At 38.4% G+C, this 72,089-nt stretch overlaps 2 protein-coding genes across 3 annotated transcripts; one reads left to right on the top strand and one right to left on the bottom strand.

Moving 5' to 3' along the window:
* The first annotated feature begins 23,242 nt into the window (after window positions 1–23,242).
* LOC104249061 (cadmium/zinc-transporting ATPase HMA3) lies at window positions 23,243–39,921 on the top strand. Of its 2 annotated transcripts, none has more exons than XM_009805429.2 (11): window positions 23,243–23,574; window positions 25,600–25,857; window positions 29,718–29,815; window positions 33,897–34,152; window positions 34,238–34,375; window positions 34,689–35,016; window positions 35,480–35,682; window positions 35,828–36,030; window positions 36,650–38,147; window positions 38,469–38,801; window positions 39,022–39,921. In XM_009805429.2, the coding sequence occupies exons 1-11, from the start codon at window positions 23,370–23,372 to the stop codon at window positions 39,711–39,713; spliced, it is 4,212 nt and encodes a 1,403-aa protein (XP_009803731.1). In that variant the 5' UTR covers window positions 23,243–23,369; the 3' UTR covers window positions 39,714–39,921. The 2 variants fall into 2 exon arrangements, with proteins under 2 accessions (XP_009803731.1, XP_009803730.1); XM_009805428.2 differs by having other exon boundaries at window positions 39,007–39,921.
* Window positions 39,922–43,174: 3,253 nt separating this feature from the next.
* On the bottom strand, window positions 43,175–50,293 carry LOC104247518 (uncharacterized). The gene is made up of 4 exons (XM_070161096.1): window positions 49,958–50,293; window positions 45,070–45,163; window positions 44,037–45,000; window positions 43,175–43,679 (listed from the first exon to the last, which is right to left on the bottom strand). The coding sequence occupies exons 1-4, from the start codon at window positions 50,291–50,293 to the stop codon at window positions 43,175–43,177; spliced, it is 1,899 nt and encodes a 632-aa protein (XP_070017197.1).
* Between the last annotated feature and the right edge of the window lie 21,796 nt (window positions 50,294–72,089).

Raw genomic sequence — 72,089 nt, 5'->3', positions numbered from 1 at the left:
TGAGTACTGCTTCTGGTCCTAACAATAGGTAGTTGAACACCTCTCCTTGACCTCGTGAAGTATGAGTGCGAGGCCAGACTTTCACCAAACCAACCGTCTTTTCAAAAACCCTGGAAAAATGCTCAATGACAAACGCACGGTTAATTTGCAGCAAATAACAGATAGTTAATCTCACGTTGGGCATGATGCACCTATACAGTTAAGTGGATTACTATATGTCTGCTACGAGAGCATGCGTCATTCCGGTATTTTTCCTCTTATTTCCTTTTTTTTCTTTTCTTTTCTTTTCTCTTTTGTTTTCCTTTTATTATATATATATATATTTTTTATTTTTGTAGTAAAAGAAATGCGACCGGATCCGATGAGGATTGCCTACGTATCACGATGCCTACGTGAATCAGATCATTACGTAGTTCGAAAAACACAAATGGGCGTAAAAGAAACAATCTCTTTATTGTTGAAACGTTCTATTACAAGCTACATTTTGCAAAAGAAAGAGCAAACTTTGAAAATAAACCTAGACTCAAAAATAGACTGAAAATCACCCTGATGGAAAAACAGGCAGAAGATACAGATTTGACCTATGAATGCATTATGGTTTTAAAAATTGGTTTCCGCGGGGCATCGTTCGGCCTCGCCGCGGTCCTAGGCGTGAGATCCCTATCAAGTTGCTCCAGCTCGTGCATAGTCTGCTTGACATAACCCATTACTGCCGAGAGGACGGTAGCGCTGGACATATTCTCACATCGTAGACATCGTCTGGTGATGGCATGGGCAATGGCCTTGATCCTATCTCTGGTTTGCTTCTTCTCTATGAGTAGGTGCCTTATCTGATCACTGCACGTCTTGAATACCTGTGAGTCCTGTATGTGTTGATCCCTCAACTGTCGCACTTCTTCCTTCATTTGGGCCAACAAGTCGTAACAGTATCTACTCTCCATTTGGAAATCCCTGGGCTGTTTAACTGCTTTAAACTCAAGTGTAGCCATCTCCCTCTTTATTTTGGAAACAACCTTCTCGTGGTCACGTTTCAATTGGTTCAAACATCGGCGATGCTTATCTACTCTTGTTTCCCACTGTGCCTTGAACTCTGCTATGATGTTTTCAGATTTCTCCAAGCCATCTCGCCATTCCCTGATTTCACCTTTTAGCCCTTTTATCAGCTGCTCGTCCGATCGACGCCTTGGTTGTTTATCTGCATCCAACCTTATCTGTTTGATCTGGGCTCTGAGCATTTCATTTTCTTGAGTTAACCTGTTCCGCTCTCCCAGATCGGTAGCAATTTGCACGCTGTGCTCGTATTTCATGCCTTCTACTTGTTGCTTTAATCTGCTGATTTCGGCACAATAACCTCTTTCCTTTGCTAACCAATCCCAATGCCTTTGCGATGACTCGGTGAAATCCCGGATGTGGGGTCTCTTAGCTGGCCTTTCATGCTCGAGTTCCCTTCTATACCATGCAAGGTAACCTGGCGCCGTTTCTCCCTTGGCTCGATCCCGCACGCAAGTATCTGATTTCAAATATTGACCCTCATTCCAGATTTGGCGAATCTTCGCTTCTGGGAATTGTCCGTTAGGACTTATCTCAATTGTTTGAGTGCTAAGATCTTCCTCATGAGGTACTGTCTGGCACCTTCCGAACTGTCTCAAAACTCGGCCGGTGCGTAAGGTTGAATGCTCTTAAGCCCCATCAGTAAGAAATGAGTCTTAGCCGCCGACATATATAAGATCTCATCAACAGGCAACCATCCCAACGTCCATTGTATTTGGCTGGCAGTAAGAGCTTGCAAGAACGAGGTCCATGCCAGGACTCCTTTGGGCCAAATGATCTCTCTGGTTCTCGTGTAAGATTCTTCTATGCGGGTTTTTTCCGGGGAACCATGGCTCAATACCCCGGAATGATGGCAGAGGTGCTCGGTCATCCATATCTGTAGGAGCAAGTTACAACCTTCGAAGAAATTTCCCCCAGCTTTACAAGCTGTGAGAGCTCGAAAGATGTCAGATACCACCATTGGCGCGAGAGTGCTGCCACTTTGCGTGAGTAAAGTGCTGACGACCCCAGATATCTTCAAATCAATGTTTCCATCTTTTCTCGGAAATACCAGAAGACCCAGAAACATTATCATGAACGCCACCCGTCTGTGCTCGTCCCACTTCTGACGAACTCCTTTGCTGCACAGTTTGTTGATTGGATTATTGAATCCCCCCTCGTGACCGTATCTATCATATATGAAGCATGGAGTACAGAATCCGGCTGCTAGATCCGGGTTGTGGACTGTTCTAGGTATTTTCAATGAATCCAGGAACCGATGTACCGTGACGACTCTTGGGGCGACCAAGTATTTTTCCCTCAACGGAAGTTCAGTATTCCCGATGTATCCGGCCATTTCTTCCAAAGTTGGGGTGAGCTCAAAATCAGAGAAATGGAAAACATTGTGCGCCGGGTCCCAATAGGTAACCAAAGCTCTTATGATATCTCCCCGAGGCTGGATTTCCAACAGACCCACAAGACCTTTCAAATATTTCTTAACCTCATTTTGTCCTTCAACACCTAGATCATTCCACCATAGCCGTAACTTGACAGGGATTTTGGTCATTATTGAAAAATGTTCATTTTGCATCGTGCTCATCCTGCACATTTATTAAGGTGATTTTAACAAAAATGACTGACTCAAAATATTTTACAGAGGGGACCAAGCTTTGACCACGGCCTTTAAACACTTCGGAGACAAAGATTTTAAGGCTGTGCGGGTCTAAAAAACGCTAAACAAGACCCAAAGGTGGCTGTTTATGCAAAGTCAGCCTTCCGGCGTCCCTTTCGGGAACATTCGGCTATTTATGATAAAACAATGTCACCTGACTTATTTACGACTCTATTAAAAATTTGACACATCTTTTATTTATTTATTTACTGATTTTTGGCTATTTAGAAAAATGGGGTTGAACCCGACGAGGGTTGCCTACGTATCTCACATCCGGTGAGAATCAAACCGGCGTAGTTCGGGCATATCATGAATAGAGAAAACCTAGAAATCAAGAATAAGTATTATTATTTTGAAAAAAGATAAAGGCTAAAGAAAAAATATTTTTTTTTTGCAATATTTGGACCATTAGTCTGAATTTATAAAAGGGGTACTACAAAAGAAACAACACACTTTTTGAATTATGGATTTTCCATTTTTTTTACTTTTAAAATAAATACTTTTTCTTTTTTTTTTGATTTTGAAAGTGATAAAAGAAATTTTTTTTTTTATTTTTTTTTAATAACTCTCAATAAAAGGCAGTTTTTTTTTTTTTTAGAAAAAAAAATTCCGGCGAGGTTTTGACACTACTTGGACATTGGTTTTATTTTCCAAAAATAAGTAATTATCTCCCCTACGCTGCTATTTTCCCCTTTTTAGGAACCGGTCGACATGCGGAACCGAAGCAAATAAATGCACAACACAAATAGGATGCACCAGGGTGGTCTTTTTCGTTTCAGGCTGCCTGTCCTAGACGGACCCAACCCCTGTGTTGAGTCCCCTAAGTCAAATGCAACATGATGCAGATAAGCGTTCCTACTAGGGATCCGGCATGAAGTCAAGTTATTCTAGGTTCGTAACCTGGGTATTTGTTCTAGACTGTGCACCCGAGCGGACAACTCGAGTCGAGGAGGGGGCTACGTACCGGGGACCCGCGAGATCGTCCGGCTTTGTAACTTGTCCGTCCTCTTTCTTATTTTAGGTATTGACATTAACAGAATAGGGAGTCCCGACCAGCGAGCTTCTCCCCGGAAGTAAGAAGAGAAAGGTTTCGGCACAGTTTATATACAGTTCAGATAATATCAAAGCGGTAAAAGACAACATTTAGCACGTTACGCAAAAAACATGTAATAAAAATCAGATAATAAAGCCAAATATAACAATTATTCTAAGCTCGAATTCTTGAACCCTGAACCAGTGGTTCTGGGAAATTTCCCCAGCAGAGTCGCCAGAGCTGTCACACCTCCTTTTTGTGCGCCCTCCCCGAAGGGTTGAATGCGCGGGTGGAGTTTTTCCAATTTAAGTGACAATATTCGAAATGGGATTATTTATTTAATTCAGAGTCGCCACTTGGGAAAGGTTTGGCTTTTGGTGTCCCAAGTCACCAGTTTATCTTGAATCCCAAATCGAGGAAATTTTCGACTTTTCCAAATGAAGTCTGCGAACCAGAAATTCTAAGTAAGGAATTCTGTTGACCCGAGGGAAGGTGTTAGGCACCCTCGAATCCCGTGGTTCTAGCACGGTCGCTTAAATTGTTATAATGGCTAAATATCTGATTTAAATACAGGTTGTGACTTATGTGCTTTTATTAAGTTTAAACCGCTTTTATTATTATCATTTATTTTATAGAATTGCAACGTCGTGAAAATGCGTCTCGAACCACGTCACAATCAATGCACCCGTAGTTGTTAACACATTTTGACTCCGTTGAGACTTGGATTTGGGTCACATCAATGTGCACCCGATTTTAAGAATATAATTCACTTAAAGTCGCGCCTAAAGAATCTAAACGCGTTATTATCTTTGGGGAAGGCAGTGGAATTCACTAAACAGTCCGTCCCAAATTCTAAGTATTTATCATGATCAATTATTGAGGGCCCCGCAATTTGCATTTTTTATTCGGCGAGGCTCGTCTCATTATTTTAGAAGGGTACCCTACAGTGGCTACATTTCTACTACGTTTATCTTTAAAGAGAAGGATGATGCCGAACTTTGCTTGTTTGAACAAATACAGACTGAATCCTTATTATGTTTGCCGAACCTAAACTTGTCTGATTACCTGATTGATTGTTTATGAGGTGAGGGTTACCTCATGCTTTGTCTTCATCGAGTGAATACGCTTATTAATTGGCTAAGTGAGATTGCAAACAAACTGACAACATATATTGAGTTATGTTTAACGACCTCCCAGTTCTACTTTAAACACTCTAACCTATTTGAAATTGATAAACGAAATCGGCTGTTTATTAGGAAAATTACTACTAATTGAACTCAAAATGACTATTAGTTTCTCTCAACAATCATCACATTATTTTGAAACAAAGAATCTATACCGAAACCCGATATCGAACCTGCATTGGAACAAATAAACTGACAGGAGAACTGGCATTCATAGCCAGACTCTTAATGTGACTGCATGAGAGTTTGTTTGGGATACATCTATCCCAGACCTAATACCACAGATTTGTCAATTCAGTGGTCTAGGCAAAAATACATACAAGTGCTTGCCATGACTCTATGTTATACAGTCGTAACTAAGCCAAACAGCGTTATACTGAACTGAATGTATACTAAATCAAACATGCTGTCTATGTCATACTGTCATTACTATTGAACAGTGCTATCTAACAGTCCATCTCAAACAGAATGTATGCTAGTTTATACAAAGTATTTGCAGTTTGCAGTAAAAACACAATCCCAACTAACATTCGACCTATTTTTAACACCAACGTTATAACATGAACAGCTGTTCGTTTTCTTTTATTTCTGCTTCAACTTCAAACTTTCAACAATACAAGGTTTCAGAGGTTGTGTACTTGGAAATATTTGACAATTGAAGAAAAGGGCAGTCAGCAGAGTACAATGACAACAAAATGCAGCAGCAATCACAGCACTATCAGTAGCAGCAGGGCAGAATAGCAGCAGGCAAAGCAATACAGCAAGAAACAGGCTTGAGTGCAGAGATTCAACTATGGCCAATAGAAAGCAATAGCCAAATAACAGCAATACCCAGTGGAGTAGAATCAGAACTCCAGACAGACCAAACCAGTAGTAAACCAATGAAAACACTCGACTAATAGACACAACTGGAATTTCAAAGAACCAGAATTGATTTGAACAAAGTTGAGCAACTGAAACCCAATAATAATAGGAGGAAAAAGTTTCTGATTGTTGGTTGTATCCCTTCTATCTCTTAACCTCTTTCTATTTATGTGTATCTATTTGTATGTATTTCAGCTCTCCTTTCCAAACTCCTTACAGTGTGTTTTTCTTTTACAGCCCTCGAGGTCCAGTGTATATCCTCTTCTTCTCTAATTCTGTATCTCCTAATTCTGTCTCTCCCCCTCCATTCTGTCTATCTTTTATCTCCCAGGTCCTCCTCATTATATAAGCCTCAACACTATCTCTTTTAACAGCCTGTTTTCAAAATGTCACAGTACCCCTCCCATGTGTCTTTTACCTTTTCAGATCCCAATTAGTTATTTAAGTATATAACCTCCATCAACATTCCCTGGCAGACTTACTTTTAAAAGGTTTAATACTTTTTAAACTTAAAGCAAGGTATGGGCAGTAGAATATGTCTGACAGCATATGCTGTCAACACATTTTAAAATTAAAAGCCCTTTTATGAAGGAAACAGGCTGTGCACAAAGCACATGAGGTGCACAAGTGCACATGCCACCAACTCAGATTTCAGTTACAGACCAAGCCTTAGGTTTCTGAAATCATATTCACGACTATAAGTGAACTAAACTGGCTCTTAATTGATTCAGGCAAATGTTCAATAGAAGCAAATCGATTTAACTTTGTTCAGACAGTTGAAACTAATTGACGACACATGTCGACTCGACTATATTAGCATTAACATACACAAACGTAGCCAAATCAGACATTCAAAAGCATGGGACACATGACTCGACTTATACTGATTAAGCAGGATTATACTTTGAGGAATCAGTTAGTCAGTACAAATTTGGAATACAACCAATACACATGTCTTATCAGAATAGGAGGGGTTCAAACAAAACACAGTGGTTCAGGCAAAGTGGTCAATCAGAAGGTGGTAAATTTAAAGACACAAATTGAAACAAAACATGACCAGATATTTAAAACAAATCACACGGACTAAAACAAAAAGAAAAGAAAACAAGACTCACCTCAAATCTTTTTAAGGAACAAATCAGAAAAATCCACTGGTGTTTGAACAGACCTTCTTTAAGGTTGAATGGACTTTTAAAAGAAGTGTTTCTCGGATGAGAAACACCTCGATTAAGGTCCATTAGACCTTAATCTCTTCGTTTTGAACAAAACACGGAACATGCACAGGGAAAACTAGAGTTCAAAAACTTAGATCTGGGATTCGTGTTTCCCTGGTTAGATTCGGACCAAACCAAGTATGGTTTGGTCACGAGGAGGGTCCGGGGAGTGTCTGGTATGAAACTGGGGTTGGTTGGGTTAGATCGAGTTTTGACTCGAATCTTCAAATGAAGATTCGAGGACCTGGGGGGTGATTCGAACCAAACGGTTAACAGGTCTATGTTCAGGGTGGTGAGGGGGTTCTATGGTGTTCAAGTGGAGGTCACCGGCGTTCAGGCCGCCGGGTTTCTGGTGAAGGTGTGCAGGGGCGGCTAGGGTTTGAAGGGGATGGGTTCGGTGAAGACGAAGGCAGGGGTGTTAGCTAGGGGGGGCAGGGTATGGTGAAGGGCTTATATAGTTAGTGGGTGGGTGAACCTCGACCGTTAGATCAATCTAGATCTACGGTCTGGATCTGAAGGCTTAAATGGAACGGTGTCGTTTTGAGGGTTTGGGTTCGGTCCGGGTGAGACGGGTCGGGTTTGTTAGTGGGTACGGGGTGTGAGATCTTGGCCGTTGGATCAGTTTGGTTTGAATGGTTGAGATGGATCGGCCTTGAAACGACGTAGTTTTGGTGTTAAACTACGTCGTTTTGTGTCCTGGGGTGGGCTGTTCGGACTGGGGGTTTGGGCTGTTCAATTGGGCTCCAGATTTTGAAATGGGCACGGCCCAAATTCATTTTATAACAAATTTTGTCTTCTTTTTCTTTATTTCTAATTTCCTAAATACACAAACTAATTAAATAAAACCAAGCACCACTAATTAACACTTAACATATTTATTTCACGCGGATAAAATGTTAAAAGTAGGCAAAATTAAACACGGCAACAAATCAGGACAAAAGAAAAAATGCGTATTTTTGTAATTTTCCATCTAACAAACGGGTCATGGTTTAAATTACGCATGACACATACATTTTTAATTCTTTTGGAGCGATTGTCGCGTAAAACAAAAATCACGTGCTCACAAACTTTATATGCCTTTATTTGAGGATTTGAAGGTTGAGTTGTGACCGAAATTGAGTAATTTTGGTATGGTTGGGCTCGTGGTTGAATGGATATTCGAATTTTGTTAATTTTATCGGATTCCGAGATGTGGACCCGGGGTTGACTTTTTGGTTTGTCTTTTTGACTTTTCTTAAAGAACCAAACTTTATCATATGAAATTGATTCCTATGGGTTGTGTTGATTATATTGAGTTGTTTTGGCTAGATTCAAGTCATTTGGAGGCCGATTATCGAGGTATGGGATTGTTGGAGTATAAATTTGCACGGTTTAAGGTAAGTAACATTTCTAAACTTGGTTTTGAGGGTATGAATCCCTGAATTATGTGTTATGTGATTGGTGTTGAGGTGACGCACATGCTAGGTGACGGGTGTGTGGGCGTGCACCATAGAAATTGTGACTCGGTCGATTTCGTGGGACTACGTAGTCATATAATCTTGTTATTATTCACATATTCTCCATGTGTTCGAGCAATTGAGCTATGATTCATTTTAGAAATCATGCTTAAGCTATATGTTGGTACTGTTGGGACCCACAGAGGTCGTTTTGCTATTAAATTACTTGTTTATTTTCAATTATGTATTCAGTCACATCTATCATTTGCATATCATATCTCAATCTTTGTTGCCATTGATTGTTATATCATATTATCATTGTTTGGGTTGATTGTCATGAGCTTTATGAATCTGAGAGACTGGAGAGATTGATGACTGAGTGAGGTCGAGGGCCTGATTGTGAGTGATATTTATGGGATTGGGCTAAAAACTGCAGCATGCTTTATTGATTCATGCCATGATTGACTTATATTAGCGCTTGGGCAGGATCCGCCTCTGGAGTCTGACATACCAATAGTGAGAGCAAGTACCTAATGAGTGCATGTGCCTAGCGCCGAGCACGAGTGCCGAATGATTGAGAGTGTTGAGTGTTTAGGAGTACTGAGTTACTGGGAGTACTTAGTGACTGGATGTACTGAGTGACTGGGAGTTCTAAGTGACTGGGGGTACTGAGTGATTGAGCATGCTGAGTGAGATTAAATACATCGAGAGTATGCATATGACTTTGTTGTTGTATTGCATTATAGTTAGCATGCATAATTGACATCTAGATATAGAGATGTAACATTTCTCATAATAGTCACAATTGACATATTTTATCTGCATTGAACTGTTAAACTTGAAAGCATGTCTATATTTTTTGTACCATTAAAATTTGCATTTTGAACTGCACCTGTCTAAGCTCGTCACTACTTTCAGCCCAAGGTTATTCTTATTACTTATTGAGTACATTGGGTCGATTGTACTCATACTATACTCTGCACTTTGCGTGTAGATCTAGGTACTCTTAGGCACGACGATTGCTAGCTTTGGAGCTTTATCTATTTGGAGATTATTGAGGTAGCTACCTTGGCATCCACAGACCTCGACTCTCCTTCTTTTCAGTTTATTTGCACTGTTCTATATTTGTAGAAAGTTATTTTCAGCAGTTAGACTGTATTTTCATATACATGCTTATGTACCTAGTGACGCTTATATTTTGGGAGATTTTGTATTGAGTCGTGATATTTTATTATCCGTTATTTATGAGATTTTCACTATTTAAGCTTATTTCAGTACATTTTAAATTTAAAGATGTGTGGTTATTGTGAATTGTCGGCTTGCCTAGTATTGCAATGGGAGCCATCATGACATATGAGATATTGGATCGTAACAATGATAATTGGTGATGTGACATGTATATTGATATATCGGCATAGAGATGTATTTTTCTCATGTTAATTGATAAATGAAAATTCTTATCTGGTGTTGTGAAATAGAAATACAGTTCTTTTGATAAACTCATATTTAGTTGATTTCAGTTGTTACACTCCATATTTTCGTACATGAAGGTACTCCATCAATAAATTGACGAAAGCTCGGAAAATGAGATATTACATCCCGCATTTTTCGTACGTTAAAGTTTCGTCGTAAGTTAATCAACGAAAGTTTGGGAATGTGATTATTTTGAGATTATAAGCATTATGCTATTTCAAACAAGTGATGAGTAAATTTGTGAAGGTAAGAGGGTAAGCAAATTGAAGAAAATAAATTTCATCGAAGTTTGACATTTTGGGATGAAATATGACCCGAGCTAAAATATTCGATATTTATGGACTAGTACCATACAAATACCACATGGCCATAATAGTAAGGTGTATAAAGTGTATTAAAAGTGAGTAGTATTTTAAGTAAATTGAGATAATTCTTAATTGTGTGGATAATTGGGGTAATTAATAATTTTTGGTGGGACATTAGCTAATTAATTAAAATCTTTGAGATAAAGATTAACGTGGCATCTTTTCCTTAAACAAGTTGTGACTCTTACATTTGGTAAATATGTGGCATGAGTCCAAAATGAATCTTGGATAAGGATAGTCATGGTGGCAGCAATTCAATCAAGGAAATATAAGAGTTGTTCCATTTCCTTTCATTGACTTTTTGGAGGATAATATTTCAATCTCTTACGAAAGAGATCTAACAAAGCTTAAATGTTACTTTCTTATTTCTTAAGAGAAGTTTCAGCAAGCATAGAAACGTTATCAATTCAAATCACGAACATAGCACGTTAATTCATTTTCCAAATAGCATCGTTGTTGCTAAGTTCTTAAGGAAAAGTTTCAGCCAAGATTTTCTTTGCATAGCAACGTGATTGCTTCGAGGTTTTCATACGACTTGCTTCGTATTTTGTCGCAATTAACATGTGTTAGAGAATTGTCAAGAAAATTGACTCAGGTATGTTAAGGCTATCCCTTCTTTCTTTTGGCATGATCTATATGACACAAATGAAACGAGCAAATGCACAATTTTCATAAATGACTCTATTAATAGAAATGATAGAGATGCTTATGTTCTTGATTCTCCATGTGTCATATTATTCTATCATCTGTTCATGGGTCTCAGAAAAATACCTAAGTTGAAAAAGTTTACTTCATGATATTATTCAAAGACACAATGGTCTTATGACACTCTAAGAGATTTTATTGACGTACTTCTCATGCATTGCATTCATGTACATCGACCCATGACCAGATGATGTTATATATGCGTATATATGTATTTATACGTATATGGGATATGTAAAAAAGTTACGGTGTTATATACGCACCACCACCTGATCAGCAGGTATACGTTGATGATTTGCCCACAGTGGCCGAGGTGATATGATGGGATGCCTCCAGAGGCTTGATGGTGTTATGAACACATGTACCTATGCACGACATGACATTTATATGCATATGCATGGCATTATATATATTAAGTATTCACAGAGTCATTCAGATTTACATATTGAGTCAATTACTCCATGTTTCTCTCATGTTCATTATTTACTAATTTTCATTTCTTACATACTCGATACATTATCGTAATGACGTCCCTTTTGACCGGGGACGCTGAGTTTCATGCCCGCAGATAGACAGGTTGAGAGTCCTTCAAGTAGGCTATCAGCTCAGTGAAAGATGTTGGTGTGCTCCATTTGCTTCGGAGTTGCTTGTTTGGTTCGTATGATTTAGATGTGTATTGTTTGGTATGGCGGGACTCTGTCCCGACCTTTATGAAAATTTTGTATTCTTAGAGGCTTGTAGACAGATGTCATGTACGAAAAAGATTGTATGGCCTTGTCGGCCTATGTTTAGTGTACGAGTGGTTATTTTGGCCTTATAGGTCGTATGCCTTATGTATAAGTTGGTATCACATGTTGTATTATACTTATCTCACGGTTGCCTTCCGGTTCAGTTATCTATAATAGTATGACATGAAAAGATACGTTATATTGGTACTCAATTGAGTAAGGTACCGGGTGCCCGTCGCGGCCCATCCAGGCTCGGGGCATGACAAAAGTGGTATCAGAGCAGTTCTGTCCTAGGGAGTCTACAAGCCGTGTCTAATAGAGTCTTATTTATGGGTGTGTCATGCACCACACTTATAAGCAGGAGGCTACATGGAATTTAGGAGTGTCACTCTTTCTTCTTACTCTAGATCGTGGGGTAGAGCTCAATGTAAGAACTCAATTTCCTAAAACTCTACCTTATTCGTAATACGACGATGCCTACATTCAGAAAGACAGTCAGTAAGAGATATAGCTATGGAATGTTGAGTTAGAGGAACTCGATTTTTCATCTTGCTTATAATGAGTAAATGTGAGGTCTTCAGCAGATCATGCATGTACTAAAAGGTGTAAGGTTCTTGATAAGGAGCTTTAAGAAAAGAATACTTATCCACTCTTATGGCAAAATAGGAATCACAGAATCGGAAGTTAGACAAGTTTCAGCAAGTAAAAGAAGGAAGATGAAGAAGGGTACGAGGTACACAGTTAATAAAGATTATCATTATTTACCATTTAGGAAAGGACATATAAGCATTTTGAGTTACCTTTTATAGTAACAAATGTACTTACAATCAGCTACACCTATCTTAGTCATGCCCTATGGGAGCTAACGGATATGGTTTTAGAGAAGGACGGGTTATCAGGATCCGGATGGTGTTAGAATAACCCATAATAGGGAATGGATTGGTAAAGTTAGTTGACATTCCCGAAGGATAGTGTAAATATGGTAGTGGATCTCCTTGTGAGACACCTAGATGGTGCACTCTAAAATAGTACAGCTAGATATGAGTGTTACAAAAATAGGCACTGGAAGCCTCGAAAGGATAAATGTTATCTTAGTATAACTCCCGTCCCTAGTAGAGAAATAATGCTAGGCAACTCAAGGAGCTAGTGGATGGAGAAAAGGGGAGCTAAAAGCAAAAGAATATCTTGTTGAAGTTTTCAGAAAAAAGTGATAGACAGAAATATTAGCAGGATATAAGAAGAGAGATAATGAAGCATTAAGAGTAAGATGTGATACATGGATGACAACGGTAGGTCAAAAAGATGACAGTATTACAGAGTCTATAGTCAAGTAAAGGAAAAAGACGAGAGGTGGCAGACCTTGAGATAACAAAATAATATAGGCCATAAAGTCATATCTTCACTTCAAGAAATAAGATCGTGATTACAACGCAACTGCTGGAAGAAAAAGTTAGACCCTAGAATAATAGAAATTAGTATGGGTTGGTGAACAAGATAAAAAACGTGAATTAGGGACTGAGTGATTGGATAATACTCGGCATCATGAGAGTTTCAGATTTCGTTCCGGCGATAATAGAATGGACAACAGAAGAAGATTCATGAGAAATTTAGAGAATGGTCATCCAGAAAGACGCTTCCTAGGAAGTGATATGAGCAAAGTTAAGCTTAAGGGACTATGTGTGCCAGTTACACTAAGTTCCACTCTCGCGAATAAGGAATTTTGTTATCCTTGGTACAGAAGGATTACCGCAAGGCAAGTAAGGGTCATCGATAATGTGAAAAGACGCCAAAGATGAAGAGGAAAAACATCTATAATGTGAAAGGTCATCACTGCTCCAAGTCTTAGTACTCCCCTAAAGGGGGGAATATGAAATGATAAAGGATGCGATAAAATGAAAAAGGAATGAGATTGCACTTACTCGAAGCCTACAGATATGCTACGATACCAGAGCATTATGCAAACACGACGTAAAAGAGAGGAAGTAAGGGTTCCTGCCCGAGATATTATTGATTAATAAGGAGCTAGTGCGAGACGTAAGTTAAGACAAAGAAAATAACCCAAGAAAGATTACGCGGAATATTGATATGGGAATGGGCCAACAAGTAGTTAGTAGTTGATTCAGAAAGAGCCTAGCTATGGCTAGACAAGAAGCTATAGACAAATCAGCAGCTCATGCAAGATAAATGTAGTAAACCCCGACATGGAAAATTTAGTCTCATAGTTAATATCATTATAATACTTGAGATATATTCAAATAGGAGCCGGGGTAGTTAAAGGTACTGTATGAGTGTTACGGGGATAAAAGAAAGTATCACTAGGAAAGCAGTCAAAATATCAGTTCAGAAGCAACCCTACAAGCGCAGGGGCATGGAGGTAAGCAACTACGAATGATTATAGACAAGGGAGGACATCAAAAAAGTCCGTAATAAGCTCACAGCTTTATGAGAGACAATAGTTCTCCCTAAGTACTACAACAAAACACTAGCTGAGGAAATAAGGAAGAAGGCTTCAACCTAAGCACATCGACCTAAAGAGGAAATGGTCGTGTAATCACAGTCTCGCAACAACATTGTAAGCACTCTAAAGGAAAGTGGCACCTACCATGGCTAATGAACGGGAAGTAAAATTAAAAGTAATATTCGAGATCATATGAGTTGTATGAAAACTCTGGTATATGTGGGCACTTAGATAAGATAAGTATGGACGCAACAAGGGCAGAAAGACCAGGAAAAGTAATGAAAGAAAGCTAAGATGGAATGAAAGAAATTATTCGATCAATGATCCAGAGTATTACGTTATGAACTCACTTAAGGGTTTGGAGTTTTATACAGGCAGCATATACATCTATAGAAGATTTTGGTATATGTTAAAAGAAAGAATTGAGCCCAGGTCTTAGACAAAAGACTAAATTATTAAAGAATTGTATCATGCATATTCCTCAGAGCCCATGAAAGGCTAAACAGAATAACTAATACCATGAACCATAGATCAGGAGATAACTTAAGCCGACATAAAGGTTGATCAGAAGAAGGAGGAAACTAAAGAATTACATCAACGAAGTAAATCAGGAATCCGATTATTAGACCCAGAAGTTATAGGAACCATGATCTAGAACATAGCAGAATCACTCTTAATACTAGAGGTGCAAGAGAGATAGCACAACAACTATATTCTACAACGTCTCTACGATAAAGCTAGTTAGAAGAAGTACCAGCCTCATAAGAAGTGAGTATGGAGCATGCACTAGAGGTGCAAGTATTACAAGAGAGCTTTAAGTTGTAGATGTGAATTATACCTATGTGGAAGGGGGGTTATGAAAGAGATAAAAGATATGATGTGAGATTTTAATGTAAGTATGGTAAAAGTGAACAAAGTACGGGATACTCAGGTGCAGAAGGTTGTGAATAATCCATCCTTCAGATAGAGGGCTAGAAGTGCTGGGATTCAGTATCCAGGAATGATAGTGGTGTCACTAGTGACATATCTTCTAGACTATGGTTTCTAGGCAAGAAAAGGTCTAGTTAAGAGAGTAAAGAAGAGTTAGAGACGATGTGATGTCTCGCTTGATGTTACATAATAACATAAGAAAATTTATGGTGCAAGCAAGTTAAAGGAAGGTTGCGAGAAAGTATAAATAGATATGCGCCGGTCGCAAGTTAAAGTATAGTAGAGCGACAATGTTTTAGGAAGACAGGAGTAAGGATAAGAAAAGGTGAGTGAAAAGGTGATAAGAATGGATAAGTCCTCGGGATTAAGCCCATGAAAACAAGAGAGATGATGGTTTCTCTAAGTTATAGAAAGCTCAGTATAGCCTGAATGAACTCAAAAAAGTCTAAGACTAGTAGCATTTAGAAGAGATGGAATGCTGCCTTGGTAGTGGAATAAGGGTGTAATTGTGATAGATAAAAGATGACGTTTGGTCCTTCAATTGAGTAATGATTTGAAGAAAAAAAGGGATTTCAATAATTGCACGAGATCAGAATACCCCATATGATGAATCACATTAGGATGCTATGAAATACAATTATTTAAGTATAGTATCGTCCCTAGGTGGATAAGGCAAATCACTTTAAATATTCCTCGATGTGACGTAAGCCCTAGTGATAATGTATTACGTAAGAGGTTTTAAGTTATCAGTGATAGATTATAGATCAATATTGAGGTGAATCAACAATAGATGGATAAAAGTTACAAAGTGTGGGATAAAATTAGGCATGAACAGTAATGAGGAAGCATTAAAGGACTTAAATTTATATATATAGGATAAGTAACAAGAGTAACCTGGAGTTTGGTAGCAGAACTTGGTAACAATAAACTGAAGTAAGATTTATGGTATTATATGACCTACTTAGATATAGTAAAGCCATAGACGCCCAGAGGGATAGCTTGCCATAATTCTTTATATGTTCATAAAATAATGCCTAGAGATTGGCTAAAAGCTGGAGGAATAAAGAGGGAAGAGTTGCATAGGTGCACATGCAAGGACAAAGTTGTATAGACTGCATGATAGAAGGTAGCAATAGTTACGAGATTGGAAGAATTCCGACCACAAGTTGTGGTGTGAGAGAGGCCTAAAGGGGGGAATGTCCTGGCCTTTGAATTTATTCACATAATAGTTGCCTAGATGGCAAGGAGATTATTAAAGTATTCGCAAGATCTATAGGTTATGAGAATGATAAGTGCATCAGTCAACATTTAAGGACGAATGTTCCAAAGGGGGGAATGATGTTACACCCCATATTTTCGTACGTGAAAATACGCCATAAGTCAATTGACGTAAGCTCAGAAATGAGATTCTATTTGAAATTATATAAAGTGATCTAATGATACATTCGTATTTCCATTCAGCATACAAACGACTAGGTTGAGGACGAATGCACTTAAACGCGACAAAGGAAATTTTGGACAAATAAAAATGAGCTACTTGCCTACCCGACATGCCTGCTTCACCAACTTACTTTTCGTCCTACTTGCTTGAGATACTCGACACATGTCTAAATTATTTAATGAGGATGAGACGCATGTTTCAAAATAGAAAAAGAACCAACATGAATCACCTACTTGATTAAGTAGGTGACAAGTAGGTGCATCACCTACTTAAGAGTTTGTGGACCAAACTTAAAGGGAAAGGAAAAAGATAGAGATGGGAAGCCCAACCCATCTGCCCAAGCCCATTAGTAGGGCCATATATACATAGATATTTCACTCAAGATCTCTCTCAAACACCTCATAATTTATTCTGGTTGGGTTGAGTTCACTCAAGATTTCACTCTTGAGGCAACAAGATACGTTATGTCATGTTGGGTCGTTCTATGTCGAGTATTCCCTCATAATTTATTCTAGTTATTTCATGACAGCCTTTCTGGCTCATTACCTACGATAGTATGACACGAAAGATACGTTATGTTGGTACTCGATTGAGTAAGGCACTGGATGCCCATCGCGCTCCATCGGTTTGGGTCGTGACAACCACAAACCATCTCGATCCGTCTAGCAATCTCTACGACCCTCTGGAAAGAAATATCATCTCCGGTCTCCTTGGCCATCTGTACCCTAATACTAAAAGTAAGTCCATTAATGAATATCCTCCCTCTCTCCCTCTCAGTAGGGAGTAAGATAACTGCATGGCAAGCTAGGTCCACAAATCGGGTCTTATAAAGGACAACAGTCATGCTACCCTGCTGAAGGCGCTCAAATTGCCTACGGTACTCCTTTCTCAAAGTGAAAGAAATAAACTTCCCAAGAAACAACTGCAAAAACTGATCCTAAGTGTGTGGCGGTGAACTAGTTGGTCTACTCCGCACATGATCCTGTCACCATCTCTTGGATGAACCAGGCATTTGAAACACTACAAAGTATACTCCATTAGACTCAAACAATACCCATGTTGCTCAACACCTCGTAGCAGCTGTCCAAATAATCCTATGGGTCCACAGAAGGTGCAACATTGAAGTGAATAGGGAAGAGCTTTGTGAACTTATCCAACCTCATCAATCCCCTAGAAGACATTGCGGGCCTGTCCCTTGGTCTGTGTAGCAACAACAGGCTGAACTACCCCTAATTGACAAAACTGCTAGAGTCTAATGTATGGGAGCTATCTGCTCTAGAGTGTGAGTAGGGGGAGTCTATGCTCCTCTCCAAACCTGAGAGAGAGTTGGTGCCACCGAAAGTGCACTGATCTGGGCCACACTCTTCATAAGGCCCACTAAACGGACTAGATCTTCCTAAAGCATGGGAGTGGCTATAAATCCCTCCGGGACCTGAGCGGGTCTGATTGGTGCAGTCTGAGCCGGGATCTCATCCTCATGATCAATCGGAGGCTCCACTGTGGGTGCTGCTGCAGGTGCTCTAGGCTAAGATCTGCCTCAGCATCTAGCTCGACCTTAACCTCATCCTCTACCCCTGGTAGTGGCTACAATAGGGGGCTTTGGCTCCTGCTCGGCTGTAGATGTTATGCGTGTTCTCGCCATCTCGAGAGAACAAGAATTTAATGATTCAAACATCAATGATAGAATAAAATCGCACGATAGGGAAATAAAGAAGTGAAATTTTCCTAAAACTCCATAACCTCTAGAATATAAGTATAGATGTCTCTATACCGATCTTCCAGACTCTACTAAGCTTGCTGATGACTTGTGAGACCTAAGCAACCTAGTGTTATGTTACCAACTTGTCACGACCTGAAATTTTCAACCTCGAGGTCGTGATGGTGCCTAACGTCCACTTGTTAGGCAATCCAACATTAGTTCAACAATTTAATAATTAAACAATTCAAAACAGAATAATAATAGTGATTAATGATGATTAAAGCTGAAATACATGAAATAAACCCATAACATAACGTGGTCTAACTCAACCCCAGAAGTCTGGTGTCACAAGTACATGAGCAACTAGAAGTCTACAAGTATAGTTTGACGTAAATACAATACTTCGATAAGATAAACAGTAAAGATTGGAAATGGTAGGAGACTTCAAGGTCTGTGAACGCCATCAGCTCTACCTCAAGTCTCCGAAGCAATATGATCTAAGAAGACGCACCTCTAAGCACCGCTGGGACCAATACTAGTATCTGCACAAGAAGTGCAGAAGTGTATCATGAGTATAATTGACCCAATATACTCCGTAAGTGTCAAGCCTAACCTTGATGAGGAAGAGATGAGGCTATGACAAGACACCTATGGGAAAAAAACCCAGTACAAACATGTATATATAAAGCAGAAAAATAACAAGTAGAAACGGTAAAATATTAATTTGGACGTGGACATGCGAAAGGGAAAAATATCGTAAAAATGGCAAGTACGAAATTACAGAATCACACCTTCCCAAATAAGCAACAATATAACCAAATAAATCACAAATCTAAAAATCGAGTAAAGTAATGACATAAAGATGGAACGACATCACCCTTTGTGCTTTTACTCTCGTAATGTGATATCATAAAAAACGACACGACATCACCTTTCGTGCTTTACTCTCAACATCTCTTGATATATGATAATGAATATAAATAAGGCACTGCAATACCCATTATGCTTTTTACTCTACCTCACCAATCAACAATACAAGGCGGGACATTTCAATTAATTTATAGTGCCATGATATCAAATTCATCTTTCAAAAATTTCCAACATCTTCAAAATAAACAATAAATATGAGACGAATAATTACAAGTAATAACCTAACCTAAGCATGGAGAACAAAATCGAATAAACAACTTAGAGCAAAGAAACAATTCCTATCTGCTTTAACCCAATAACAATGCATATGTACTCGTCACCTTATATATACGTTATTCTCACACATAATTCATGTAAAAAATAAACCAACAAGTCCTAATCCCTCAATCAAGGTTAAGCACGATACTTACCCCACTCCGCAACCAAATCAATGCTCAACTACGGCTTTTCCTCTAGAATTAGCCTCCAAACCAATCAAATTTAACCAAATATAGTTCAAATAATTCAAAATAGGCTATAGAAACTACCCACGCGTGAAAAAGATTCAATCTTTAATGATTTCAGAAAAAGTCAACAAAAGTCAACTCCAATCCCGCTTGGTCAAAACCAGAGATTTGGACCAAAATCCAATTATCCAATTGCAAGGCGGGAAACAATTTCAATTCATTTATAGTGCCATGATATCAAACTCGGCTTTCAAAAATTCCGAATATCTTCAAAATAAACAATAAATATGAGACAAATAATTAAAAAGTAGTAATCTAACCTAAGCATGGAGAACAAAGTCAAATAAACAACTTAGAACAAAGAAACAATTCCCATCCCGCATGCTTTAACCCGATAACAACGCATATGTACTAGTTACCTCATATATACGTTATTCCCACACATAATTCACGTAGCAAATAAACCAACAAGTCTTAATCCTTCAAGTCAAGGTTAACCACGACACTTACCCCATTCCGTAACCAAATCAATGCTCAACTGCGGATTTTCCTCTAAAATTAGCCTTCAAACCAATCAAATCTAACCAAATATTGTTCAAATAATTCAAATAGGCTTTAGAAACTACCCACGAGAGAAAAAGATTCAATCTTTACTGATTTTAGAAAAGTAAACAAAAGCCAACCCCGGTCTCGCTTGGTCAAAACCCGAGACTCGGACCAAAACCCAATTGCCCATTCACCTGAGCCTGGTTATGTGATTAGTTTTGAAATCTCACCTCAATTTGAGGTCTAAATCTCAATTTCTCAAAATCTCCAATTTCTACCTAAATCCCTAATTTCTACAGTAAAAAAGTATAGATTAAAGGTTAAAATCAATGGATGTTTATGAAAATATAATAAAATAAGTTAAAATTTACTAACCTATGAAGTTGGGATGAAAAATCTCTTCAAAATCTCCTCTAGGACGAGCTCAAATTTAAAATAGTAAAAGTTAAAAGAATCCCGATTTAGAGTGTTTAAATCACTGGACGTTAGGTGCTCTTCGCGTTCGCGAAGCACCTAACGCGATCGCAATGCATAACAACCAAGAAGGCCATCGCGTTTGCAAGCCCCTCCACGTTCGCATAGGCTTGCTCCCACATGCCTTCGCATTCGCGACCCAGCACCCGCGTTCACGTAGAGTAACCACCTGCCTCCCCCAGAATCCCCTAAACCTTCGCGTTCGCGTGAGGACGGTCGCGTTCACGAAGGGTAAGTCTTTCACTACTTCGCATTCGCGAAGAAGAACTCCACCCTAACCCCAGTTTCCCCTTTGCAATCGCGAGAGTAGCTTCTCGCGATACTCTCGCGATCGCGAAGCACAATACGCCATCAACAATAGTAAAAAACCAGAAATATTTTAAGTTCAAAATGGTCCATAGCCTATCCGGATCTGACCTGAGTCCCTTGGGCTCCAAATCAAACATGCACACAAGTGTAATAACATCATACGAACTTGCTCGCGTGATCAAAACGCCAAAGTAAGACCTAGAACTATGAATCGAACATCAAAATATGTGAAATTTTCAAAGAAACTCAAGAACTTCCAAATTCACAACCGAGCGTCTAAATCCTATTAAATGAACTTCGTTTTGCACCAATTTTGCAGACAAGTTTCAAATAACAAAAATAACCTTTACCATATTCTAGAACCGAAATCCGAATCGGGCAGCCATAAAGTCAACCTACGGTCAAATCTAGAAAATATTTAAACTTTTAAGTTACTAGCTTTCGACAAATCAAGTTAGGGACTTCCAAATTCAATTCCAGACATATGCTCAAGTTCAAAATTACAATACGAACCCACAGGGATCGTCAAGATATCGATCTGGGGTCGTTTACACAAAATATTGAACGTAGTCAACTCAAGTTATTTTTAAAACCAAAAATTATGTTTTCTTCAAATTTTCACATAAAATCTTTCCGGAAAAAGACACGAACTGTGCACACAAATCGAAAATACTAAATGGAGCTAATAGAGATCTCGAAATACGGATATAAGGGCTAGATAAGTGATAATATGGGACAAGTTTAAGTAGCCGTATATATATTATGCCTTTAAATAAAGAAAAATAATGTATAAAGCTGAATAGTTAGAGTGATTTGCACTTTCATGAAAGGTCTTGAGGTGAAAATATGAAAAGAAAAGGAATCCATATTAGCATTTAATACTTTGTTCTCCTTATCCAAAAATATCATGAGGTTAAAAAAGTAAAATAAAGAATTTTCTGGTAGAACATTTTTCACGTTACAAGTTAGGTAATATGCGTATCAGTTATCAAATATCCTTCCAACAACAATACTCATAATAAGGAATATAAACGTGAAACCTTTGCCAATTCACGTTGCCACTCACAAACCAATCTTTTCCTTTCTCTCACTGCTAAATTCGATAACTTAGGTTAGAAAAAGGTTTAAAAGAAGTACGATTTGTTTTTCATCTTAAAGAACGGTATGGTTTTTTAAAAAAAAAATTAAGTGAAACACTTTTACGCATATAAATCATTATCCAAATACGATTTTCAATAGTTAGACCTTGGAATAAAGGAAGTGAATTATAAATCTATTGAATTCTTTAGAGCTTGTGCCACATTTTCCTACATAATAAAGTTTGCCAAGAAAATCTCTAAGAATATTCCTTGAAGTGAGCTTAAAGTTGGATTTGATGAATACTGCTTCGTACATATTTATTCCCTGTTTTGTGCATTTCCTACCCAAAACAATGACAATACCCCCACTTGGAATTTTATCTACTTGTTTCAAGAAATATTACTTATATTATAAACAACCATATAAATTTAAGAATATATATTGCTAGTGTTAATTAGGACCTTATTAAATTGGTATCAATTATTTTCCTATCAAACCCTTGCTTTTCTTTTTTCATTTTACTTACGAGAACCGAATAATTAGTAATATTCCTAAGAGATTAAGTTTGGTAAGTAACCAATAAATTACTTTAAAGTATCTAAACTAGTTCTCTTTTTAGGTGCTTTACATGTGTGTAATCCAAAATGCTGTTTTCCCTCTTAGTGATTCCGAACTGTTTGTACCACCATCTTGGCACCACCCCTAAGAGCTTTTGGATAGTAAAAAATGCAACAAACAAAACCAAAGATCTAATAACGATTTATTCCGTAACAGGATTAGTAAATTAAAAATAAGATAAATAGTCTATCACAACGAATAAAAAAGTATAAATAATGTGAAAAATGACTATAAGTTATACACTTTTTATATTATCAAGTTACTCTTCTTAAAATGTAGAATTCTTAATCCTGAAAATAAGACATGTTATCTGTTACAACGGACAAAGATAACATGCATGATTGTGTAAAAATTATTACACTGACAAGGTATATAACTTAAACTCAAAAAAAGTTTACATGGTAAGTTTATATACGATAAGTATATATCTTAAATTAATTAATGATAATGTGAAAAAGGAAGAAAAAAAGACAAAGCGCAAAATAATTGGAGAAAACGAAAAGGAAGAAAAGGTAACGTTTCTTCTCCCTTTGGGGGGAGGGGGTAGGTGGGGGGGCGGGGGTGCTATTCTTATTTAAACCCCTCAAAACTTTGAAACCTACTCATTCTCTCTGCATGTTCTTATAAGAGAAACTCATCACCTCTTTCTAAAACAAAAGTATATCCAATATATTCCAGAACTAGAAATTCCTTTTTCATCTATTATCTTCTCCTCCTCCTTAGAGAAGGAGAAAAATGGTGGAAAGTGAAAAAATGAATGAAACAAAGAAGTTGAGCAAGAGCTATTTTGATGTTTTGGGAATTTGCTGTACTTCAGAAGTTGTTCTAGTTGAAAAAATTCTCAAGAATCTTGAAGGGGTTAAAGAGGTTTCAGTAATTGTCACAACAAAGACTGTCATTGTTATTCATGATTCTCTTCTCATTTCTCCGCAACAAATTGGTAAGAAAGATAGTTACACACCTTTATTACTCTCTCAGTTCTATTTTTTACGTGATACTATTTTCTTTTTAATATGTTCTGAAAAGAACGTTACCTTTTTATATATTGATGTAATTTCACTTTAAACTTCATATTTTTTTTCTTAAATAGTATTGTTTTATAGTCATAAAAATATTATTATAAGTCTTTCTTAAGTTTTGTGGCTTGTTAAATAAATTCACATAAAATGAAATAAAGCGATAGGAGTACCATTCTTCATCTTTTCTTAATTAACTGACATTTCCTTTCTTTTTTGTAAGTTTATATATATTAAGTAAAGTGATTTTTCTCTTAAGAAATCGCCAAAAAAAAAAAAGGAAAGAGAAGAGAAGAGACAAGAAGGGGGAGACAAATGGAATCAGAAACGGTTTTGATTTGTTCAAGTGATATTTGGTGGTAGTTGTTTCAAGCACTGTTCTTTCTGTTTGTTGGCATTTGCTAGAATTAAGTGTATATATTAATTTGGGAAAATCTTTAAAGTGGTTATTTTTAGTTTTATTAGATTGAGTAACCAAGACGGAAAAAACATGAACTATTTTTCTTTTGAAATTTCTAGTCAAGAACATGCATAAAAATTCTCTTTTAAAACGACTCTCATAAAAATTCATGTGGTCGAGTTTATGCAGCACATGGACCCATAGTCTCCGCCTAACTAAGTATTTTAAGTATGTATTTTCTAAAATTCATCTAATATTTTCTGTTGGCACACATGCTCCACAAAAGATGAATTGTGCATTTGTTTGAATATTGAGTTATTACTCAAAGGAATATGGATCAATTCCACTTTTTTTCTCTTTTCTTTAATGTTGTACCCATATCTTAAAAATTCTAGCTCCGCCTCCGACTTGCCCATCGTATCCGCCCCAGCCCTCAGTGGGATAGAGTAGGTGAGGAGTATAGTTTATAAATGTTTTTTCTCTAACAATTAGGTTTTGGAATAAATTCTGAGATTCGTTGGTCTATTTGAAACCTGTAATCACTACTCCCTCCGTTTCATATTAGATGATTACTTTCCTTTTTAGTCTATTCCAAAACAAATAACACATTTCTAAATTTGGAAATAATTATATGATTTGGCCCCACAAATTACATAATTGTGGCAAGAAATCCAAGTTTCTAGTTGTTGATAATTTAGTGATGGAGGCGATCTCTGTTGAACCGTTAGAGAAAATATTTTGACTCATGTCGCTTTGCATCTACTGTGTTGAAGAGTAGTTGCTAGGAACTAACAAAGTAATTGTAGTTTCCTTGTTTTTTTTTTTTCCTTTCTTGATGAATTACTGTACTTTATTTTCCCATTTTTTTAACGTCTGTTACTTATGGTCAGTTTTCAAGTGTGAAAAATTAGCCAGAAAGAATAATTCAACAAACTTAACCTTTTCTTTTCTTCATTCTTGCGATCTTTCCTAAATATATTTAGTAGAGTCTCTTTTCTACTTCAGTCTTATTGCATTTCTTGCACACCTAACAGTAGTGGTACATAAATTGGACCTAGCTAACAAAAGGTAACTCTTATCTGCAAGTTTAATTGGTACAGTAACATGAAACTTGTTATAATCTTTTAAATTGCAACCGATAATATATGTATGTTTTACATTGGTTGTGTGTATATAATGTAAATTCTTTACAGCATGTTTGACTAACATGCAAAAATTAGTTTTTTTTTTTTTTCAAAAGTATTTTTGGTGAGAAGCAGTTTGTGTTTGGCTAAGTAATTTGAAAAATACTTCTGAGCAACAATTAGTGTTTGTCCAAGCTTTTAAAAACTGCTTTTAATTGTATTTTTGTCAAAAGAGCTTTTTAAAAAAGTATTTTTTTAGAGAGAAACTACTTTTTTCTGCTTCTCCAAAATTGTTTCTGCTTCTCCTCAAAAACACTTTTTTTCCTTCTAAAAGCTTGTACAAACACTTCAACTAAAAAAAATATATTAGCACTTATATTATCCTTATAATTATTGAAGTTACCATCTATCTTTTGTGGATGTAGTTAAAGCATTGAATCAAGCAAGATTAGAAGCAAGCATAAGAGTGAAAGGAGAGAAAAACTACCAAAAGAAATGGCCAAGTCCATTTGCAATTGGCAGTGGAATATTGCTTGGACTCTCATTTTTGAAGTACTTTTTTGCACCTTTCCAATGGTTAGCACTTGCAGCTGTTGCAGTTGGGATTCCTCCAATTATTTTTAGAGGTGTGGCTGCCGTGCGAAACCTCACTCTTGACATCAACATTCTTGTTTTAATAGCAGGTACTTTGCTTTTCCTTTTCTTTCTTTTTAACTTTTTGAAAAGCAAAAAGAGATACTCCCTTTTGTCCCAATTTATATGACGGTATTTAATTAAACAAAAAAATCTAAGAAAAATATGAATACTTTAAAAATTTATGGTTTGAAATAAATCTTAGGCATCTAAATACAAGGTTAAAATAATAATTTTAAAGTTAAAAAATTCAAGAAAGAAAGGAAGACTTCTAAAATTTGTGGCAAGAAATAAATCTTAGAGATTTGTGTTATAAATCATCTCACTAAGGCTAAAATAATAATTTTAAAGTTAAATTACTTTTAATTATGAAAAGGTGATAGATTTTTGGGAAAAGATAGAAAAGAAAACTGTGCTATATAAATTGAGACAGAGAGAGTAATTTACCATAAGAGTATTTGAAGTTGATTTGGTTATAGAATTAATATGTGCTCCTACTTTAGCTTTGTGATTGAAATTTGGCTATTGCTTTAATTTCTTAGCTAATTGGATGCTTCTAATGTGATGCTTGAATCCTTATTCTTGATAATGCTTTGTGATTCATTATTTCATTAAAAAGCATGCACCATAGGGCATGCAATTAAATATTGTATTTAAGAATGCACCTTTAACTAACCCACAAGATTGGAGTGGGAGGGATGATTCTTGGGTGTTAGATGCTAATATTGGACCACCCTAGTGACTTTAAATAACGAAAGCATGAAAAACAATTATTGGATGCTTGATATACTTTATGTTATAATATTTTCAGGTGACCTAGAACTACACAAATAAACTTCTTTTTCCATATTGGAATAGGATGATTTAGATTTCAAGATGGAATTAGTGATTCTATCACAGATTATCTTTTATTTAATGATATCAAATATGAAAAGAGAAAAAAAAAGGTGTCTAGGAAATAGTCAGAAAGATAGTATGACATATATTATTGATACAAATTAATCAGCTCAACACAAAGGCTAGCATATATTTAACAAATAGTTATAGACTTGTAGTGTTGTACCTTTAGTTAAGAGACTAAACACTACCAAAAGGTTGCGATGGAGCAGTAGGTACTCCTCTATTGTCATCCAGGCGCCTTGATATAAATTAATTAGATCCCAAAACGAGGATCAGATACCAAATAAAAAACAAAAAGAAACTATCTTTAGTGTTTGTTGATTTACATGGCGTAGAAAAATAAAGGACAATATAATAAAAACCTTGGAATATCAGTTAAGATGCCTTAATTTCAAATCAGTGGAGTATATTCCGACTTCCGTATTAATTTCGCTCTAATCAAGTCTTTTAAAAGATTAAATAATGAAAAGTTTTTATAGTCACGAAAACATTATGACCACAAAATTTTGTCCTTTAAGCTTTTTAGACCATAAATTTCAAAAAAAAATTTGACTGAAATATTTAATACCACATATTTTTAAAAAATTATTTTTTTCTTACATTTAGTGTCAAGTAAAATTAGATGTGATAGGAAAAAGAATTTAGATTTTGTCTAGTAAGGAAAGTACAAAATTGCTTATGTAACTCGTAATATATCAGAAATGGTTTCCCAGGTGTAAAGCACAAACAACGGAGCCCACATCAGTAATGTGTAAATGTGTAACGTTTACTCTCTCTTTTTTCCTCAAATAATTGCAAAGAAAATGACTTTCCTGCAAGTCTTTCTTGCCCCTTTTATAGAAGGTGACGTTGACTCGTACCAGATTTTCTTGTCATAGTATTAATCAGTAGTAATATCAGTCACGGCAAGGTTTAAAATTTAGTTTATTAGTAACGTAAATAATTTTTAAATTATCATATTTAGTTAATCTAAAATATCATGCAATTTTTTATATCAAGTTTGATATGTTGACGTAAATAATAGAACAATAATTTATAAACTTGATTAAATTGCATTGATAATAAATCAAAATATTATTTGAACGATTAAAATCTCACAGTTAATTTTGCATCTTGCATAAAAAAATATCCATCATATTTCCTTGATTATCATTTGATGCCGTCTTAGTTTCTTTTCAAAAAATTTAGAATTTATATCAAATATGATTTTTTAATTACTCGAACTTACAAGCAGACTAAGTTTGATATTTTCCTAATTCAACGATATACGGTTACTACGGAAGGCATTTACTAGAAATACTCTGAGATGTTACTGCAATTATTATTATTATTATTTTAAAAAGAGAAAAAAATAACTTTTAAAGCTCCATGTGAAATTATGTATATTTTATTATAGCATGAAGTGACCCCATTTTTTATCTCATAAATAACATTGATCCCATATTTTTCTACTGTATCATCACTATCATGAAAAATACATCTAGATTACTGAGATGTTTATTGGCAGTAGTATCTACAGATACAACAGATGCTTCTAGTTCTATTGATGTTTTCATTTTGACAAAAATTTAATTGAGAAAGCAAAAGATTTTGCAAGAATTCTTAGGGTTTTATTCAAAAAAAAAAAAAAGAATTCTTAGAAATATAAGTTTTGGCAATTAAATAATTCCAGTAATTGGGAAAAAACACTTGAATAGGCAATAGAAGTAAAAGAAACTTCTATATATTACCAGGCAGCAGAGTTTCCCAAAATCCTTTTTTCTAAAAAAAAAATAGTAGAAAATGAGCAATGTAATTTCTTTAAGTAACATTCTCTATTTAGTAAAATGTCCATTTTTCTAATGAGGTAAAAGCAATAGCAAATAAAAGAAAGTTTATTCCTTTTTTACGAGGGTGTTGCCGACCAAGGCTTAAATAGATAGGAATAATCACCTAATTAAGAAAAACTACCTATCAATTTTTGTCTCGGTTGGATTTCAACATGATACCTCATAGTTCTACGTACGCCCACTTCAATTACCACTAGGAACACCGTTTGGTGCAGGAAAATTTTGGTCATAAACTTCAATTTTAAGCCTTCATATAAACAATAAAAGAGCTAATTAGCAGTTAACAGTCGAGTTAATATAGCTGAATAATGCAGTTCAACTAAATATGTATGGAAATGGTGAAAAGCACAAAGGTGACTTATCCTTAGGTACTTTATAGCTTTATCTTTTAAAAAGTAGTAGCAAGATATGATATGATTCCTTGAAGAAGAAAAGGTCACTGTGACTCTTTATTTCTATCAGTACCTGTTTGAATAAAATTGGCTAAGAAAGTTGTAAAATGGACTAGCAGGACAAGAATCTCAATTTGGTGTTGCTTTACCATCTTTAGAGTGACAGCAATCAAAAACCCAAAAATTAAATAAATAATAAGAAAAGAAAAAGATGAGTTATTGGAAAGGGTAAAATGAATGAAGATAAGAATACTCCATTCAGTCCAAAATATTAAGCTAGCATTTGGACATAGATTTGGTTGAAACTTGAAGAAAAGAAAAAAGAGTTTTTGAAGATTATATGAAAAATAATTTTTGAAAGTTAAAATTGTGTTAGGGAAGTTTTGTGATTCAAAAACTACTCTAGAACTGTTTTTGGGATTTGAATATTTTCTTTTCAACATGTGCCAAAAAATGATTAAAATCTATAAACGAACACATAATTGAAAAAAGCTCTCAAATTTTATGACCAAACAGGAGCTTATTGTTTTGGCAAATTGAATTTGTTTCGAAATACTTGATGATTAAGGAGAGACAAAGGATAGTATAGACAAAAGGCTATTAGTATTTGTAATTGAGGCTATTAAATGTCTTTTTAAAGCGATGTGCAAAAACCTTAAAAAAGACGAATTATATGGATTATATTAGAAGTAGTATTAAATTTTAATGGAACTTAGTGCAATCATTTTACAAGGGCATAATGTTAAAGCTAGAAATGCTGATTCTTATAGCTGGTTTTGTCATGTGCAGTGGCTGGATCAATTGTTTTACACGATTATTGGGAAGCTGGTACTATTGTCTTCTTATTCGCCATTGCAGAATGGCTAGAGTCAAGGGCAAGTCACAAGGTTTGTGAATTTTCGTCGCTGTTTAATTTCCTTGCACAAGAAATGGCTAGTGTACATCTACTTTCCTAGGATGACAGTAATGTGTGCTTTTTTTATTTATTGTGATTCCAAAAGTATGAACACCTAATTTTTCTCAGGATACATATTTTCCACTTTGGCCAAACTGACTTTAACAAGTTGTCTCTTGGATTACGCCACATCGAACCTAAAAGTGTTGGCACTACCATGTTAACTTGTGCTGTCTTATAGGGATTTGAGACATTTTGTCTAGGGTGTCATATGGACCCCTTCTTCATAAGCTCGATAGCACAAAAGCTTGCTAGTCATTCTACTTGACCTGCCTCATTAGCCCGCCCTACGCATGGGCATCACAAACCAGGCCACACGTAGGAATTGAGTCTCCTCCCTGCGGTTCGCCCACAGACCTTACAGTTTTGTCACTTGGGTAATGCCACATCTAGCCCGATAACGTGCTTACCATGTGAACTTGTACCATATATTACCTAGCACTTCACCTTCCTCTCCCTTTGCGACGCGCCTAAAATGTCATATGCACCGTTTTTTCCGAAGTTTGCTAGTCTAGAAGCCTATTAGTTCTTAGGCTTAACCTGCCTCATTAACCACTCTCCATCATAGGCATCACCTTAATTTAAAAGAATTTGTTCTTAGAAGGCTCTAACTTAAACCAGAAATCAGTTCAGCTGTCTTCTGTTCTTTTACCTCAATAACATTGTATAATGGTAAGGACTAAACTGCAGCTCTCTTGTGGATGAGTGGATTAAATTTCATTCTGAAAATTAATTTACTTCACAGCTCTATTTGGAGAAAATAAAGATTAAATATTGTGAGAATGCACGGGAGAAAAATATTATATTGATTAAAGTGTTGTACAACCCTATTTATATACAGTAATTATATAATAATATGTATCTACTTCCCGATGTGGGACACTAAATATGACTAACTACTTAACACTTCCTCTCAAGCCGGTGCATATAAATCATACGTACCGAGCTTGTTACAGATGTAACTAATACGAGAACCAGTAAGAGACTTAGTGAAAATATTTGCTAGCTAATCATTCGACTTTACAAACTTTGTAACAATATCTCCTGAGAGTATCTTTTCTCTGACAAAGTGACAGTCGATCTCAATGTGTTTAGTCCTCTCATGGAATACCGGATTTGACGCAATATGAAGAGCAGCTTGATTATCACACACCAGTTCCATCTTATTGATTTCTCCGAATTTCAACTCCTTGAGCAATTGCTTGATCCACACTAGCTCACACGTTGCCATAGCCATGGCCCGATATTCGGCTTCGGCGCTAGATCGAGCAACTACATTCTGTTTCTTGCTCTTCCAAGAGACCAAATTACCTCCTACTAGAACACAATATCCAGACGTAGAACGTTTATCAGAAGGTGATCCTGCCCAATCAGCATTTGTGTACCCTATAATCTGCTCGTAGCCTCGATCCTCGAATAGTAACCCTTTGCCTGGAGCTGACTTTATATATCGAAGAATGCGAACAACTGCATCCCAGTGACTATCACAGGGAGAATCCATAAACTGACTTACAACACTCACCGGAAAAGAAATGTCTGGTTTAGTCACCGTGAGGTAATTCAATTTGCCAACCAACCTCCGATATCTCATAGGATCTCTAAGAGGCTCCCCCTGTCCATTGCAGAAGCTTAGCATTCGGATCCATAGGAGTGTCAACAGGTCTACATCCCATCATTCCAGTCTTCTCAAGAATGTCTAAGGCATACTTCCGCTGTGAAATAACAATACCTGAGCTAGACTGAGCGACCTCAATACCTGGAAAATACTTCAATCTGCCTAGATCCTTAGTCTGGAAGTGCCAAAAGAGATGTTGCTTCAGATTAGTAATACCATCCTGATCATTGTCAGTAATAACAATATCATCAACATAAACCACCATAGTAAGGTTATGAACAAAACACGTGCTTCTAAAGACACGGGGTGGAAGAGAGAACAAAGGTAAGTGGGGAAACAGGACAGAGAATGGAACTTGATTCTGGATAGCTGAAGATGACATACGATTAATAAGATAGCAAGATGTAAGAACTGCATCACCCCAAAAATGCAACGGAGCATGAGATTGTATGAGTAGAGTACGAGTAGTTTCAATAAGATGTCTACTCTTTCTTTCAGCTACCCCATTTTGTTGAGATGTGTACGGACAAGATGTTTAATGAATAATCCCATGAGAGTTCATAAACTTCTGAAATGGGGAAGACAAATACTCTAGGGCATTATCACTACGAAATGTGCGGATAGAAACCCCAAATTGATTTTGAATTTCAGCGTGGAAGGTCTGAAAAATAGAAAATAGCTCAGACCGATTTTTCATCAAAAATATCCAAGTGCACCTGGAATAATCATCAATGAAACTGACAAAGTAGCGGAATCCCAAGGTAGAACTGACCCGACTAGGACCCCAAACATCTGAATGGACCAAAGTAAAAGGTGACTCTGCTCTATTATCAAGACGCTGAGGGAAATGGGAGTGGGTATACTTACCGAGCTGACATGACTCATACTCTAGAGTGGACAAGTGAGATAAACCAGGTATCATTTTCTAAAGTTTTGACAAACTGGGATGTCCCAACCGTTTATGTAATAAATCTGGTGAATCGGTAACAAGACAAGTTATTAAAGGAAGACAAGATGCGAGTCCATATGATTTTGCAAGGATAAGGTAATAAAATCCATCTAATTCATGTCTGATACCAATGATCCGCCCCGTACTATGTTTCTCTATAAAATAAGGTCATCAAGAAATAAAACAGCGCATTTAAGTGATTTGGCTAAGCGACTAACGGCTATGAGATTAAAAGGACTATTGGGAACATAAAGGACTGAATCTAAAGGTAAGGAAGGAAGTGGGCCTGCTTGACCTATTGCAGTTGCCATGGTTTGAGACTCATTGGCCATTGTGACTGTTAGAAGAGATTGAGAATATGAATACTGGTGAAAAGAGATTTGTTACCAGAAATATGATCAGATGCATTTGAATCAATGACCCAAGACTCAAAGGTTTAAGATTCGGAGACACAAGTCACGCTACTATCTGTTTGAACAATGGAAGCTATCCCTGAAGATGTCTGTTTACATGCTTTGTACTGAAGGAACTCAGTATAATCCGATAAAGAAACCATCTGGATTGGATTCAACGAATTGGATCCAACAGATTGTGAGTTAAAGGCTTCTGATACGAATGTCATTATAATGTTGTGCCGAAAAAACAAAAAATTTCTGGAAATTACTATTCACGCCGGAAAAATATAAAAGTGATCTGAATTTGATTTAAATTGGATGGGTATGCTCGTATTTGCAAGGAGAAGACACTGCCCTGAAGGAATTTTACCAAATTCTGGCCGGAAATTGCCTCACGTGCGGCGCGTGGGCGTCAGAACTTCGTCGGAAAAATTCTTCCGGCGGCGCGTGAGGGCGCGTGTAGCCTTTTTTGCCAGAGATTTTTTAATAGGTTGGTCGCTGAGCTCTGAACTACTTCCCGGTGGTGTTACTTTTTGCACAACACTGACAGATAGTATGATTCTTGCGGACAGACCTATTTTTGCCGGAAAAGGGCTTCCGGTTGACTGTTTTCTTTTCCCGGAGTCGCTGGAATTTATGCACTACGATAAATTTCTCACGGTTGCTCTGATACCATGTGAGAATGCACGGGAGAAAATTATTATATTGATTAAAGTATTGTACAACCCTATTTATATACAGTAATTACATAATAATAGGTATCTACTTCCCGATGTGGGACACTAAACATGACTAACTACTTAACAAATATGGTATTGGAATTTAGTCTCTTTGACATAAACGACATAAGCCTATGCTTATCTTTTCTTACTTTTTTAGCAATGCTAAATAGTAGGTCCTAACTACAAACTTTATAGCACACTGAAAATTACCAAAATATAGAGATGGCCAATGAAGGTTTTGTCTGCTAACATAACTCTGTGTCTTTATTTTCTCACTGATATTGTATATGGATAAAGCATTCTGATAAATGAGAACCTTTATGGTTATGTAGGCTACCGCTGCTATGTCATCACTGGTCAATATAGTCCCTCCAACAGCAGTTTTAGCTGAAAGCGGAGAAGTCGTAAATGTTGATGAAGTCAAGGTGAATAGCATTCTTGCTGTGAAAGCTGGTGAAACTATACCTATTGATGGAGTTGTAGTGGAAGGGGAATGTGACGTGGACGAGAAAACACTGACAGGCGAGTCGTTTCCAGTTTCTAAGCAAAGAGATTCAACGGTCTGGGCTGGCACTACAAATCTAAATGGTAGTATAGTATTTCTTCATGCTTCATTTATTTAGTGCTGAAACTTCAAGTATTGTTTGTTAATGTTATTTGCTCAATTCTTCAGGCTATATCAGTGTTAAGACTACGGCTTTGGCTGAAGATTGTGCGGTGGCTAGGATGGCACAGCTTGTCGAAGATGCTCAGAACAAGAAATCAAAAACCCAAAGATACATCGACAAGTGTGCTAAATATTATACACCAGGTTAGTGAATCTTATGTTGTGCCACATCAAGTCAAAAAATGCACGTACCGTGTGAACTTGTTCTTTGTCTTATGAATCACGTCACTATCCTCTCCCTTTTCGATATGAGATTTCCCTAAGGTGTCATATGAATCCCTTCTTCGGAAGCTTGCCAGCATAGAAGTCTATCAGTCCTTTCACTTGACCCGCCCTCTCAGCCTGCCTGCAGTCATGGGCGTCGCACTACTATATTGCTCTTTCGTTTAAAACTTTTTATTTCTAATACTTTCCTGCTCTTTGTGTATGTCTGATTTCGACTGGTGATGTTTTGCAGCAATTGTGGCTATATCAGCTTCTTTGGCAATTGTTCCTACTGCATTAAGAGTTCACAATCGAAATGAATGGTATCGCTTGGCTTTGGTCACATTGGTGAGTGCATGTCCGTGTGCACTTGTTCTATCTACACCAGTTGCCATGTGTTGCGCACTTTCAAAAGCAGCAACGTCCGGTCTTCTGTTTAAAGGAGCAGAGTACCTTGAGACTCTAGCTAAAATCAAAATCATGGCTTTTGACAAAACAGGGACTATAACTAAAGGAGAATTTATGGTGACCGAGTTCAAGTCTCTGATTGATGGTTTTAGTCTCAATACACTGCTTTACTGGTAAAGGCTACCACTCATACATATTCTTTTATGTTGCCAAAGAGAATTCAAAATCTTAACTGATTATCTTTCACGGCACATTGATAGTGATATAACATGATTGATTTATATCATATATTCATAAAAGATGAAATAGGGAGTGCCACATTCACATTCTCATATTGAAGTTTCTGAAATGGCTCTAATGGTTCACCATAGAGCCAAAATAACATATAGACACAACGTCAGCCGTCTGATATTCAGGAACTTAGATGGAATAGTTGGATCTTATACATTGAGGACACATAAAAGTACTTGGTCATATAAATTTTAGAAACATAATCAATGTATTATAATCTAAAATTCTTCAAATATTCTTGATACTGCAATACAAAAGCACATGGCACACTGAATAGAAGCCTTGTTCGGTGGTCTAAAACATTCGTTTAGAGTAAATACTGAATTGTCTAGTGAATATTTTCAGGGTTTCAAGCATTGAGAGCAAGTCAGGTCATCCGATGGCAGCCGCTCTGGTGGACTATGCACAATCAAATTCCGTTGAGCCAAAGCCTGATAGAGTTGAGCAGTTTCAAAATTTTCCTGGTGAAGGGATATTTGGAAGAATTGATGGAATGGAAATCTATGTCGGGAATAGGAAAATTTCTTCAAGAGCTGGATGTACCACAGGTAAATGGTTGAATCATTTCTTATGCTCATAGTAGAGATAAAACATCAGAGTTATAATTATAAGTATATGATTTCTCCAGTTAATTTTGCTGTTAGATTTTCTTTGACCTGTTTAGCACTAATGCGGTGGATGTTTGAATTTCAGTACCAGAAATAGAGGGTGATAGTTTCAAAGGAAAGTCTGTTGGATACATATTTTTGGGATCATCTCCAGCTGGAATTTTCAGTCTTTCCGATGTTTGTCGAATTGGTGTAAAAGAAGCAATGAGAGAACTGAAGCAGATGGGTATCAAAACCGCGATGCTTACTGGTGATTGTTATGCAGCTGCCAACCATGTGCAGGATCAGGTATATTAATAATTCTGCATTACGCTGAAATGATTATAAAACCCTTTGGATTATTGTTTAGTCTTAAGAATTTTCACTGAACTCTTATTGTTTCCTTCTTCTATCATCAACATTGGTTAAACATTTCATCTAAATTTAGAGAACGTATTACCAAGTAAGTGCTTTATCTTTACAGGGTCATATAAAATACTTAAGACAGTGTGATGTGAAGATGAAGGTTAAATGTTGATCTGGATAAACCAAGTTATTATCACAACTAATATAAGATATGCTATTGTTCTCCAATAATTGGACGATTTTCGGACGTACGACGTACAATTCTTCACATATGAAACCTACATCAGACGTACATGACACGCTATGTTTAGCATAAAGAGTCAAGATTAGCATGATGATTTAAGCTGAATCTGAATTTCAAGTATCTATTCTTGTATTGTACCCAGGGGCGGAACTAGTGTTGTGCTTAGAGGTCTCAAACATTGTATTTGTGTTAAAAAATTCACTTCATATGTATTTAAATAATTTATCCAGAGCAGTGAGCCATATTTTTTAGAATCCAGAACCCATAAACTCAAAATCATAGATCCACCTCTGATTGTAAGTCGAAACAATTATGCAGTTAGGTGGAGCTTTGGATGAATTTCAAGCAGAACTCCTACCAGAGGACAAGGCAACAATCATCAAGGGTTTTCAGAAGGAAGCTCCAACAGCGATGATAGGCGACGGCCTTAATGATGCTCCTGCATTAGCAACAGCTGACATTGGCATCTCAATGGGCATCTCTGGGTCAGCTCTCGCTAAAGAAACAGGCCATGTTATACTAATGACAAATGACATCGGAAGAATACCGAAAGCTGCACGTCTTGCTAGAAGAGTTCGAAGGAAGATTGTTGAGAATATGATTATATCAGTCGTTACAAAGGCTGCCATAGTTGCATTGGCAATAGCAGGTTATCCATTGGTTTGGGCTGCTGTCCTCGCAGATACTGGGACATGCTTGCTAGTGATTTTGAACAGCATGCTACTTCTACGAGGAGGCACACGCAGACATGGGAAAAAATGTTGGAGATCTTCTACTCCTTCGCATGCTCCCCACCACAAAGACAAAGCTTCATGTTGCAAGTCGGAAAATGCTCCCCAGCTGTGTTGCTCTGATATTGAGTCACAAAAGAAATGTACAAGTCAATCATGCTCGTCCGAGGTGTGTGTTCCAAGATGTCAACCTGTCTCCTCAGGATCAAAGTCATGTGGAAATAATCAGTGCCCAGACTCCATTGAAAATAGTGGTTTTCATTCTCATCCCCGTCCTCAATGCTGCTCGTCGAAGATGGCTGCTAAAGCATGCCAATCTGCAGTTTCAGAATCAAAGTCATGCGGAAATAATCAGTGCCCAGACTCCGTTGAAAATAGTGGTTTTCATTCTCATCCCCGTCCTGAATGCTGCTCGTCGAAGATGGCTGCTAAAGCGTGCCAATCTGCAGTTTCAGAATCAAAGTCATGTGGAAATAATCAGTGCCCAGACTCCGTTGAAAATAGTGGTTTTCATTCTCATCCCCGTCCTCAATGCTGTTCATCGAAGATGGCTGCTAAAGCAGGCCAATCTGCACTTTCAGAATCAAAGTCATGTGGAAATAACAATTGCTCAGACTCCATTCACAAGAGTAATTGTCATTCTTTAACTAACTCTCTAGTATGTTCTTCCAAGATGTCTGCTCCACAATGTCATTCTGCTACTTCAAGCAACAAATCATGTGGAAGTACCAAGTGCTCCGACTTCAGTGACAAAAAATGTTGTCAATCCGACAAAATTCCTCAAACGTGCTCTACCAAGAAGTCTGCTCCAGGATGTCAATCTGCAGTTTCTGGGTCTAAATCATGTGGAAATAGCAAGTGTTCAGACTCAAAAGACAATAGTAGCCATCCTTCACATCCCGATCATCAAACATGCATGTCTAAGTTGTGTGCTCCACAAAGCCAATCTGCAACTTCAAGCTCCAGGACATGTGGAAATACAAAGTGCTCGGACACCAATAGCAAGAATTCTTGTTATTCACAAACCAACTCTGAATCATGCTCTTCAAAGATGTCTGGTCCATCATGCAAAACTGCTAATTCAGGTACGACCAGATTCCTCTTCTTGTTAATACCCCCCGAACCAAACTATAGGATCTAAAGTATTATTTGGCCCTCTGTCGGAGGATATAATGGTTAGTTAAACCTGAAATCATGTAGTCTATGAATTGCAAATCTCTAGCATCGTGACAAAATTCTTAGATCATATACAACTTTGAGAATATAGGCTGTCACAGACCCTTCTTCATACTGCATTAGAGGAGAGCAGCCAATTTTTTATTCATGATTTGAAACAAATAAAGTTTTTCTTGAGGTGTATGGAGAGGCTATGAGAATCATTTGCTGAGTAGGTTTGAGATTTTCAGGTTCAAGGTCATGCAGAAATAAGAAGTGCCAGGACTCTGCAACCGAGAACAGTTTTCATTCACCACTTACTAATCCACTCAGTGGGGAAAAGCTTTCGGAGCAGAAAAGCTTGGATTTAGTCCGAAAAGATAAGGAATCAAGTCATGATCTTCGTCATGGCTGCTCTGACGAGGAACATGATCATACAAATTTAGACAAGGCATATGACAGTTGTGCCTTACAAGAATGTTGTTATTCGGTTCAAGGCAATAAAACTGATGTATCAGAAACTGGAATCCAGGAAACTGCTCATTGTGACAGCACCAATCAAACATGCCAAACTGCAAGTTCAGGTAGGCACTACCAAATCATATGATCCAAAGTGTTCCTCCACCTTCACTCCTACAATAAATGTTCGATCAAACTTCATAAGAAGATAGCATATGCATCGCAAATCTCTAAAAAAATGATGGATAATGTTACTCACCAACTAGTTTGAGATAGAAGTTTAACTGATTGCTATGTATCGTTAACTATAAAAAACTACTTGTTAATTAGGGCTGAGATTTTCAGGATCGATGACATGCGGAAATGATAAGATCCTGGACTCTCTAAGCATCCATGGTTGTCATTCGCATGATAATCCACTCCACGAGGAGAACAACTTGGAGCAGAAAATCTTGGATGTTGTTGGAGAAGGTATAAAATCACCTCATGCTGTCGGTCATGGCTGTTCGGACAAGGAACACGATCACTCACATCCAGAAAAGGCATATGACAGTTGTGCAACAGATGATTGTTGTTTTTCAGTTCAAGTCCATGGCATTGACGACGTATCAAAAAGTGAAATTCAAGAAACTGCTCATTGTGACAGCACAAAGCAGAGCATGGTCATCTCCAGCAGCTGCAAACATGAACCAAAAGATCAGGTAAATCACTGTGGACTTCACTCTAAAACTACTCCAACTGATGAAGAACTAGCCAAGCTGGTTAGAAGATGCTGCAAATACAAACCATGCCACGACGTCCGTTCTGGCTGCAGGAAGCATGCTGCAGAATGTGGTCCAACCGTTCGATCAACCATCAATATCTTACGGGACAACCATCATCATTACCTAGACTGCAGTGGTCGTAAGGTTTGTTCGCTGTTGGAGAAGAGACACATCGGTGGATGCTGTGACAGCTTCAGAAAAGAATGTTGTGCCAAGAAAAAACACCTTGGAGCAAGTTTTGGAGGAGGTTTATCAGAAATTGTCATAGAGTAGATGCAATCCGAAGTGTACATATGTTGTAAACTTCCTACCTATTTTATCTTCAAGAAGTTGAGCTGCTAATTTGAACAAAGCTATTGCAATGGCTTGTATATTTATCCTAAAAAATGGCTTGTATATTTGAGTTTTCACAAAGTTGAACACATCAATGTGATTTGCATGAAAATATCAGCTCACATTGAAGGCCAACTATGCTTATTTATGCACAGTCAACTCCGTTCAACTTTTACGAGTAGTGAAGAAGTATAGAGAACTTTGGCTGGTTCTTGACCAAGGGAAAGTACAGGATTGGGCATCGCTTGGGCTAATGCCAGTTGATTGAAAAAAGAAACTAAACTTTCAAGATTCTAGATTCGATAAATGTTCAGTGTATGAAGGTAAAAGATCGAAAAACTAAGGCTAGTATTTATCTTAGTCTGATTAAAGGTCTCAAAATTTTGCAGTAACAAACATTGATTTTTGATTCAGAGCAACTCACTGAGTTGCAATAATTAAATATTCTTTTGTTAGTCCCACCCTTTAGATGCACAAGCCAGTAGTACCAATCAAGCAAGCCTTGTGCGGAGCAGGTTGCTATGAATTATAATGTGCAGAATTGTGGAGTATAAATTAGATGATTACAATGATAGTAAAGTGTAATTATTCATTGTACTAATTCTAAGTAGCTATCTGACTATCTCCCCCGAATAATTGATCTACTATGAGCATTTATTTAGACCCGTCCATTACATTTGAATGATTTGTAACTACTGAGTTAATGTTGGATTCCGTAACTGCTGAATTAGTGTTGATGCTCGGTTTTGTCAAAAGTTGCTGGTCTGTTTAGGGGTGGGCGCTCGGGCAGTTCGGATTGTATATGAGAATTTCGGTTTGGATTTTCGTTTTTCGGATTGAAGAAATGACAACCCAAATCCAATTCAAATAAGTTCGGATTGGATCGGATTTTGTAAGTTCGGTTTCAGGTTAATCGGTTTGGATATTATGAATTTTCGGTTTTGAGCGTATAAGTTGAGATGTTTCTACTTTTTACAAAAATGAATATACAAATGAAGTATTCATATTAAATTACTGAAAGTTCCTCATTCTTGCCACAATTATCTAAATAAAGTATTCAAGTAATGAAATTAATATAAAAAAAATACAACAGAGACATTAATACGACTGATAAGAAATAGCAACAGTAAAATCATGTTCAAATACAAAATATTCTGGCAATAACTTAGTAATTAATATTGAATATATGAGATAATATCTAATAGGTAGGGTACTGAACTTATTACTATTGGCATATGGATAATAGAGTATATATAAAATATAAAAAAATTGGATCTTCAGATATCCAAAAATCCGAAGTATCAAATCCAATATCCAATTCGAAATCCAAAAAATTTAAAAATTAAGTCCAAAATTCAATCCGTAATCCAAAAATCCAAACCAAAAATCCAAAAAATTCGGATTTCGGTTTTGATTTAGGATTTGCCTTGATTGTTTATCCGGAGATACCTTATTCGGACATTCACGGATTTTTCGGACACTCAATCATTTTTTGGAGACTCGGGGTGGTTACTTTTGGATCAACACCATTTGATCCCAATTTAGAGAATTTGTGGTTTACTTTCTTAGTTGATCTTTCACTTTGACCTGGAGATGACTAGGCAGTATTTGTCACGTGTTGATCATTGATATGTCCACGTGTCAAGAACATTTTTTTACCAAAAAGTCTCGCGAGGCATAGGCCCCATTGCTCTAGGCATATGCATCAGCGTTGGGTGAGTTTTTGCTTTGGGGCGTAAGGCCCAAAAATATTCTCCAAATTAGAATTAAAATTATTTAACAAGTCCTTAATTTAATGGAATCTTTATATTCCTATGCCATATAGAAAACTATATTACCCTCAATGTTTAAGATTTGATATAATTATATTTAGTATACCTAATTACCAATTTTATACCATAAGGTTTTTTTAACTGTACATTAGTTGTACCTTATATCACTCCTACATTTATGGTACCGTATATTCCTCCAATCCCCTCCCCCCACGTTTCTCTCTCCCAACCCCACACCCTCACCCACGTATCACCACACACCCAGAAACCAGAAAAACCAGAAAACAATTGAAACCCTCTGCTAAATCCAGAAAAACAACTGAAACCTTCTACCATTAACGTCCAAAATCAAGGTTTTTTCTTCTACAACCAGTCAAAATTGAAGTCAAATTTTCAAAGTTTCATACACAGCAATAACTTTTGATGGTTATGATCTCGGGTTCCTTCAATAATATAAGAGGAAAGGAAAAGAGAGCAGCAATTCCACCATTGACAACCATTAAAAAGCTTTGAATTCAAATTTGGCTTTTCAAAAATCATTATTTGATTGGATTGGGTGTTGTTGTAAATAATTAGGAATATGGTTTGAAGTTTATATCTCAATTTTGAGGGGTTTTGATGAAGATTAGACTTGGTTTTGGCTGAATTTCAGATTGAAATTCGAAGAAGAAGAAGAAGAAGAACAACAACAACAACAACAACAACAACCCAGTGTAATCCCACTAGTGGGGTCTGGGGAGGGTAGTGTGTACGCAGACCTTACCCCTATCCCGGAGGAGTAGAGAGGCTGTTTCCGAAAGACCCTCGGCTCAATAAGACAAAAGGACAAAAGAACAAAAAGGAACAATATTAGTAACACCACAGAACAATATGAAAGAAATACATACATACATATATATATATATATATATATATATATATATATATATATGGAAAAATAAGAACAACATGAAATCAAGAGGCATGATACCAAGCAAAAACAAAATAGTATCCTTACCAAACTAGTCCCCCAAAGTTATGACATAAGACGATAGTCATCTACCTCCTAGCCTACAACCTTAATACTCGACCTCCACATATTCCTATCAAGTGCCATGTCCTCGAAAATCTGAAGCATCGCCATATCCTACCTAATCACCTCCCCCCAATACTTCTTAGTCCGCCCTCTACCTCTTCTCGAGCCCTCCACAACCAACCGTTCATACCTCCTTACCGGAGCATCTGGGCTTCTCTTCTGAATGTGCCCGAACCACCTGAGCCTTGTCTCCCGCATCTTGTCATCAATGGGAGCCACGCACACCTTCTCTCGAATATCATCATTCCTAATCTTATCCATCCTACTATGCCCGCACATCCACCTCAACATCCTCATTTCTGCTACATTCATCTTCTGGATATGTGATTTCTTAACCGGCCAACACTCAGCCCTATACATCATGGTCGGCCTAACCACCGCTTTATAGAACTTACCTTTGAGTGTCAGTGGCACTCTTTTGTCACACAATACTCCAGATGCTAACCTCCACTTCATCCATCCTACCCCGATACGGTGCGTAACATCCTCGTCGATCTCCCCTCCCCCTGGATAACCGACCCAAGGTACTTGAAGCTGTCTCTACTTTGGATGACCTACGATTCAAGCCTCACATCCACGCCCACTTTCCTCTGCTCAGCGCTGAACTTACACTCCAGGTATTTTGTCTTTGTCCTGCTAAGCTTGAAACCCTTAGATTCAAGAACTTGTCTCCAAACCTCCAGCTTCTCGTTAACACCGGTTCGCGTCTCATCAATTAGAACTATGTCATACGCGAATAGCATGCACCATGGCACATCCCCTTGAATGTGGTGTGTTAACGCATCTATCACCAGGGCGAATAGGAACTGACTGAGCGCAGAACCTTGGTGTAACCCCATAACAACCGGAAAATCCTCAGAGTCGCCTCTCACTGTCCTAACCCGAGTCTTTGCCCCATCATACATGTCCTTAATCGCCATAATGTAGGGAACCGACACGTCTTTTGCCTTCAAGCTTCTCCAGAGAACTTCTCCATAAACCTTGTCATACACTTTTTCTAGGTCAATAAACACCATGTGCAGATCTTTCTTCTTATCTTTGTACTGTTCAACCAACCTCCTAACAAGGTGTATAGCTTATGTAGTAGAACGACACGGCATGAAACCAAATTGGTTGTCGGAGATGGATACCGTCATCCTCAACCTTGCTTCCACTACCCTTTCTCATACTTTCATAGTATGACTTAGTAATTTGATACCCCTATAATTATTACAGCTCTGGATATCACCTTTGTTCTTATACAGTGGGACCATCGTACTCCACCTCCACTCATCTGGCATCCTCTTCGCCTTAAAAATAACATTCAACAACCCAGTCAACCACTCCAAACCTGTTTTCCCCACACACTTCCAAAATTCCACCGGACTCTCGTCAGGCCCGGTCGTTTTGCCCCTACTCATTTTACTCATAGCTCACACGACCTCCTCAACCTTGATGCGCCTGCAGTACCCAGAGTCAGCGTGACTCTCGGAATGCTCCAATTCACCGAGCACAATATCCCGATCCCCTACTTCATTGAGAAGTGTTTGGAAGTAAGTCTGCAATCTCCTCTTAATCTGGGAATCTTCCATCAATACTATACCATCGTCGTCCTTGATGCATCTCACTCGGTCTAAATCTTGAGCTCTCCTCTCTCTCAGCCTGGCCAGCCTAAATAACTTATTCTCCCCTCTTTTCTCCCCTAGTTCCTCGTACATACGAATATAAGCCGCAGTCTTAGCCTCTGTAACCGCCAGCTTCGCTTCCTTCCTAGCTACCTTATACCTCTCCATGCACGCTCGCCTCTCCCCCTCACCTATGCTCCCCACTAACTTTCGGTACACCTCATTTTTTGCTTCCACTTTACCTTGTACCACTTCATTCCACCACCAGTCTCCTTTGTGCCTGCCGGAGACGCCTGTTGAGACCCCTAACACCTCTCTCGCAGCCTCTCTTATACAGTTTGTTGTCGTTGACCACATAGAGTTCGCGTCACCACTGCTCCTCCAAGCTCCCATAACCGACAACCGCCCTTCCAACTCTTGAGCTTTGTCCTTAGTTAAGGCTCCCCACCTGATTCTCGGTCTTCCTCGAGCAGACATTTTCCTCCTCTTCACCATAATACCAACGTCCATCACCAAGAGCCTATGTCGCGTCACGAGTGTCTCACCTGGAATCACCTTGCAATCCTTGCACAACCCTCTATCATGCCTCCTGAGGAGGAGATAGTCAATCTGAGTCTTCGCTACCGCATTTTGAAAAGTAACCAAATGCTCTTCCCTCTTCGGAAAGCAAGAGTTAGCAACCACCAACCCAAAAGCCTTAGCGAAGTCCAGTAACGAGGTTCCTCCTCCGTTCCTCTCCCCAAAGCCGAAGCCTCCATGCACTTCGTCATACACACCTGCAGTCGATCCAATATGGCCATTGAGATCCCCTCCTATGAATAACTTCTAAGTAGGTGGTAGCTGACGTATAATCTCATCCAACCCCTCCCAAAAGCGCAGTTTAACCTCCTCATCTAGGCCTATATGAGGCGCATAGGCACTAACAACGTTTACGGTGCACTGACCAACCACCAACTTAATAATCATCAATCTATCGTTCACTCGTCTAACCTCAACAACAGACTCTCTAAGTTCCCTATCCACCAAAATACCCACTCCATTATTACCCTTCTGGGTTCCAGAGTTCAAAATTTTATACCCATCCGCGTCCCTTGCTCTCGACCCTGCCCACCTTGTCTCCTAGACACACGCTATATTGACCCTCCTCTTCTTGAGGATCTTCGTCAGCTCTATAGATTTACCTGTCAATGAACCTACGTTCCATGACCCAATTCTCAACCGATGGACACCCTTGCTCCCTTTACCTCCCTTGCATCCCAACCCACCTCCTGGCCCCCGCCCTACCTCCCGACCCACCCCCCGCATGCCCCGAGGACATGGACTCACTCGACCATCCCAGACTATAGCCACGGTAACTCCACGGACTAGGGGGAGTCACTACCAAACACCACGGAACAAACTATAATAAGACAAGATGCCACTACAGGCACCCTAATCCGGTGACTAAACTAATAAGAACTAAAGGACATCAATTTTATTAACACAATAGAGATAAATAGGCAAACGGGAGGTACCAATTCCCGTGACTATAACCTGGGAATTGTCTTGGTATACTCAACTGTATTGCGTCCACCTAGCTCGTTCGTGTCTAACTCCTGCTGTTCCGTGCTGATACTCGTGTTGTTTTTCACTGTTTGCGCGTGCACGCCTCGCTCGCCGCCCAAAGCCACTGGTCCTAACTGAAACTATCAGACAGGTCCTGCTGCGTCATGTCAGAAAGCTCTGGCTTGAAGATGGATCTGGTTTATGTGTCCCCACGACACCGCAACCAGGCCTGAAACCTGACTGTGGTTGTTCCCACTCGCCGACGACTGATTCGTGTCTCGCCGGAGTAAGAGGGGGAGAAGACAAAGACGGGAAAGAAGAGGCGGGGTGAGAGAGATGGGCAGAGAGAGAGAGAGAAGGGGTGTTGGATGATGGGGAGGAGAGAGGGGCGAGGGGACTTACCTGGGCGGTGGGTGGTCGCCGGCGACTGGATTAATCGCTGTTAGAAATTTTTGTTATGTTACCGTTGGGCGTTGGCAGTGAGCGTTTGAAGAGAGCAAGAAACAACTTCATATCGCAATAGATCGTATTACTGAACAGCCTAGCAGCAACTCAAACACACGGCGGAGTGAGTGAGCGATCTGGAAAGTTCGAAGAAGAAGAAGAAGAAGACGTATATTGCAGAAATTGAAGAAAAATGGTAGACTGTTGTTTATTTATTTTTCTTGAAGAAAAATTGCAGAAATATTTTTTTGGATTCCATATTTAGCATAGCAGTTTCGTAAGGAGTAACAAGAGCATATAGGAGAATCACAAAATTATAGAATAATCGGGATTTTTACATTTTTTGCAGAAGATTTGTAGAAGTTTTAGTCGTTTTTTATTTATGAAAACAGAATACAAAGCATCTACAATCAAAATACAAATAATCTACAATTTATCGATAAAATATCTACAAACTGGGTACATTCAATTTTAATATCCCAATTCCCATTCAATTGTAGCATAATTAGGATTTTCGACATAATTGCATTTTTTGTAGAAGATTTGTAAAAGTTTTAGTCGTTTTTGATTTGTGAAAACAGAAAATAAAGCATCTACAATCAGAATACAAATAATCTATAATTTATCGATAAAATATCCACAAACTGGGTACATTGAATTTTAATATCCCAATTCCCATTCAATTGTAGCATAATTGGAATTTTCGATATAATTGCATTTTTTGTAGAAGTTTTAGTCGTTTTTGATTTGTGAAAACAGAAAATAAAGCATCTATAATCAGAATACAAATAATCTACAATTTATCTACAAAATATCTACAAACTGGGTACATTGAATTTTAATATCCCAATTCCCATTCAATTGTAGCATAATTGGGATTTTTGACATAATTACGTTTTTCAGAAGATTTGTAGAAATTTTAGTCATTTTTTTATTTGTGAAAACAGAAAATAAAGCATCTACAATCAAAATACAAATAATCTACAATTTATCTACAAAATATCTACAAACTAGGTACATATTTGGACTCGAAATGCTTCCCCTGAAATGTATGTTTCACATTTTTGATACATATTTTTGTCCAAAACAGTACTAAATCATCCACTTAAATACAATTTTTATACAATGTTGTTCAACTTTCATACAATAGGTAAATGAATAAAAGAAAAATAAATAAACAACTGTCTACAATTTTTCTACAATTTTTCTACAATTTTTGCAATATACGTCTTCTTCTTCTTCTTCTTCTTCTTCTTCTTCTTCTTCTTCTTCTTCTTCTTCGAGTTTCAATATGAAATTCAATCAAAACCAAGTCTAATCTTCACCAAAACCCCTCAAAATTGAGATATAAACTTCAAACCATATTCCCAATTATTTTCAACAACACCCAATCAAACAATTAAAGATTTTTGAAAACCCAAATTTGAATTCAAAGCTTCAAAGCTTTTTAATGGTTGTCAATGGTGGAATTGCTGCTCTCTTTTTCTTTGCTTTGTATTTTCGCCATAATTGCTTTTGTTGCAGAAGAATTGTAGAAGATTTTGTCGATTTTGATTTGTGAAATCAGAGAAAATATTGCAACAGAGTTTAACGCAAAAAATAGAGTACAAAAATTTTGTAAATAAGTCGACGATAGTGATTACTGTGCGTGATTTGCGTTGGAAGATCTGGAAAATATTTAATTCCTCTTTTTTAGCGCGCATAAATAAGGAATCCTACAGCTATAATGATTCCTTATTTAATGCATTGTATATATTATGTAGAAATACTATTAGCATAAAGAGTAATATGCAAACTATAAACATATTTGGTAATATAGTTTCCTATATGGTATAGGAACAAAAGTTTCCCTAATTTAATACCAAAAAATATATAAATCAACTTGTTATTAAATTCTAAAAGGTTAAAAAACTTAAAAGCCAAAACAATTTTTATTCTTAGTGATAATTTTATTCTATCTCTTCGCCTTCTACCGGATACAGAAGAAAACAATCAATTTACAAACAATAATACAAAAAGTTATCATTCCTCGTCACTTGCTCTAGTTTGACGCTTTTGATTGTATTTTCCCTTTTTGCTTTTCTTTCTTTTCAAGTTTTTTTGTTCTTTCTGGTTAGTTTATACATGTCTACTCAATTAACTTTCAAAGCCTGATTAGTTTTATGTTAAAATAGCACAGTCTAGCCAGTTTTCGGACCGGTCGTTTAAAAATAGTCAGCGTTTGCCAAGTCATTGAAAAATAACCATTATTTTGTTGCAACAAAGACCGGTCTAGCATAATATACTGGAGTTCGGTTCACCTGTGTATGAACTTCCAGCATATTATGCTGGAGCAGTATACTTTGCTGGCTCCAGTATAATATATTGGAGACTGGAGCATCGGTGCTCCAAACTCCAGTATATTATGTTCGACCGGTACATTATACTGGAACTCCAGTATATTAGACTGGAGTTTCAATATAATATACTAAAACTCTAGTATATTATGCTGGAGTATTTTCCCGAATTTTGAATAGTGTTTTTGTTCAGATTTATCTTTACATGAAAAGTGGTTAAATTTCGATTACTTTTGAAAGTGTGACTATTTTTGAATGACCACTTGTAAATCTGGCTATTTTTGAATTACTCCCTAGTTTTATTAGAAGAAGTAGTCTTGATTAATCTTTTAGTCAATTGTTGATTTTGAATAATATTTTTTGAGGAAAATAGTTATATATATATATATATATTTACTTACTTCATATTTCTTAAATTTTTATGTAATTTTACCTTTTAGATATTTAATTTAATTGTATTAATTTGTAAAATAATAAATATTAAATTGTGGTGCTTATGCCCAGCTCCTTGAGGCTTATGCCTCGCCCCGTATCAGGTAAAACATTCTCGTGCCAGTTCCTTTTAAATTATTGATACGATGAAAACAAAAAGCTAAAATAGGCTAATTAGACATATACTCTATGCCTAGCTAGACAAGTATAGAATCTTACACGACAAATTTAGTGATTCGATATGGGTTGGATTCTTTGTAGAGGAATGGGAAATAATACAAATCACCTTTCATTTGTCTTTTAATTTGGGAGTGATGGAATGTGTGTGTGGTTTTTTTTTTGGAAGGGTGGGGTGGGGGTGGGGGCGCAAGGAATATATAGATATTCATGCAGGCCTTTTTATTTCTGCTTCAAAAAATATATTCTATGTATTACTTATGCTTATTTTTATTTAATCCTCCATTGTTCATAACACACTAGTGTATGGGTCCGAATTTGATCGACCACGGCCTATGGTGAATATGACGAATGACCGAGAACCTACGAGTCGACAGAGGGGTACGACCCTGAGGCGGAAGGAGAGATGCTATTGCATCGGCATTAGACTTGGCATGTTAGGGGACCTAGGGAATATTCGTTAGATGTTTCTTAATTCGTCGTCCCCAAGATTAGGGGAAATCCCTCAGTATATAAGAGGGGTTCAAGTCTTGTAATAGAGAGATATGAATTTCAGACAGAACTCTTATCATCTCTCTCTATTATCATCTCTCTCTCTACTATTAACCCCTCCCTACTATCTTTATCTAGAGTTTATTATCTTCGACTACGATTTACCCCTTCATCTTTGATTGATTGGCTTAAAAAGAGTTTAAAATCTTTTGAGTCAAACAATTTGGCGCCGTCTATAGGGATTTCCATAGCCGAAGTCATAGTTCTCATCTAGGTTCTCGAAAGTCACGATTATTGTTCTTCAAACCCCATAAAATATAACAATGGCGGAGAAAGAAGCAAGGCTGAAGATGATAGTAGATGTTTCAAACAACCTCCTAAGCTCCCTTAACGAAGCCGGTAGAGAAGACAATAAGAATACAACACCAAGGGATACACCGAAGGGGGAGATCTCACCCTCTCCACATGAGGATCTGACGGTCTTACGCGAAAGAGGAGCCTCCACATCCACGACAAGAGAAACATCACCAGCAATCAAAAAGCTGCTAGAGGAGTAGTTGACAAGTGCTCTGAGCAACATGCTCGAAAACCCCCCATAAGGAAATGTCGAAAACTTACCAACGGCAGCAATCGCAGCTGTCATTGGCGAGCCAGATGCTATGCGATCGGGGAACACCCGCACTGTCATCAACGCAAGTGACGATGCGCTCATGACCATCCTAAAGAAAATGGAAGAGATGGAAACGAGAACAAAGCACTCCGTGATCAAATGAAGGAGCACCAGGAAAGAGTTGACAAAATACCCGTCGCCCCTAAACTACTACCAAAACGCGATGTGGACTGATTCGTCGAACAACCATACAGTGATGGAGCTGCTCCTCACCCCATCCCAAAAACCTTTAAAATGCCTCCATACTTGAGAATATACGACGGGACCACGGATCTAGAGGATCAACTAATCCATTACGTCATTGCAGTAAAGGGCAATGACCTGTCAAAAGAACAAGTGCCATCTGTGTTGCTGAAAAAGTTCGGTGAGACTTTGATAGGAGGAGCATTAACATGGTACTCCCAGTTACCAGCACGATCGATATCAACATTTGAGGAGATGGCGGATAAATTCGCCACATCACATGCGGGGGAAAAGAAGGCTGAAGCTAGGGTCAATGACATCTTCGCCATCAGGCAAACGGCGGGCGAGGGACTTCATGACTTCCTGGACCCATTCAACAGAGTGAGGATGGGCCTGCCAAATATGTCAGAAGGAATGGCGGTAGCGGCCTTCTAAAATGGGTTAAATAGGAACGGATCAAAGGCAACCAAAAAATTGCTCAACAAACTCATGAAGTACCCCTTCCCCCCCACCACGTGGGAAGAGATTCACAACGCCTATTGCGCTGAGGTAAGGGCAGACGAAGACGATCTAAACGGCCCGACTGAGCGACTAACGTCAGTCCAGACCGAGGCAAGGAGAGATCGGCGTAACGATGGGCGAAGGGATCAAACCTCACATTTCAATCAAGAAAGGCATCAGCCATATGTCAGAAAATCTAACCCGCCTCCTCCAAGGCATACGGATGTCGTGCTACGACACACCTGTCACGCCCCTTTTTTTTACCCCTCCAAAAGATATGTACAAAATGTAACGTGTTATGGATTGGGTTAAAGAGTTTTTCCATTTGAACTGACAAATTTGAAATAGAGATTATTTTATTTACAGAGTCGCCACTTGGAATTGATTTTTGTCGGTGTTCCAAGTCACCTTTTATTTGAATCCCTATTCAAAGGAAGGTTTGACTCTATTATTATTGGTCTGCAAAAAGAAGTCCGGGTAAGGAATTCTGTTGACCGGGGAGAAGGTGTAAGGCATTCCCCGAGTCCCGTGGTTCTAGCACGGTCGCTTTATTGAGTACATTTGGCTTGAATTAATTTTGGACAGACTGTGATTTATATTATTTTCATATTTACCTATCCGCTTTTATCTCTAGATTATTAGAAAAATTAAAGAATGTTTTTGAATAAGAAGATGTCATAATCACACTACGCAAGCGAATGCGTGATCGACAAAATTTATTATTTAGTCATAATGGTGTTACGCAAGCGAATCCGCAGTCATGACAAACGATTGTTAGCACGTTATTTACTTCTGGGAAAATTACTACATTCGAAGAAATTAGTTTTGAAAATTATTTTAAAAAAAATCAACTATCGTGCTATGCAAGCGAATCCGCGATCTTAACAAAAAGATTAACTAAATTAAGAATTAACTAAAATTAATGGGCATGGTATGCGATTATTGAATTAATTTATCGAATGTTAAAACACCACGCTACAAAGTGATTTCGTGAGTTAAAGCGCGCCTACTAATTGCCTAGCATTTAAATTAATTAAAAGGAAATGAGTTAATTAAAAATAGTAGAAAAATCTGATATTATTATTATTTTTCTAGCTTTATAGTTGAGAAAAATTATGCAAATAAAAGTTGGACCAACTTAATCTATTTTAAAAGAAATGAGCCAACTTCTTGTTAAAAAAATGGGCCAGCTTGTAAAGATCTCTTGGGCTGCTGTAATTTATTATTAAAATGGTCCAAAAAATAGATTTTAATTGGCCCAATGCTATATAGAAGAAAAAGGGTAATTTTGTTGTTTAAAGGTAAATGGGTCAGCTTTTATTTTTTGGTTCAAAAAGACCCAAAGATGATATAATCTTGGTTCTTTACTTAGTTTGCATTTATGATCATTAACTACATACTCACAATTGTATAAACACACACTTTACGAAAATAGCCACTTTTGCAAATCTGGCAAAATGGCCAGATTAAAAAAAATTATCACAGCATCCCTAGAAGCATATGTTGGCAGTGAAATTTTAGCAACTAAAACAAACTCATGCTATGTATTATACACCTAAAGTCATCCATGACATACTTAGCATTGTTACTCGGATACAATAGCTTGAAAACATGCTTAAAAATCCATAAACTACTTACATATCACATTCAAAAACTTGCAACTCAATATTCAAGCATTATGAAGGACTATATTCACATTATCACATGCTCGATACATAACAATAACATACAAGCTCTTTTGTTGTCAAATTATTCATCACATCAAACACATTTAAATGGTGCAGCATATTCAAGTTGTTCCCATTGCTGAAAATACATACATTACGAGTCTTACAGGATTGCCTGGATAGCAAAAGAATAAAAAGTAGTCCAGCAATTAAAGAAGCATAAAAATAGCAGCACAACAACCACAAAACCAACAACAAATCCGTGTTAAAACAACCCAAAAACTCAGAGAAGAAACCCAGAAACGAACTCTAAAGAGGACTTATACTTTTCTAAAAAGGTTTGCACTCTAAGATTCACTCTTAAGACTTACAATTTCAGCTTACTAAAGGATGCTTCAGCAGTTGATTTTTTTTTTGTTTTCATATTTTCAAAGCAAAAATAAAATGCTCTATGGAAGTGTGATGGAGTCCCTCCTAAAGTGAGGAAAGGGCAGCCTTTAAATAGGCAAATTTGGACAGAATTTGGTTCACCAAAAGTTTGTCCAACAAAAACTGATATTGTGTGCTAAACACAGTTTAAAATCTGTCCAAAGGTCAAAGGAAATCTACTATGTCAGAAACAAGGAGAAAAAATGTCATTTCAGCCACTCTAACTAGTAAAAGTAGGCTACTAGCACCCTATTTTGTGATAAAATAACATAAACTTCAGATTTTAACGACATCAATATCACCTTGTTGATTTAAAACTAAACCTAGTATTAAAACACGTAATTAAACTTCAACACATGATGTTATGAACCAATCGTAAGCAAACAAAAATTAACTATTAAAGCCAAACGGAACGCACGCTATCGCTGAAGTAATTTAATAAAACCAACTAGACAAACATAATCAAAAATAGATAAAATGAAGAAACAAGACAGAAACTAACTCTAACTAAAAAACCAAAAAATCAGAAAATTAATAACGGGGCAGAGGATTACGATTTTACCACATACTCGAGCATCCCGGAAATGATGATAGGCAGTGGTACGACTTTGAGCAAGCTTCTATTGTTGATATTCTTGAAACCAAAAATTCCGATGAATTCGAGTTCGGTTTCAACGATATCAATGACACAACCTTGCTCGAGGCCGATTTGAGAAGAGAAACGAGAGGTAGTGGCGGCAAAGGGGAGGCGAACCGGTGGCAGTGGGGGCGGCTGCCTATGGTGGTCGGGTTTTTTTGGATTTTGAGTTAGATATATGGAAAGAGGGGGAGAAGACGAGTCTGGTGGTGTAAAATTTTTGGAGTTTGGAGGTGGTGGTGGGCGGCTAAGGTGTCGTTTAAGCTTAGGTCTACGGAGATTGAGAAGGGTTATGGGATTTTGGGGTTCAGATTCATGGAGAGGAGGTTGAGCGGAAGAAGTGGTGAAATTTTGGGGCAGATTGGAGGTCGACCGCCGCCGGTGGGCGATTTCCGGCGGCGGTTTGGGGGGAGAGAGAAGAGGGAGTGGTGGGAGGGAAAGAAGAGAGAGTAAATAAGGGGGAAATGGGGCAAATTTTGGGTATTTTAGGCTTTAAATTCCTAGGATGAAGATCAAACTAGGACCATTGGATTAAATCAAGATGGGTGGATGAGATTGAATCATGTCACTTAACCAAAACGACTTAGTTTCAAGACAAAACTATGTTGTTTTAGGCTCTTCTTGGCAGCCCTCTTTTGAACCGGATTTGGGCTCTTTGGGCTCAAATTTTGGACCAATTTTGGCACAATTTTAATTAAATTACACTAGCCCAATCCCTACCCCATTTATCAAACCATTACTCAACTCTTAAAATCTATACATACACAAATAAGAACAAACACACACATACATACATATATATATATATATATATATATATGTGTGTGTGTGTGTATGTATATATATATATATATATATATATATACACATACATGGCAAAAATTAGGCATTTACAGCTGCCCCTCTTTGCTCGAGAACATGAAGAGTTTTCGTGCAAAGACAAATAAATGTCATGGATAATTTTTGCTCACATTCACTCTAGTGGAAGAATTTTGAAAGAGGTGGTGACCGAACCTTGCTTCTGAGGTTGCCTATATATCCTTGGCTATAAAGGAATCAGGTCAGTGTAGTTTTGGTAAAATTTGGTAGGTGGGACTACCAGACACTAGAGTTGAGACTGTTGTTGCTGCTGCTGTTGCTGTTACTCTTACCATTACATCTTCTTACATCAAAAGAAAAGAGAAGAGCACTACATATGTCTGCAAACTAAGAGTACAAAAATTCCTATCCACGTGTCTCTTGGAGTCAAATCTTGATTCTTGACCTGCTCGCTTGTATTGACCTTAGATTGGATCTTAATTCTTTTAAAGAAAAGATTATGACTCAATCTCGATGGCTTGCTTTCTCGATCAGAATTTGAGAAGATGAATCTTGAGAAGCTGGGCTGCTGACACATTATCAAAGCTAAACTCCGACTATCTTGTGATCGAAGGATTTCTTTCTTCTGATGAGAAACTGAAACTACAAGCTTTAATCGTCTCTTGTTCTATACGACAGAGCCTGCAAAGCCATCAAAGACAAACAGAAACGAATAAAATTTTTCTGCCCCAGTCTAGCACTAGAAATTTTTTGTGAGTTATTAGAAAAATCTGTAAATTATCTAATTTATTGAAAAGGAAGACAGAAACAGTAGTAAAAACTAGCTAAAAAGGGATAAAATTTGGTAACGAATGATTGTGTAACCAGGGATCGGTACCCCGTACTACTGAAAGGAAATATAATCAGGGGCTGGTATCTTCTCTTACTAGAAGGAAATAGAATCGGGTGTTAGCACCATGTATTATTGATAAAGTGTTGAATCCTTCTATGTGAAAAAAGGTTCGATCTTAGTTAAACTGTATTAAACAACCTGAGCGAAGATTACTTCTACCCGGAACTACGAACTGGATCCCCCTAGGCGAAACGTCTACCTGGGTTAAGCTACGTAAAACACCCTGAGCGAAGAGTACTTCTACCCGAAAATTATGAGCTGGATCCCCCTAGGCGAAACGATTCTACCTGAGTTAAGCTATGTAAAACACCCTGAGCGAAGAGTACTTCTACCCGAAAACTATGAGCTGGATCCCTCTAGGCAAAACAGTTCCACCTGGGTTAAGCTATGTAAAACACCCTGAGCGAAGAGTACTTCTACCCGAAAATTATGAGTTGGATCCCCCTAGGCGAAACGGTTCTACCTGGGTTAAGCTATGTAAAACACCCTGAGCGAAGAGTACTTCTACCCAGAACTATGAGCTGGATCCCCTAGGCGAAAAGGTTCTACCTGGGTTAAGATGCGTAAAAATAACCTGAGCGAAGAGTACTTCTACCCAGAACTATGAGCTAGATCCCCTAGGCGAAAAGGTTCTACCTGGGTTAAGCTGCGTAAAAATAACTTGAGCGAAGAGTACTTCTACCCGGAACTATGAGCTGGATCCCCCTAGGCGAAATGGTTCTACCCAGAAATGGTTAAGCTACGAAAATGGGAGGTGTGAACAATAGTGATGCATGTTGGAAACAGAAAAATGGAGATTTTAAGGATCTTATGTTTGCTGACGTTCGTTTTTTTTTGTTCTTTATTTCATGGAATGCGGGAAAGAATTTGGAGAGGACTTCCCTTCTGGATTGATTATTGCTGCGAAGCTGTTTCTAGCCCTTGTACAGTTTTTCTTTGGTTGCACCTGCTTCTCACAAGGTTGCTTTGGATTGCACCTGTTTCATGTTTTTAAACAAAGAACAATTGTTAGTTTGAAACGGTGGTTGGTTTTGTGGCCTTGGTTGTTTTGATCACTTGATCTCGACCCTTTCAACTGCAACTGTTTGCTTCCTGAATACCAATTGCCTTTCTGACTCTAGAAAAACTCTGGCTTTTCCAGACTTTGTCATGATAGTTGGTCGGTGGAACTCAACCTTTTCGCCTTTAATCTTGTCTTCGTAGGTCTTTCCCTTCTAACTTCTTTTTTTTTTCTTTTTTTTATATTCTTTTTTTCATCATTTTTCTTTCTTTTCTTTTCGTCGGAGCATTGGAGAACTTTTGGCTCCTTAGACTTTGCTGCAACGGTTAGTCGCGTGGAACTTAACATTTTCCAACTTTATTTCGCCTTCGTAGGCCTTTCTTTTCTGGTTTCTTTCTCCCAACTTCAAATTCAGAGCATTTGGGGTACCTTGTATTTTTTAACTCTTTGCCGAGACGGTTGTACATGTGGGACTCAACCTTTTCAACTTTATTTGCCTTTATAGGCGCTCCATTTGATTTTCTCTTTCCAAGAGTTTTGATTTTGAAGCATCTGCCGCCATGGCTAGTCGGGATCGACTTGATGCCCGTGACGAGGCTGGGTGCCTTTCTACACATTAGCTCGTGCCAAATGAGAACCCTGTAAATCAGTCTTGCCATCCTTTCTTTGTCTTAGTTTCGGAACAGTGTTAGGCCGAAAGGGATTAAAAGAAAACAAACAATAGAATGGAGAATGAGTTTAAAACAAGAAGTGTCCCTTTCGGGGAAAAGAAGGACTTATCTGGAGTACATGCGGACTTCAATGAACATGACATGCCTTTTGAACTGGATGCCTGATCTGTGTAAACCGTCCGACTCTCAGAAATTTATCACGATTTTTTGCCTCAAAATCGAGAAACCTTGCCAGGACTCTGTCTGTGCCAATGGGTGTTAGGATCCTCTTTTCGTTCAGGGGCGCCCTTTGCGGGTTTTCATGAGCTGACTTCTCTCATTTCTCTACTCACCATCACCTTATAGTGCTCTTTACGAGTTTTCACTAACAAGACTCTCTCCTTTTGATTTCTTTGCTTACTATCGCATTACGGTGCCCGTGTGAGGTTTCACCAATAAGACTCTCTCATTTTATTTTTCTCATTTTATTGCATCGGATCCAAGTAGCCTTATTCTATTATCCTTGAAAATTCTCACCAATTGATTGGAAGGACTTGAAAGGATTTGGGTAAATGATTTGGATCGAATTACAACTTTGGAACCATTCTGGCAGGATCATCGCCGGACCATTACAACACTTGCCCTAGTTTTACTTTTGGGGAATTTGGATTCTTATTTTGGTGTGACTGAACCCGAGAGAGAGGCTGCCTACGTATCCTTTCAGAATCAAGTCGAACATAGTTCAGGTAACTTTGTTTTTGATTTTCTTTTTGTTTTTCTGTTTTGTTTTGTTTTCTCTTTCTTTTTCCTTTCCTTTTTTCCTCTCTTTTTTTCGTTTTTCTTTTTTCATTTTCTTTGTCTTTTCTTCCTTTTTTTTATTTTTCATCTCATTTTTTGAATTTTTTTTCAATAACACTTTCAGGTTCCAAAGAGGGTAATCAAAGAAAAGTAACCAGCTCAAAGGGTTTGCAAAGGGGTTGACAGTGTTTGGATAATGAGAAAGTAAAGTCTTCTTCATCCCAACCGGAGAACATTAATGCTATATAATAGATCCAACATAGTACCTTTTAACTGCATCTGTATTGACAGTTGTTTTAGGGACATTTTCTTTTATGTGTCCCCAGTACAATACACTCTTTTGGCAGTACTCTTGTTGTAATGTATGAACCTTTCCAATTCTGGAACCAATTTTCCTTCAGTTGTTCCAACTCTTTGTTTTATTTCCTTAAACTTTATCTTCATTGCGATCTAATTCTTGATTCATTATTTCGAGGTCTGACAGCATTTCAGGATCTGGGCATGAAGTCCGCAAGCATGTCGTGTTATTGAAATCTGCATTTAATAGAATTGAAAAGAGAATAAGAAAATTGACAAGATTAAGAAAAGAGACATTCTTGGACAATGAAATATTAATTTCATTTGATTTTTGATTTTTGATTTTTTTTTCATTTTTTTTTTCATTTTTTTTCAGTTTTTGAAGATAGAAGGGTTTACATCAGAAAGTAAGACAATAAGGTAAAACATCCGGATTACACCCTGAGATAATTCGGATGCAGAAAGGATAGCAAGACTGGCTACTAAGACTCCCGTATGATGGGGAACTTTCATGCTTGGCGACCATTTTTGGCTTTTCTTTTGTCTCGGCAATGGCTGCAATGGCCTTCAGTGCCGGGTCAAATTCCTCAGCTTCACAAATCATTCCAACTATTGGACCGATGTTGTGGGCAGGCAACAGGTTGTTAATCACATCAGGAGCTTCTTCATCCCGAAAAACGATTCTTTCAGCTTCAATCAAATCTTTAACTGCTCTTTTGAGGGTCCAACAGTCCTTCGTATTGTGTCATACTGCCCCAGAGTGGTATTCACATCTAGCATCAGCTCCGTGCGAGGGGGGCTCGAGGTTCGGCTGGTTCGGGGCCACTGGCTGCAATAGATCTAGCCTGATTAGCTTTTGGAACAAGCTTGAATACGATTCACCAATAGGGGTGAACTGATTCTTTTTGAAAGGCTCTCTTTGGGGGAGGATTGTATTGGGGATCACTTGGTTGAGGATTATATGGAGCTTGGTAAGGATGAACATTTCTAGGAGGTAGAGCTCGATTTTGTGTATGATGTTGTGGCTGCGTGTAAGATTGCGCGCTTATTACCGCATAGGGAGGCGGTGCCATAACATAAACATCATCTTGAAGGGGATAATAGTGTGGTGGGACCATAAGAGGCACACATGACTGGCTGAATGACCTGCGGGCCCCTCTCGAGCTTGAAACCATCATGGCTCCCTCCTCACTCCCATTCTGTTCATCAAACCCTCCGAACCATTTTGTACATCTGGTGATGTGGCTCTAAAAGTAGCATGACTCAAGATTCGACCCGTTTTTAGCCCACTTTCTACCATCTTCCCAATTTTGATAGCCTCAGCGAACGGGTTACCCACAGCAGACATCATGTTCTGGAAGTAGTCAGCCTCTTGGGCCTGCAGAAAGACCGTGACCATTTCAACTTCGTCCATTGGAGGCTTTACCCTCACAACTTGCTCATGCCATTTGACAGCATACTCACGGAAGCTTTCCGCGGTTTTCTTTTTTCAAATTGGATAAAGTGTTTCTGTTGGGAGCGATGTCCACATTATACTGGAACGGGCGGACAAAATCTCTAGCCGTATCGTCCCACATATGCCAATGAGTAATTTCTTGATCCATATACCACTCAGAAGCAATTCCGGTGAGGCTTTCCCCAAAATAGGCCATTAGCAACTCCTCTTTTCCACCGACACCCTTCAATTGGTTACAATATCGCTTCAGATGAGCGACTGGGTCTCCGTGCCCGTTGTACTTCTCAAATTTTGTCATCTTGAAGCCAGTTGGCAAGTGGACATGTGGAAACATACAGAGGTCAGAATATGAGATACTCTTTTGGCCACTCAGACCTTGAATGTTTTTTAGGCTTTGTTCTAGTCTCTTCATCTTCCGAGCCATTTCCTCTTGCTCGAGATTTTTAACAATCATTTCTTACTCCCCCAAGAGATCATATTGCGGAGGTTGAATGAAAGAGTACGGGGTCACATATGTTATTTTTGGTTGAAGCTGTGAACCCTGAAAGATGAACGTTGGAGGCGGTGCCCTTGAAGCTGGTGCCTAGGGGTGAACCACAGAAGGCATGCCAAGATCATTGGAGGGCATTGAAGGGTGCCCGCATGGGATGAGCGGGTTGGGCACAAGGGCGTTGGTAGCCTCACCTGACCTGGGGATCAACTCAGGGAACCCATTGCACTTGGCGGTTCCCTACTATTAGATCAGGAATCCCACATTTCCAATATGCGGAGACACAACATCTTATTCTCTTCAGCAGCTGCTGATTCTAGCTGCAAAATAGCCGATGTCGGGCTATCCTCAGGACCGATGATTGGTAAATTGCTTGCGGAGGCCATATGTGCCTTTGGATCTTGTGAAGGAGGGGAGGCTAGACTACCAACAAAACCAACCACCAAAACCTGGCTAATTTGCACATCCAACAACCTTGTTAGTTCTGAAACATTTAATGTATAGGAAATCACACGTTGGGATGCAATGTAGCTAACAGTTAAACGCTTCTATCGTGTGTTTGAACGGTTACATGTTTCATCCCGACCTTAACTAGCTTTTTCACTTTGTACCTCTTTTCTTCATTTCTGCCCCTCTTTCACCACTCTTGATTTTCTTTTCGTTTCTACCGCTTTTTTATTTTTTGGCACTCTTTTTTTTCCGTCACTCTTTTATTTCCCCTTTTTACTCAATTTTTCTTTTTCTTTTTTTTTTTCCAGTTTTTTTACTCAATTATTTTACGGTTATGATCGAATCCGATGGGGATTGCCTACATATCATGGCGCCGCATGAATCAGATCTTGCATAGTTCGAAAAGATCGAGAATAGAGTAAATAAGCTAACTCTTTTGTTTTGGTTGGAATTTTTTGAAAGAAATCATTTAAAAGAAGAAGGGAAATATTTTTTTATTTTTATTTTTGAAAGAAAGACTTCTAAAAAAAATTCATTTGCTTTTGATTTGAACTTTGATAATTTTAAAAGTAAAAAGAAAATATTTTTGTTTGAATTTTCAACTGTTTTCTCTTTTTCTAAAAAAAGAAAGAAAATATTTTTGCATTTTGGATGTTGTTTCTTAATTTTTGAAAGAGGGACCTTTTAAGAAAAATATTTTTTGAATTTATGAGTTTTTTTATTTATTCACAAAAGCACTTCGAAAGAAATGTAAAATATTTTTGGACTTCAATTTTCAAAAATGTTTTTTTGAAATAGAAGCTTTTAATCAAGGAAAAGAATTTTTTTTTTCAATTCATTTTTTTTTGAATTTTTCTATAAAAATACTTCAAACTAAAGGAAACCTATCATTTGGATTTTAATTTTTTATTTTATTTTATTTTCCATATGAAAGACTTCAGAAAGAAGGAAACTTTTTTTTTGAGTTTAAAAACTTCTTTTGTTTTGAATTTTCTAAGGAAAAATTTCTAAAGAAGGAATTAAGAGAAAATATTTTTGAATTTTTTGAAATTGAGGTCGGAACTGATGATGTTTGCCTACGTATCTCACATCCGGTGAGAATCAGACCCACGTAGTTCGGTGAAACTGGGTATATTTTTTTTAATAATTCTGCTACACTAATATTCTAAAGCCGGTCGACAATGCAAGTAAGCCTTCCAAATGATGTATCAACTAGCACATACGTGAACATGGTGGTCTCAAATAGGATACCTGTCTTATACGGACCCGACCTTTATGTCGAGTTTCTCTAAGTCAAATGCACGTGATGCACATAGAGCGAACCTACTAGGAAAATCCGGCATGAGGTTTGTTCTTCTAGGTTTAAATCTTGATGGAAAAGGTATCTAGATTGGCTTACTCGAGCGGACAACTCGAGCCGAGGAGGGTCAGTGTACCGGTAGCATTGCTTTCGGCTTAACTGGTGGTGCTCCCTGCCTAAAACAGGTGTGACTAAAATCCTTCACTGGGTGACAAACACCTCAGCTATCTCAAAGAAAGCGGGCTATGTCAAGCAAATGCCAATTTTAATTTCAAGAAGACTTAGGGAGGTGCGTGAGAAGACAGTTTATATGTATAGTTCAAAAATGTCAAAGTGGTAAAAAGAAAACAAGTAGCACATTATGCCCAAATAAATCACAGTATATACAAAATTAATAAATCCAAATAAAAGTCAACATGTACAAGCTCGAATTCTGGTTTTCCCCAGCAGAGTCGCCAGAGCTGTCACACCCTTTTTTTACCCCTCCAAAAGATACGTACAAAATGTAACGTGTTATGGATTGTGGGTTAAAGAGTTTTTCCATTTGAAGTGACAAATTTGAAATAGGGATTATTTTATTTATAGAGTCGCTGTTGGAATTGATTTTTGCCGGTGTTCCAAGTTACCTTTTATTTGAATCCCTATTCAAAGGAAGGTTTGACTCTATTATTATTGGTCTAGAAAATCAAGTCAGGGTAAGGAATTCTGTTGATCGGGGAGAAGGTGTAAGGAATTCCCCAAGTCCCATGGTTCTAGCACGGTCGCTTTATTGACTACATTTGGCTTGAATTAATTTTGGACAGACTGTAATTTATATTATTTTCATGTTTTACCTATCCACTTTTATCTCTTGATTATTAGAAAAATTAAAGAATGTTTTTGAATAAGAAGATGTCATAACCACACTACGCAAGAGAATGCGTGATCGACGAAATTTATTATTTAGTCATAACAGTGCTACGCAAGCGAATCCACAGTCATGACAAACGATTGTTAGCACGTTATTTACTTCTGGGAAAATTACTACATTGGAAGAAATTTGTTTTGAAAATTATTATAAAAAAAGCAACTATCGCGCTACGCAAGCGAATCCGCGATCTTAACAAAAAGATTAACTAAATTAAGAATTAACTAAAATTAATGGGCATGGTATGGGATTATTGAATTAATTTATCGAATGTTAAAACATCACGCTACACAAGTGATTCCGTGAGTTAAAGCGCGCCTACTAATTGCCTAGTGTTTAAATTAATTTAAAGGAAACGAGTTAATTAAAAATAGTAGAAAAATCTGATATTATTATTATTTTTCTAGCTTTATAGTTGGGAAAAATTATGCAAATAAAAGTTGGACCAACTTAATCTATTTTAAAAGAAATGAGCCAACTTCTTGTTAAAAAAATGGGCCAGCTTGTAAAGAGATCTTGGGCTGCTGGAATTTATTATTAAAATGGGCCAAGAAATGGATTTTAATTGTCCCAATGCTATATAGAAGAAAAGGGTAATTTTGTTGTTTAAAGGTAAATGAGCCAGCTTTTATTTTTTGGATAAAAAAGGCCCAAAGTTGATACAAGCTTGGTTCTATACTTAGTTTGCATTATGACCATTAACTACATAGTCACAATTGTATAAACGCACACTTTACGAAAATAGCCACTTTTTGCCAGATTCAAAAAAAAATTATCACATCATTCCTAGAAGCATATGTTGGCAGTGAAATTTCAGCAACTAAAACGAACTCATGCTTGTGTTATACACCTAAAGTCATCCATGACATACTTAGCATTGTTACTCAGATACAATAGCTTGAAAACATGCTTAAAAATCCACAAACTACTTACATATCACATTCAAAAACTTGCAACTCAATATTCAAGTATTACGAAGGGCTATATTCATATTATCACATGTTTGATACATAACAATAACATACAAGCTCTTTTGTTGTCAAATTATTCATCACATCAAACACATTTAAATGGTGCAGCATATTCAAGTTGTTCCATTGCTGAAAATACATACATTACGAATCTTAAAGGATTACCTAGAGAGCAAAAGAATAAACAGTAGTCCAGCAATTAAAGAAGCATAAAAACAGCAGCACAACAACCACAAAACAAGCAACAAATCCATGTTAAAACAACCCGAAAACTCAGAGAAGAAACCCAGAAACGAACTCTAAAGAGGACAAATACTTTTCTAAAAAAGATTGCACTCTAAGATTCACTCTTAAGACTTACAATTTTAGCTTACTAAAGAATGCTTCAGCTGCTGAATTTTTGTTTTGTTTTTGTATGTTCAAAACAAAAATAAAATGCTCTATGAAAGTGTGATGGAGTCCCCCCTAAAGTGAGGAAAGGGAAGCCCTTAGATAGGCAAATTTGGACAGATTTTGGTTCACCCAAAGTTTGTCCGACAAAAACTGACATTGTGTACTAAACACTGTCCAAATCTGTCCAAAGGTCAAAGGAAATCTACTATGTCAGAAACAAGAGAAAAAATGCCATTTCAGCCGCCCTAACTAGTAAAATTAGGCTACTAGCACCCTATTTTGTGATAAAATAACATAAACTTCAGATTTTAACAACATCAATATCACCCTGTTGATTCAAACTAAACCTAGTATTAAAACAAGTAATTAAACTTCAACACATGTTGTTATGAACCAATTGTAAGCAAACAAAAATTAACTATTAAAGCCAAACGGAACGCACGCTATCGCTGAAGCGATTTAATAAAACCAACTAGACAAACATAATAAAAAATGGATTAAATAAAGAAACAAGACAGAAACTAACTCTAACTAAAAAACCAAAAAATCAGAAAATTAATAACGGGGTAGAGGATTACGATTTTACCACATACTCGAGCATCCCGGAAATAATAATAGGTAGTGGTACGACTTCGAGCAAGCTTCTATTATTGATATTCTTGAAACCAAAAATTCCGATGAATCCGAGTTCGGTTTCAACGTTATCAATGACACAACCTTGCTCGAGGCCAGTTTGAGAAGAGAAGCGAGAGGTAGTGGCGGCAGACCGGCGGTAGTGGGGGCGGCTGCCGGTGGTGGTCGGGTTTTTTTGGATTTTGAGTTGGATATATGGAAAGAGGGGGAGAAGACGAGCCCAGTGGTGTAAAATATTTAGAGTTTGGTGGTGGTGGTGGGCGACTAAGGTGTCGTTTAAGCTTAGATCTACGGAGATTGAGAAGGGTTATGGGATTTTGGGGTTCGGATTCATGGAGAGGAGGTTGAGCAGAAGAAGTGGTGAAAGTTTGGGGCGGATTGGAGGTCGGCCGCCGCCGGTGGGTGATTTTCGGCGGCGGCGATGGGGCAGCGACAGCTTAGGGGGAGAGAGAAGAGGGAGTGATGGGAGGGAAAGAAGAGAGAGGAAATAAGGGGGAAATGGGACAAATTTTTGGGGATTTTAGGCTTTAAATTCCTAGGATGAAGATCAAACTAGGACCGTTGGATTAAATTAAGATGGGTGGATGAGATTGAATCTTGTCACTTAACCAAAACGACGTAGTTTCAAGACAAAACTACGTCGTTTTAAGCTCTTTTTGGCAGCACCCTTTTGGACCGGATTTGGGCTCTTTGGGCTCAAATTTTGGGCCAATTTTGGCACAATTTTAATTAAATTACACTAGCCCAATCCCTACCCCATTTATCAAATCATTAGTCAACCCTTAAAACCTATATATACACAAATAAGAACAAACACACACACACACACACACACACATATATATATATATATATATATATATATATATATATAAGGCAAAAATTAGGCATTTACAACACCGCTCCCCTTCGAAACGAAAGAGGTATGCCTCCACTATTATCTGCTCATAACTTTTGTGTTTCCCCTTTAGAGATAGTGTACGCACTGGAGAAGATAGGCACGAAGGTTCAATGGCCACAAAAAATGAAATCAGACCCAAGCGCAAGAAGGTCAAACGTCCTCTACGAATTCCTTCAAGAAAGAGGACATAAGACCGAGGATTGCATAGGTCTACGGCAAGAGGTGGTCAGGATTTGAACCAGAGGTACCTGAAAGAACTGCTAAGCGCTAAAGGAAGGGCCAACTTTGCCAGAGTACATGACCCATCTCAAAGACCTCCAAAGCCACCATCACCAACACGTACCATATAGATGATCATTGGCAGTGGCGACGACTTGATAATCAACCATGTGAAGTTCCCCACCATGCACAAACTCAAATGGATGGTCGCATACGAACGGTATGATGACTTCGAAGACAGTATCATCTGCGAAATGTCAGATGCCGACGGTTTGTCTTTCCCTCATTATGATGCTTTGGTTATAACTTTACGCATCACTGATACAGATGTAAAAAGAATCATGGTAGACGACAGAAGCGGCATGTGTATTATTCACCCGAGATTTCTCATGCAAATGAGGCTCGAAGGTAAAATAATACCGCATTTCATAACACTAACGGGTTTTAACAATGCAGTAGAACGGACATCCGGGGAAATATCACTGCCAGTCCTAGTAAGGGGAGTCACGCTGGAAACAACATTCCACGTCATGAACTAGGAAACAGCCTATAACGCCATCATAGGACGCCCATGGATACACGCCATGCGAGCCGTCCCCTCAAGCTTCTATCAAGTGATCAAATTTCCCACCCCGTGGGGAATATTAAGCATCCGAGGCGAGCCGCACACCGCCCAGGAATGCTATCGGATCGCGCAAGATTGCACGCACACCAAACAACTGAAAGGTAAAAGTGTGGAGGCATAGCAATCAGCCATATCAGGAACTAAACCCAACCCACCAACAGAGGCCATCAGAGACCCAGACATTATAGAAGCCTGCAAGGCAACTATAGAGGACCTCGACCCAGTCTAATTAGACGACGCCGACAATGCAAAAAAGGCTTACATCGGGCACAACCTCTCAGAGCCAGGTAAATATCGTGAATTCATAACTAACAACACTGATTTGTTTGCCTTTTCCCATTCAGATATGCTGGGGATCCCAAAGGATATCGCCACTCATAGGATGAACATCGACCCACTCTATCCTCCGGTATGGCAGATGAAGAGAATATTCAATGCTGCAACCAATGAAGCGATCAACGAAGAGGTGGATAAATTACTTGCTAACGGTTCCATCAGAGAATCAAAATACCCCCAGTGGGTCGCCAATGTGGTCATGGTCAAAAAGAAGAACGGAAAATGCCGAATGTGTGTGGACTTCACCAATCTAAACAAAGCATGTCCAAAAGACTCCTTCCCGTTACCCCACATCGACCAACTGATTGATGCGACAACGGGGCACGAATTGCTGAGTTTTTTGGATGCCTACTCCGGTTACAACCAGATTCTAATGGCCGAAGAGAATCAGGAAAAGACAACTTTCATCACTCACCAAGGAACTTCTTGCTATAAAGTAATGTCGTTCGGACTCAAGAACGCAGGAGCCACTTACCAGAGGTTAGTCACCAAAATGTTCAAGGAACAACTCGGCAAGACCATAGAGGTTTATATCGATGATATGCTGGTAAAATCGACAAAGAAGGAAGACCATATTAGCCATTTGAAAGAGGCCTTCGAGATATTGAGGCAGTACAGGATGAAGTTGAATCCGGAGAAGTGCGCCTTCGGCGTGGCCTCGGGAAAGTTCCTAGGCTTCCTCGTATCACAACGAGGGATTGAAGTCAACCCGGATCAAATCAAAGCCATCGACACAATACTTAAGGTACCGACCGGCAAAAAACAAGTACAGAAGTTAACAGGGCGAATAGCCGCCTTGTCGAGGTTCATTTCATGATCCTCGGACAGATGTCATAAATTCTTCAACGTACTGAGGAAAGACCACAGGCTGCAATGGAACAAGGAATGCATTCACGCCCTGAGAAAGTTAAAAGCGTACCTATCCTCACCGCCACTATTCGTCAAAGCAAATCCGGGTGAGTCTCTACTCGTATATTTGGCAGTATCCGACATCGCTGTTAGTGCAGTCTTGGTCCGCAAAAATAAAGGTACGCAGTCTCCTATTTACTATATCAGCAAAACCTTAATAGATGCCGAGACAAGGTACCCTCACCTTGAAAAACTAGCTCTGGCACTGGTCATAGCTTCACGCAAGCTTAGACCATATTTTCAATGTCACCAAATAACATCCTTCCCCCTAAGAGGTATCCTGCATAAACCCGAGCTCTCAGGTAGGCTCGCCAAGTGGGCCATAGAACTAAGCGAGCACGACATAAAGTACCAAACATGAACTGCCATCAAGTCGCAGGTGCTTGCTAATTTCGTTGCTGACTTCAGCGCAGAAATATTGCCCGAGGCAGAACAAGAAGCACTTCACGCTTCCGCATGTATCGACCTCTGGACCCTCTACACCGATGGTGCTTCGAATGCCTCCGAATCAGGACTGGGACTCATCCTCAAAGTCCCTACAGGCGAAGTAATTCGCCAGTCCATACGATGCCCTAAGATGACTAACAATGAGGCCAAGTATGAGGCTGTGATTGCAGGTTTGAAGTTAGCCCTCCAATACGGTGCCCGACAACTCATCCTCCACTGTGACTCTCAACTCGTTGTAAATAAAATCACCAGGACTTTCCAAATATAAGAGTAGAGACTACAAAGGTATCAGTCAAAAATCCACAAACTACTGCCAGAGTTCAACGAATGCCATCTCGATCGGATTCATAGGGCACAGAACATTGAAGTAGATGGCCTCGCCAAATTAGCTGCGGCCACCAAGAATATTAACAAGGAAAACGTGGTCACCCTCCTTCACTCGGCCATAGACCACTTCGAGGTACTTTCTATGAACCTAACTTGGGACTGGCGTAACTGCCTCGTAGCCTATTTATAGGATAGAACGCTCCCGCAAGACAAAAAAGAAGCCAAGAAACTTCGGGTGCAGGCAGCTCGATACAGCCTAGTAAATCACGACCTCTACAAGAGAACATTTGGTGGACCCCTAGCCAAATGTCTTGGACCACACGAAACAAGGCAAGTACTAGAGGAAGTACACGAGGGTCATTGCGGCACCCATACAGGGAATCACGCCCTCGTTTGATTCCTCATTCGCGCCAGCTATTATTTGCCTACTATGAAAAAAGAAGCCGCGGATTATGTCCGAAGATGCGAGTAGTGCCAAAAGTACACCCCTATGATACATCAAGCAGGAGAATTCCTCCATTCCGTCACTTCGTCGCGGCCTTTCGTAAAATGGGGGATGGACATAGTCGGCCCTATGCCAGCAGGACGATGAAAGGTACGTTTTCTTTTGGTTTTAACTGACTACTTCTTTAAATGGGTGGAAGTAGGTGCAGACGTTCAGATACGCGAAGAGGAGGTCATCGCCTTTATATGGAAAAATATTATATGCCATTTTGGCATCCCCAAGGAAATCAGTTGCGACAACGGACGTCAGTTCATTGGAAAGAAAATGACTGAGTTCTTCGAAAAATGGCACATCAAACGGATACTCTACACGCCATATCATGCCGCCGCCAACGGCCAAACCGAGTACTCCAACAAAGAAATACTGAACATATTGAAAAATAAGCTCGAGGAAGCTAAAGGGCTATGGCCCGAACTACTACCCAAAGTATTATGGGCATACCGCACTATGCCAAAATCCAGCACGGGAGAATGTCATACTCACTGGTCTACGGGACCGACGCAGTCATACCCGTTGAGGTCGGGGAACCCATCCTGAGATACTCTAATGTAAGCGGGACAGATAATGACGAAAGTAGATTACAAGACTTAGATGAAGTTGAAGAACGAAGAGACATGGCCCACGTAAGAATGGTAGCCTAGAAGCAACAAGTAGAAAGATACTACAACAAAAAAGCCAAGGTATGATCACTCAAAGTCAGCGACTATGTCCTCAAGGCCAAAACGCAGGCATCAAAAGATCCAAATGAGGGAAAAATAGGAACAAACTGAGACGAACCGTATAAAATCATAGCAGTAGCAAACAAGGGAGCATTCCAACTAGAAACAATGGAGGGAAAACTACTCCAAAATAACTGGAACGTCGCCCACCTTAAGTACTTTCACTTATGAAAGGCATCACTTAAGTCGTACTCTTCTTCCGTCACCCGGGTTTTGTCCTAATTGGGTTTTCCTAGGGTGGTTTTTAACGAGGCAGCAAAAGGGATGCCCTGTGGATTGGAATGTTGTTCATCACCTCGGCCCGTCGATACAATCTCCGGGTCGAAGTAATGAAGGGACTACATAGATAATCCATTCTCCATTGTATGAACAGAATTCAGTCTCCATTATATGAACAGAATTCAGCCTCCATTGTATGAACAGAATTCAATCTCTATTGTACGAACAAAATTCAATCTCCATCGTACAAACATAATTCAATCTCCATTGTATGAAATGCAAATCTCCTAATGGCAAAGGACATCGACATTAGTTCGACCTCGTTCGAACCACGACGAGATACTGCTGTGACAATAGTTGAAACAACATCCTAATGTCCAAAGCCATCGATATTAGTTCGACCTCATTCGAACCACGACGGGATACTACTTCGACGACAGTCGAAGCAACATCCTAATGGCCAAGGCCACCGACATTAGTTCGACCTCGTTCGAACCACGACGGGATACTACTTCGACGACAGTCGAAGCAACATCCTAATGGCCAAAGCCATCGACATTAGTTCGACCTCGTTCGAACCACGACGGGTTACTACTTCGACGACAATCGAAGAAACATCCTAATGGCCAAAGACATCAACATTAGTTCGACAGTCAAAGCAACATCCTAATGGCCAAAGTCATCAACATTAGTTCGACCTTGTTCGAACCACGACGGGATATTACATCGACGACAATCGAAGCAACATCCTAATGTCCAAGGCCATCAACATTAGTTAGACCTCGTTCGAACCTCGACGGGATACTACTTTGACGATAGTCGAAGCAACATCCTAATGGCCAAGGCCATCGACATCAGTTCAACCTCGTTCGGATCATGACGGGATATCAATACAACAATAGTCGAAACAACATCCCAACAGAGGCACACGTGTCATACAATAAACAAAAAGGGGAAACAACGGACAGACAAATTGACAAAAGTAAAAGTTCATATTACAACAAAAATATCATTTACATTTGTCCCTACGTACAGGCATTAGCACGGCCTACGCCCAAAAATTCCTAAGACGAATGTACAAATCAAAAATACACGTCGTCCCCAGCAGGGTAGGCATCTTCATACCATGAATCCGAGTCAACGCGATTCATGTCATCACAAATGACACCCTCCCCATCAGGAGTAAGAGGGTCGTACCTACATGACTCACGAGCTGCACGCGTTTCAGCATGCACAGCCTGAACCTCCGCCTCTGTCGCCCGGCCCTCGGCATGAAAAGCGTTATATACATTGATCTGAGCCTCTACATAGACCCACAACTCGTACAAGCGACGAGGCAAGCCCTGACCGGTTGAAGGACGAGACGTTGAAGGCTGAGAACGACGACTTGCCTCTTCCGCCCTCAGCGAAGCCATTTGCCCTTGCAATGCGGCCAACTCCGCCTCTAACTCCCCAACATGCCTTTCAAAACCTGCGATTCGACCGCCGAAGGCTTTGCTTTCCCCCACAAGTTCCGACCTGGATATACGGAGGGCATCCTCCAAATAAACCGTCTCAAAAATAGTAGCGGCCAACTTGTCGGCATGGGCATTCAACTCGCCCTTAAGCCCATCGACCTCCACTGCCTTAGCACTTAGCTCAACATTCCGGCTACCTTCAAATTTAAGTAGGCGTTCTCTGCCGTTACCCCCTGACTCAGCTCAAGCTCATCCTCCTTCGCCTTAAGAAGGGCCTCCAATTCGCTGTTACGGGCGATAGCCTTCACAAGATCCTCATCCCTCTCCTTTAGCTCCTCCACCCTACACTCCAATTGGTCCTCCCGCTGCTTAAGTCCCTCACGGAACACCTGAAACTCGGGATCCTAATGATAGATGTCGGACATCGCCCGGTGCTTAGCACGATACTGATGGTATTTCGACGACATCTTCTTGTAGAGGCCCATCCTTCTTTGCTCACGGCGATCTCTGTCCACCTCCAGGACGAGGGTCTGACAAAAGCAAAACAGAGTTAGAAAAAAAATACGCCATTGCCATACCAACCCCATGACACAAAGAAAAGAAAAAGGAACCTACCTGTAAGTCCATACTGG

Source organism: Nicotiana sylvestris, chromosome 11 (genome assembly GCF_000393655.2).
Source record: "Nicotiana sylvestris chromosome 11, ASM39365v2, whole genome shotgun sequence".
Taxonomy (NCBI): Eukaryota; Viridiplantae; Streptophyta; class Magnoliopsida; order Solanales; family Solanaceae; genus Nicotiana; species Nicotiana sylvestris.
This window is presented reverse-complemented; position numbering and strand designations above follow the sequence as displayed.

Excerpts from the sequence above, each read along its gene's own strand:
- LOC104249061 (XM_009805428.2), top strand. The coding sequence starts at position 23,370 with ATGGTGGAAAGTGAAAAAATGAATGAAACAAAGAAGTTGAGCAAGAGC. Across the intron at positions 23,575-25,599 it reads CATTTCTCCGCAACAAATTG|TTAAAGCATTGAATCAAGCA; the intron begins GTAAGAAAGATA and ends TTGTGGATGTAG. Across the intron at positions 35,017-35,479 it reads CTCAATACACTGCTTTACTG|GGTTTCAAGCATTGAGAGCA; the intron begins GTAAAGGCTACC and ends GAATATTTTCAG.
- LOC104247518 (XM_070161096.1), bottom strand. The coding sequence starts at position 50,293 with ATGACAGCTGCGATTGCTGCCGTTGGTAAGTTTTCGACATTTCCTTAT. Across the intron at positions 45,164-49,957 it reads CCATTGTTATATTTTATGGG|TGCACCGTAAACGTTGTTAG; the intron begins GTTTGAAGAACA and ends GTGGTTGGTCAG. Across the intron at positions 45,001-45,069 it reads GGGGTTGGATGAGATTATAC|GTGTGTATGACGAAGTGCAT; the intron begins GTCAGCTACCAC and ends GATCGACTGCAG.